Genomic DNA, 60,948 nt, shown 5'->3' with positions numbered 1-60,948 from the left:
CCTGCACCATTAGAATTAAAATTAGAATTAGAATTACCTTGGTACCGGTTTTGATAAGCTCCATTCCTTTGAAATAACCCTCGATTTGCAAACGGTGGTTGATATTGATTTTGAACATAATCAACTTCCTCATTCCGTGGCGCTTTATCACAATCTTCCGTGTAATGCCTATCACCACAAACATCACAACCCGCAACCGCCGTCTTCAAATCCTTTTCAATCAACCCGAACCTACCATCCATGCTTGCAAATTGCTTATCCATGTGACTTGCCAAAGCCTTAATTTCAGCCACAACATCATTACTTCCTCCACTATCAACCCGAGCCACACTTCTTCTTCCCGTTTTCACAAGATCCGGTTTAGTCCTACCCGCTTTTCGAATCACACTAGTACGAACCATATCTTCCATAATCTTATAGGCTTCGTTGTAAGTGACATTATTAATGTTACCTCCACAAGCCCAATCCAATTCCCTTTGAGTACGGCTATCTAAACCCCGGAAGAAAATAAGAATGTGCTCATTCAATCGAATACCATGACCGGGACAATTTCTCATCAACTCCTTCAATGTTTTCCAAGCATCTACCAAATCCTCACCACTAAGTTGCTTAAACGCCCGAATCTCCAACTTCATTGTTTCAACCAATTGAGCCGTAAAGAACCGCTCAATGAATCCTTCCCTCAACTCTTCCCATGTCTCAAATATGTTGTCATCGAGATTCTTATACCAATTTGTCGCCTCTCCCGTGAGAGATAACGGAAACAATTCAAGCTTAACATGTGGCATTTGAGTCTCCCCATACTTGAACAATCGACAAACCTTTTCAAACTTCTCCACATGATCATACGGATCCCACTTAACAACCCCGTCAAACTGATTTTCTTCAACCCGAGACAAGTGATTACCTTTGACATTGAAATTTGGAGCGGTGGTTGGAGGACGAATAGCCGAGCCCTTATTAGGTGCAATGACTCGAGTACTTTCCCCAATAGTCCTATCAAACGGATGAACCATGTCTTCGGTCATGTTTCTAGGTGTAGTAGGAGGTGTAGAGGGTGGAGTGGAGTTTGGTGTTGAATTTGGTGAATTTTTAGGTGAAGTTTTCGGTGGAGTTGGTTGTTTATTTTCCGGTGGTGTGGAACTTTCGGCTTCAACGTTTAAGTTTAAGGAATCTATTTTGCTAGGTGAAAGGTTAACGGTTTTAGAAGGTTTCCTTCCTCGTCTCTTCGTCTTTCCCGGATTAGATTGAGGACTTACTAGTGGTATACCGGCAGCCCTTGTGGTCATCAACTAAGAAACAAACCTGAAAACACAAACAAAGAAAACCGTAAAACGTACCAAGTTACACAAACTAAACAAAACAGAAAACTAAAACTAAAAATTGAAAATTAACCTAAGAAAGCAAGTAACTTTCTTGCACTTGAGTACAAGAAAGGATCAACTACGAAATCTCAAACTAAAGCTCTTAAATTAGTCCCCGGCAACGGCGCCAAAAACTTGATGTGTGAAAATCTAGTTAAATTAAAATCCTTAAAAATACTTCGAATCGAATACCACACACAATCGGACAGTGGACCCGTTCGTATGTAATATAGATTAAAGCAAGTAAAAGTTCGTTCCACAAAGACTACAAAGAGCTAGCGAGTTTTAAGTAGTTAAAAAGATTTTAGTTTTTAAAGACACCATGTCATCTTGGTTTTTATATTAAAAGTTAGTTGATTGAAAGAGTTAGAAATTCCTAAGAATTTATCGAAAAGAAAATTGTTTTAAATCAAATAGCATGAGAAGATCATCCACTTCGACTCCATGATACACATTATTTAGGTTGCATATAATTGAAGAACCAATTCAAATATGTTGATTTTATAATCGAGAACTAAACAAAGACTTACCTCGTACCCGTCAAGTTCGTTACTTTATTCAATTCCCTTAATTAACTAGTTCTATTACTAAGACCGGTACTCCAAGACGCCTTTCATAACTTTCCTTGCCAACTAATTGTTTTGGTTATTTAGATAACAATTGTGTCTATTGATTGTACCCAACCATTAACCTGTTAACCTTTATTAACTATTAATTACTTTCTACCGTACCCGTCATAGAAACAATTGCTTCTAACCAAGCAATCAAAATAACTTCTACACAACCTAAGTTACCACTGAGATCATGCAAAAACTATCCGCAATTAAGAGTTAAATAACAAAGAATTAATAAGCTAAGATTACGACACAACGTTAAATCAAATCAACTTGAATTCAAAAGATTATGTAACCATTATTCAATGTATCACTTCATCTCAGTGGATGACGAATTATTTAGCTACTCATAATCAAAAACAAAGCACAAAGAGTAAAAATATAGAAGAACATATTGTACCAATGTGTAGAAAACAAGTAAACGCTAAGAAAATCGACAACCGAATGCCTTGAAGCTCACGAACAACCCTTAGACCTTGATGGACGAAAAAGCTGCTGAGAATAGCCCCAAAGAACCCTAAAATCGACTAGAGGTGATTGTATATCGAATGGGAGGGTTATGGTCTTGTATTTATAGTGAAAAATCAAAAACCCTTCAGCCGACCTATTTTATGCGCCGCACAGGCTTCCAGTTTTCGCAAAACTTGTATTTTTCAACTCGTCTTCACTCGTACTCATCCAAGAATCATCCTAATGCATCTTTTAACCTTCCAAAAAGCTATTTCTAGTCAATGTACCTGTTCTAAGCTTGAAATCACTAACAATACCATCAAAGCATCGAATATACATATAATTTGCATATAATTAAGCTTAAAACGACTTAGAAACGATTCGAAAATATGCATATAAATGGACATATCAGAAAGTCATAAAGAAAATGATTCGTCAAATTCAATTTTAACTTATAATCACGTACGCTTTGTTAAATCAAGACGACTACGATGATTTTAGTCGTAAAGCATCTGGTTACGTCATATATTAATTAAGAAAAAGTAATCATAATAATGCAATTATAGTCTTAAGTGCACAAGTACGTGGAACGATTCCATTGACTATGGTACGACGTCATAGGCTAATCTATAATTTTTTTTCGTTGGATCCAAACTTTGTGCAAAGTAACATTTCATCAAAATGGTGATGATCAAGTCATTGTGCAAAGTAACATATCAATATTTCAACAAGTGATCAAACTTTTTTTTTGAAAGGTGAATTTCGCTTGAGAACTTCGTGTCGCGATTCGACAGCGGGAGGTCTAACATACGTTGTCTTAACCGGGTCCACGTTAGAGAGCTCCCTCGAAGTAGAAAGGCCTATTTCAAATACCCGATGGAGGGAAAAACCCCTACTAATCCGCCCGAAGGCACGACGATCAATAGGGGTAAACCCTACCTCCTCAAACTTGAACCTGAGTATACCCAAGCCAAGCCTTCATAGAAAGACTTCCTATGTACTTCCCAAGTCTTGAACCGAAGACCTCCTGCTTTTTAAGCAGGTGCTCAACCACTTGAGCTAACTAGGAGGTAACAAGTGATAACTAATTATCCATTATTGTGCATATGCGTATTAGCAATAATAATTTTCCAATACTACTTGACTTTTAGAATGTCGTAAATCATGTCCTCATCCATAGGTTAATATAATGCGCTGTGTTGTCTAGGCTTTTTTGCTTAATGATCATTGTTAATCACCATCAGCCGATAAGATTATGTTGATTTGGTTTCTTATTTGGTTCATATATGTGGTCGTAAAGTATATTGGTACATATAATAGCGATTGATCCTACTTTACTAACACGTTGTGTTGTTTAGACATTTTTGCTTAATGATCATTATTGTTAATCCAGTACTATATATTAGGTTGATTTGGTTTTTATTAATTGGTTATTTTTATGTTGTCGTGAAGTATATTGATACCGTAATGTTTTATACTTCTTCTTTTAATAGAAGTTTCACAAATAACGTGCATTTTATTTCTTTCTAGCTAGAGATCTGACATTCTTGTCTTATTGTGACTATACTCTGTACGTAGTTTGTATGGCAAATGCTTGATATGTGATCTCAAATAAAGATTGTATCAGATTGTTTGTTAGAACGGTCACGCCCCCTTGTTGGAACAATTACGCCCCCTCGCCTCTCAGTGGTGGCTCAGTGACAATGAAAAAAAAAAAAAAAAAAAAAAAAGAAGAAAAGGAAATGGGACAATAATTTAGATTAGTGATTGAGATGAACGATTATAGATAATTTTAATTTTATTTAATTAGCTGTTATTCCATATGAATTCTTGTTTTGTTGTGACTGTACCTGGTCAACAACCAAATTTATATATAGATTAAGCTTGCATGGGTCAAAACCTGGCCCGACCCGTGCAAACCCATGACCCGATAAAGCAACAAAAACATACCCGTGACCTGGACTGTTACTCCTTCGGGCAGGTCGGTTAGGGTTTGGACGAGTTCAGTTCGGTTCTTGTGTTTAAAGGGCTTTTTGTTCTTCACTTGTCAAAATCCAGGCGACCCGCCTAGCTCGAAACCTGAGGAAACACTAAACTCAAACCCATGACCTAACCCGTTATCTCGTCGGGCGGATCGGTTCGGATAGGTCATGGCTGGGTCGCGGGTTTTTGGGTCATATGCTCAACCTAATATAGATGGGTGTCTTGTGATATCTCCTATGGAGGTTTGGGCGTTTGTGTGTTCCCAAAATAAAGAAAAGAAAAAATAGTTAAATTAAAATAAGGCTATGAATCAAAAGATTATGTAGTGGGACCTATACTTATAGTTAACTTTTAACCTGACTTTAATATATGATTTTTTGACTCATGATTTAGAATGTGGCTTAATTAGTAAGAGTCAGGACAATTTATATATTACATACATAATATTGTATAATTATATGTGTATCACATTTTTGAAAACAAAATATAAGTTGATTATTTTAATACATTTATAAAAAGGTACATTTTCGATATTTTTGAATAATAAATTTCTAGTTTATCTCCATATTCAAACTAAAAGAATAAAAAATACATATATAACACACGAAATAATGTAACCATAAATACAATATTTAAATATAGCCGTAGTATCAAACTACAACAATCATAAGTTTACGACTTGCATTGAATCGGTCCAAGTTCACACCTCGAATTGTAAGAGTCATGAGATAAAAGAGTTACCTAACAAGTCGCTCTATTTTTAATGTAAATAGATTCGACCCGTAAATTGTAAGATCTAACAATTATAATATGACTAACGAATAGTTTTTTTTTATATGGTGCTATATTTAAACTTTACAGGAATTAGAATATAGAAATGAAAAGTCCACTTGTGAATATATTGCAACTCAAAGTAAGGTAGAAAAACAATACAACTCGTATAGATACCAAAACTTATATACTTGGTCATAACTTAAACACTAGTTAGTCTATTAAACCTAGCTAGAGCCACAAGATGTTTATAGAATCCGTATATACCATTTTAAGCAAGTAAGCCGAATGAAATCGGCCGACCATATATGATCGAACAAGTTAATTGGGGATATATTATATTTAGTGGCGTGTCCACTAGAATCACCATCAATTAACCTAGTATTATTTCTGGTGCTACTATACATATCCTACGCCGTGCGGTAATATATATATACGTCGACCATATATCGTGTCTAGTTTTAGTTTTTAAAACCACTCCCTTTATATACAAAGCATGTAGTTCTAATTGAAAAGTCGGTAGTCCTTGTTAGCATCTCTGCTATGAAACTACAATACAAAACTTGTGTACGACAGACGTATACGTTACTGTTTTGTATGGGTTAAATAGATAATAGCCAATCATAAGAACTTTGTTATGTTACGAAAATAAATTAAGAGAATAAAAAGGTATATATGGGGTCATCAGTACTCTTAAAGCTTCCACTTACGACCAATATATGTTGTATAAAATAAAAAGCTAGTCATATTGGTGTAATAATTGCCTTAATGGATAGGTGTGTGTAGCTATTTTATTAAACGTGACACAACGTCATAGCTTTAAAATACTTCTCTGAAACCGTACGTGCCAAGTTAAATATCTAAGGACTAATTATTAATTATAAGGTCGTCATCCTGCATACACAAACACCAATTAAAAAAAAAACACCAATTATTAATTAAACAACAACATGTAAACCAATCTCATAGCACTTGATAGCGTGAATAATGGTAAATATCTCGTTAATCAGAATACATTCTTGACAAATATATGCAATTGATACCATGTTTCATAACTTTCATTCATGAATATGAGTCATGTGTTTGTATAATGCGACGACGATAGTAAACATATTCCATTCTCTAGACTCTGATGATAAACATTGTTAGAAATTTACAAACTTAATTACCCATCATGATCATATAAACTTTTTCCTTATAGAAATTTACGTTTTTTTAGACATAAATTTTTAAGGAGCAAATTGCATTTTTGGTTCCTGTGATATTACACGCTTAGCAAGATTGGTCCAACTTATGCAAAGGTGGCGATTTTGGTCATAATTTCTGGTGCTGGTGGTGATTTTGGTCCAATGGCTCACGAACGTTTTATTTAATCCGTTAATGAGTGCATGTGCTTGTGGGAAGTAAATTCCTTAACTACCTACCACGTGACAAACACGTGCACTCATTCACGAATTAAAGAAAAAGTCCGTGAGCCATTAGACCAAAATCGCCACCAGCACCAAAAATTATGACCAAAGTCGACACCTTTGCATAAGTTGGACCAATCTTGCTACGCGTGTGATATCACAGGCATCAAAAATTCAAATTGTTCTAAATTTTTTAAAACTTGTATAAATGAGTTGTACGGAAATACACCAAATTTGAGGCCAAAAATAATGAATTATGAACCGTTTTATACTGTAGAGCTCTTTTTTGAAAACAAAAACTTACACATACAAAATCACCTAAATTGTTTACTCGGTTTTAAATTAGACGTGAACTCACAAGTCACAACTTTTAGTGTTTCTAACAATGTATTCTCAAGTTTTTATTAAAAAAAAAAGAAAGGAGAAGATTGGATAGGGGAAGAAAGGATAGATAATTACATAAAAAATAGGCATTCTCGAGTTGAAAGAAAAGAAAAGAAAGTTGATAGTTAAATGTATTCTTGAGTTAGAAGGGAAGGAAAAGAAATGATAAAAAGGTACAACTTTACATTTATAGCCTTGTAGTAATTAAAACCTTTATATAAGTTTGAGGGGTATAATAATAATTTCATCACTTTTCCTTCCAAATCTTGCCACTTTTGGCAAGAAAGTTTTGGGATCAAAACATTCTATTTTTCTCTTTCTTTCCCTTCCTTTTCTTTTAAAACAAAAACTCAAGAATACAAAAATAAAAAGTTTTTTACCCTTTCTTTTCTTATCTCTTTAAAATAAAACTCAAGAATGCACTCTAAATATATACATACAATTGATATCAATTACGCATATTAGAGAATAAAATTTTTACTCCCATGGCATTCACGAATAAAATTTTAATGGACCAATTATATTATTTTGACTTTTTTTTAAGAATGTTTATGGAAGGTTGGACAAGAACTTGATGCCACCGAGATCGCATCATCGGATCCACTTAGACCATGAAGATGTCTTTATCGGCTTAGGTAAGGTATATATATATTAGGATTGCACTTGTGTAGTTGTATGTGCGATTAGGGACCATGATATAACATATATTATACTCGGAATATTGATATAAGATCGAATAAGCATCGATTAAGAAAGATATTACCTTTATATAAAATGGTATATAAGGGAATTAATAAAAATGTAAAGGAACCTAATTCGTTGGAATTTATAAAAAGAAAACAACTATATCTCTATTTCTACTCCTTTATAAAGCAAAAGGCTTTTTTTATTTTTAATAATTTCTGTCTTTGAATTACCAGAATTGCCATTGACATTTATTTTAATAATTAACACTTTAAGCCCTTATCTTTTTAAATATTTCACTATCACATTTACATCAACCTACACCATTTGAGACTTGATACCGCCACCACCAGAAATAATACCGTCACCGGCAATACTAGACCGCCGTGTCCACTACCGCCGCCGCATTACGCGGATACTATGCTCGTATATTTTGACATACACTAGTAAAAGTGGAATTATTATAATTCTACCTGGTAGGAGTATACGAAGAAATGAAATTAAATGAACTCTACATTCTCCGTTAAAGAATTATAGTATGGATAAGGCCGGAAGGAGTACCTCTTGGCTAGAGCTCGGGCTCGCTGAAGTCGATTGGCTACATCGCTGCCAGCCATCAGTTAACCATCGGGTAGTGAAAATCGGGCATGAAATCGAGTAGCATAACCGATTGTTGGCTTCAAATTTCCGAACGTTGGGGATAGTGTCGGTGGTGGTCAGCATGTCGAGTACTATACTAACCCAGAGGAAAGTACGCATCTCGTCCACCTGGCGACGTTGCCGGGTCTCCTGAACCATACCGCTACATCCATCGAAACAACGACGATAGTACTGTGGACTCGGACTATTTCGAGTGTTAGTCGTATTTATTATGTGTTTTTAATTATGTAGTTTTATGTTTATTTAAGTATTTAGTTTAAGTTGTTTAGTTTCATTTACGTATTTTAGTTTTATTTAAGTTTTTTTTAGTCGTATTTAGTCATTTTCCATATTATGTATTGTGTTTTTAAGTTTAATGAAATTATGTTTTATGTTTATATGGTCTTAATTATATGTATTAAAATTAAATGAAAAGAAAAAGAAATTGGGTAGGATTGGGTATGTTATGCTTGAGATTTGGGTAAGAATTGGGTAGTTGTAAGTTGGAGAGTTTTGATTAGAGGATGAATTTGTAGGATTGAGTAAGGGAAATGTACTCCGTCCACCCTAAGGTGCTAACTAATGAAAATTTGAATTCAATATGAATATGAGATGTTCTTCTTCAATTCAATTTAAGCATGTCAACCTTGCGATGAATTAAGAGAGCAGAGAGGTGATAAACTTATCTTTAATTATTAATAACTTAGAAATGATCACCCGTGGATATTATAAATTAACTGTAATCAAATGTTTATGTTATACAAGGAAATCTCGTAAAGTGTTTATGTTATGTATTGAACTTTTAAATTCTGGTTATTAGATTTACCCGGCCAATAAAAAATTCACAAGTGACAACATATATGGTTGTTACATATACCCGGATATATTTAATAAACAAGATTTGAAAGTTTATCACATGACATAAACATTTTTATGACATCTTTACATAAGATATATATTTGCTCATAATTAATTACGTTCTTAATAATAATATAATTGTGTATATAAAGAACTTAACTATGGTCTATGCATTTATTTATTTTTTCGTTTTTTCATCGTAAATTTGATAAGAAAAGATAAAGCCTAAACACTAGGAGAAATGTGGGGGTACATGAGGACAAATGGGGTTAGTAGACTTCCAACATTTTTTTTTTCTCTATCCTAAACGGAATCCAACATGATATCCCTTTCATATGAGATTCCCACTCCTACTTGGTTGGGGATTCTAAATTCTATATTCCATTTCGTCATTGTTATTCCTCATTTTAGTTATGAAAAATACTACTATTAAAGAAATATGCAAGTAATATTCTTATTCTGTATTCTTTGTTATAACAAGTTATATACTACAAAAATACAACACCCAAAAAACGTTTAAACACCCAACTTCTAGTTTAACACAAAAAAACATACAAATGAATTGAGATTCTCTAAAGTTATTATTAACTTCATAGGTGAAGTTGAGAGAATCTTGATATTTAGATTAAAATCAAAGGTTAAGATTTAAAGTTGATATTTGAATATTGCCCCTTGATTTTAATCCAAATGTCAAAATCATCAACTTTACTTATAAAGTTAATAATAACTTTAGCGAATCTCAATCCCATGTAAATAGTTATTTTTTAAATATGAAATCAACGTCCCGAACCAAAGATAAAAAGAAAAAAAAATCTTCAAATACATGCAACACATTTGTTAAACAAATAAGCCAATACCTTATAATCATCTTTATAGATAAAGAACATGATTAATAGATGTGAATCTAACAACTTTACACAAATATAAGTGAATCACAAAAACTTAACTAATTAGATGAAGTCTTTTTGACGTGTACGCACAGCTTGATCACCTCGATCATGATCATCAAATTAATAAGCCTTTTCTAATCTGTAACTTAACGTACAAGAACTTATAACTACAACAAAACATTTTCGACTTGCATCTGGATTTTCATTATTCTAAAATTTATTTATAAGGGTCCATAATGCACCTTCATTTTAATGTCAGAAGAAATATGTGGGTATAAATTCCGATCCATTTTGTTTTCTGGTTGTGGATCTAATTCCTCTATGATGATATTTACCTTAACTAATTAAGTTCATCCTTCCCTCTCCATTGATTTAAACATTTAAAAGGCCGGGTACACAATGGTCGGATTAGTCCCTATAAGGATTAGTCTTTGTCAGTGTCATATCAATGTCACATCAGACTCGAGACTAATCCCTTAAAATAAGCTCAATACAGGACTACTGTTTATATCATTAATCCCTTAAAAACACACACACACTTAAAAAAAAGATTAGTCCTTGGAAATTAAGGACGAGTCATGAGGGACAAGCCAAACACTACGATGTTTACTCGTCCCATGATAGGGAACGAATTGGGGGACGAGTCCAGAACATGTACATAGTGTACCCGGCCTCTAATAGAACAGACTACTATCATCATTACACATAATGTGGTTGATTTCTCTTACTTAAGACCTTAATTTTTTACTATGGTTAAGTAAAAATTTTATATATGCCCGTATATAAATAGTTCATAGACCTTGATAATTATGTAATATACGTAGAAATCAAAAAATATTTTATGTAACATGTCATCAGCACTTGTGTCTGAAAATTGAAAGAATCTTCGGTGGAAGTAGTATCAAGCATGAAACGTCATGAGCACTTGTCTCAATTAATTTTTGAATCAAAACCACTCCCATCAATTAATTACTCTAATATCTTATTTACTACCGACGATATCTTAACACATGTTTCTTTTCATTTCGTCATATTCTCGTGGATTCGTGGTTTTATGAGAACTTTAAATTATCAAACTTTTTACTCTGTATATTAAAACGTATACTATTACATAAAACTACGGGGATATACGATAATACATTAAAGTTATACATAATATATATATGTTGTCGAAAATGACCAAGTGCTAGTAATTAATAATTACAACTATTTTGAAGTAGTTACGTTCTTCGTTAAAAATAATTCCATATACATATAGTCCACATGTCGATGGATAGCCAACCCATCCAATATCCCTCATCGCAGTTACAGTTCCGTGAGAAAAGATGAATCACGTAACACTATAATAAGGAACATGACGCATTAAGTGTGATTAATTTGAACCTCTTACCTCCGGCCTCTTTCATGCATGTTGCATAGTATCTTCTGCCTAGCTACACCATCCGTTATTAACACATAGTCTAACGTTATATAAACGTAAAAAACAGAGCCAAATACTCTACTTGACGTACTTGTATAGGCTCAGTACACTTCAAACATAAATTACTTGTACATAAATGAAACAAGATAATTAAAGGTAGAAATAAGATTATATATACGAGTAATAATATAAAAAAAAATAATAGTACAATCAGATCGAATAATAAATACATGATATACATATAAAAAGAATTAAAGCTATTATTAAAGAGGATTATATATGTGTTTATGTATAAATTTTACAATCATGAATCACATTGTATTGTAGAGAATATATATATATATGTGTGATCAAATTAAAGAATATTAAAATGAATTAAAATGCCAATATCTCATCTCGTGATTTCTTACAATTAAACGTTTTTTTTATGACACTATAAAACCCAAAGCACCCAACCTCATTTTGTATCACATCTCTATAGCAAATAAATTAACAGAGCAATATATGGCGCTCAGGCGAACCATAACAAAACGTCTCCTAATTAAAGACCAAACACAAACACCGTCACCAATGGGCGCCGAACGCACGCCTTCCGCAAAATCGTATTTCCATCACGAACAAAAAACATCCCCTACTGCAGGAGGAGACCCAGGATTGTTTAGACGGTTCCTTCAACGAAGAAAAATAAACCAGTCGTCGACTACAATAATGAGCGTGTCTGGGCTTTTCTCTTTTCCAGTTGGTGAGAAATTGAGGGAGAAAATGAAGATATCAAACGGAGGAGGAGATAATCATCAACGTCTTCGGTTTGACGGGTTGAAAAGTCCTACTCCAGCTGATCATCATGTTACTAATTGTGTTGGAATATCGGTTAATGATGCTAGAAAGATACTTCGGTTTTCTCAGCTGCAAAAGGTGAGAGACGCGGTGAAAAAGATCTCCGCTAACTCGATTACCTACTCTGAATATGTCACGCTTTGTATCGGTGCTTGTTGTAATCATGATCAAGGAGTCGAGTTCTCTAAAATGTTGGATGAAGCCGGAGACGTTATTGTCATAGGGAGCATTGTGTTTCTCCGTCCTGATCAGGTATAATTAAATCGACCCATTACTTAATTTCATCATTATATTTTAATATATAGCTTCTTAATTGAATATAATTAATGATATGTTTTCATAGTTGTTTAATTAAATTGGAATCGATAAATCTACTTATTTGTTTTTTTTTAATTAGAAAATGTACATGGTCCTGATTTTGAACAGATAAAATCTTTATTGAACAAATTTTGGAATTAATACAGATCGATAAACTGGTATAGTTAAGTTTTTGGACATCACCTAGCTCCCCTGCATATTGAACAAAATTTCCAATTTTATGGTTCATTTTGTCATACCGTTTTCTTATGCGTCTTGTAAGTTTCTTTCATGTGACAGAGTCGGTTCTTTTTTAAAGTTTTAATAAAAAAAAAAATTGGGGAAGTTTCTCTTTTGTAGTACGAGTACTAATATAGTGAGTAATTTTTAATCTAAATTACGATTTTTGCATATAGGCTATAGTTCAAAAAAGTCAAACAACTAGAATATGTTATTTGAGTCAAATTGGGTCAAGACGTGAAGTTATATGTCGTCACAATTACAAAACTGACCATTTGCATTCTCTTCATTACAGTTGGCAAAATCAATGGAGAAATTGATATCACAATCTATAGCCATACCAAATGACCCAAGGAAGCAACAACTTGAAGAATTAGAGAAGCAAAAAGCTTTCATTGATCAAAAATCGCTATCCCAAGTTCGTAGTGAGCTCTATTGTGGCCTTGGATTTTTGATCGTACAAACATTGGGATTTATGAGGCTTACATTTTGGGAACTTAGTTGGGACGTCATGGAGCCTATATGCTTCTTTGTCACATCTTTTCACTTTGCACTTGCATACATGTTTTTCATAAAGACGTCGAAAGAGCCAACTTTTGAGGGCTACTTTCAACGCCGGTTCAAGACAAAACAAAGGAAGCTTATGGAGGTGTCCAGGTTCGATCTTCAAAGATATAACGAGCTTTGTGAGGCCTTTTATCCTGCACGAAAAGATAGGGTCTCGGAGTCTTCCCCTTTCGATCATTCTAGTCGTGGAGGAAATTCAAACACACTATTTAGTTAGTTTGTTAAATAGATTGATGAGTTTGAGTTTAGATTGGCATAATGGCGTGTAGATAGTTGGAAATGGAGTCCTTACCTCTCCTTTTTTGAGTAATGCGACTAGATCTATGCTTGTTAAAATGAAGTTTTTGGGAGAAAAAACATCTCTATATAACTAAGTCTATATAACTAAGGGAGAAAATGTTTTTTCCTTTTTAAGTGTCATTTTTCATTTTTTGCCACATACGATTTTTTATTAGTTTTCATTTTTCTATTTAAATTGTTATATTTTTATTGTCATGTATGATCTTAATCATCAATTATAAACATAATCCTATTTATTAATAATTATTTTTTTTATTTTCTATACAACTATAAAGATGTTTATATACATTATACTTTTTTTTATTTTATTAATTCAACGATAATTACTTTTTTAAATGAGATTGTTTATTTTATTATGTTTATATTTTTGAAAAGTATTTATTATATTATATATATTTATATATATATATAAAATAATTTTTTTTTTATGATTTATAAATATTTATGTTTATTAGTCATGTTTTAACATATTTGACGTTTATTATAAATAAAAGTTATAACTTTTATTGTTTGAATCAGTAGTAATTTGATAGCTTTTATATTATCATAAATTATTATGAATAATAATGTAAATATCAGTTATTATATATTTTTTATTTATATTCTCAGTTAACCTCGCACAACGTGCGTGTTTAATCTAGCAGTAATATGTGTAACATGTACATTTTGGCATAAAAAAAAATACTCGTAACTTGTACTAGAACAACTTAGTCCAACAGGATTCACCGAAAAGGAATCCAATGTCTTCAACGGGTTATCGCGTGAAAAGCATCAGCCTACATATAGTGTGAGCTAAAATCATTTGGTCTAGACGGTAAACATTCATGTAATGTACTCGTATGATATTGTATAATATTGAAAGGGTAATGATCAATCCTCCTAAATTGTTAGCCTAAAAATCCTCCTAATTAATAGGATTGTGACATATGGAAAATCAGGGGATGAGATTAGAAAAGAGAATTAATGGATTCCATGTGTTAACAAGGGGATATATTATGAGGATTTTAAGAGGTTTGATTAGGATTTATCATTTTCCATATTGAAATCATGAACAGTTCCTTGCATTAAATGGGCCAAAAGTAAATGGGCTAGAGTGTAAAGTGTAAACATCCATATTTGGATGATGAGAAATGTTTAGTGTAGGATTTTCTAATTATATATGGTACTCGTAAATCGTAATAAAAAACATCTAAATGTAACCTTTCAAATTTCAATTAAATTTCTTTTTAAAGAAAAACTAAAATGATGTGAAAAGATAACTAATATTTTCTCAAAGGGATTTTTTAGTATGTGCCCACTAGACACATTATATAATTAATTAATCTCTATTACTTTCTTTATATAAACTCTAATTAATACTATTAATTTTTTCTTATATTTTCTAGTTCCTGTTTTACCCTTTTTGAATTAGGCAATTATGCATGTACATTATATCTCAATATCCTAATTTATTTTTCTTGATTTAGTCGATCTCCAATTCTCCATTTTGTATTGTAATTTCTTGATTTTGTCATATAAATTATAATAATATGTTAGTTGCTTGTTCATAGATAAAAAACAAAAATGAAATTTCAAAATAGATTTTAAATAACTAACACTTTAAAGTTTCAAAGAAAAAAGAGATTTAAATCTTGGTTTTTCAACATGATTTTTTTTATTTGTTAGTAACTCGTAATGAAGTAGCATCTTCATTTCCATTTTTTTTTTTTTTTGACATGTGTCAACATTTTGACCCTCACATACTCATATAGACTACAAGATCTTTTGAAAAAAAAAAAGAAACAACATTATAGTGGAAAATTTATCTTTTTGCAAAACTTTGATAGAATAATGTTTCCTTTTCATTAAGAAAACATTGATCCATAAATGGTGTATCAGAAACTTATTTAGTGTTTTAAGAATTCCTAATGTGATTTGTAAAAATATCTTCTGGTGAAAACTCATTTTAGTCAAATAGATGATTTTTATCTTTTCTTTTGCAAATTAAAAAGAATAAAATTATGAAAACAAACTAGTGTTCATATTGATCCGTAGAAACAAGAAACAAAATGCACTTAATAGTTGACTTTTTTAAAAAAAAAAAAGGAAAAATTGATTGAGAAAAATTTCTGAAAATTTAATATGTTAAAATCAATTAGTAAGGGACACCTAAATTTACATAATTAAATTATTTAACAATTGAGAGAAAGCTTTTCTTTAGCAAATTTTTTCGTGTAATTATTGTTACAAAATGTTCAAATCGGATGGGAAAAATAACTACAATATTAGCAACATAAATTATTGAAATATTAATAATGGTTAAATAAAAAAGGGTAAAATAGGGACCAAAGAAAAGAGAGAAGATTAATAAAATTAATTGTTAGTTATACATAAGGAAAGTAATAGAGATTAATTAATTTATATAATATGCCTAGTATGCCCTTAATAGAAAATCCCTTTCTCAAAACCCGTGTAATTTGTCTTAATATTGACAAATCAAAGTGAGTAATTTCTTTTATTCATATGGCAGATTAGGGGGAAGGAGTGGGGTCGGTTAGGACTCGGGTTCACCGACCACGATCGGCTACACCGTTTCCAGTGATCGGCTAGGACTCGGGTAAGGTGTTTTCGGGTACCAGTTTGATTAAGGAAGCCGAGAGTCATGGTGATGTTTTGAACGTTGGAAGATGTGGACCCCCCCCCCCAACGGCTACATACTCTTTTATTTATAAAAAAAAAAAAAACCCTTTCTCCCTATATATACATATACTACTTTTTATATTCATTTTAACACACACACCAAACACAAATATCATTTTAACACACACGCAAAAAAAAAGCCTTTCTCCTAAAATGTCTAGTTCATCGGAATCTCGTTGTGTTGTTGTCGGATCGGATTCATCATCCGAATCCGATGGTATGTTCCTGCATAACGCACTTCAGTGGATGGAAGACACGTCATCTTCCAACGCGGTTCAAAACTGCCGAACCATAGAGCGCCAGCGCAAAATTGGTCATCAAATTTTACTTAATGATTGGTTCGTTGATGAGCCAAAATACGATGACGCTTACTTTCGAAAGAAATTTCGAATGGAAAAAAACATGTTTTTGAAAATCGTCGACGACATCGAGGCGAATTTTCCATATTTTAGAGACGGGTTCGATGCACGTGGGCGAGACAGTTTCAAACCGCTCCAAAAAGTCGCATCGGCAGTACGCCAACTCGCAACGGGCAATCCGCCCGACGAGTACGATGAGTACTTACACATGGCCGCGAGAACCGGCCGCGATTCTCTTGATCATTTTTGTGACGCCATTATTAAGTTGTATGGCCGTGAGTACTTACGTAGGCCTACCTAACACGACATTGCTCGTATTTTCCAAGCTCACGAAGAGCGCCATCACATGTCGGGGATGCTTGGTAGCATCGATTGTACACATGTCGAGTGGTTAAAATGTCCAAGACACTTGAAAGGACAATATACGAGAGGCGACCATGTCGTTCCCACTATTATGCTTGAGATAACCGCTTCTCAAAACTTGTGGATTTGGCATGCTTATTTTGGTGCTCCTGGTTCAAACAACGACATCAACGTGTTGAACCAATCCGACTTGTATCACACGGAGCGAAATGGCACGGCCCCGGATACTTCATTCGTCGTTAATGGTTGACAGTACAAACGCGGTTATTATCTAACCGACGGCATCTACAACAAGTACTCGACGTCTGTTAAAGCATACCCGTATCCTACTGAGCCGAAGGAGAAAAGATTCAAGAAATTACAAGAGGGGGCGAAGAAAGATGTGGAGCGTGCTTTTGGGGTTCTAAAAGGAAAATGGAAGATTCTTAGACGCCCTCTCCGACCACTGATCAAAGATAAGATTGGTCATTATGTTTATGCGGCGTGTATTTTGCATAACATGGTGATAAAAGGTGATGGTCGAGCTATCTCGCCGGTTCACATCATGGACCAACCGGTCCAACCGGTGTGGGACGATACCTTTTACGCGGAGTTGTTAAACGAAGACATCCATCATCGTCTTCGTTATGACCTCACTGAACACGTGTGGCCTCAAGACTTGGAACATCTCGACGACTAATTTTTTTATTTTAAATAAGTCTAGTGTTTTTATTTTAATGTTTTTTTTCTTATGTATTGTTTTTTTTAAGTGTTATGTAATGTTGTTTTAAGTTTTTAATAAAATGTTTAGTTAAATTATTGGTGGAATAAAAATAAAAATAAAAAGAAAATGAATTTGGGTAAGTTTAGTGAATTGGGTATGTATTTTCAGTAATTTGGGTAAGAATTTGGTAGAATTGGGTAGTTGTGAGTTGTAAGGTTTTAATTGGAGGAAGGATTGGGTAAGTTTACCAAATTGGCAACCACTCCTTTCCCCTTAAGGATGAGCAAAAATGCACAAGTCCTGATTCCGTCAGATACCTGAAAAAGTACCAGTACCCTTTTTTTTTTAGTTTGAGGGATCGGTATTGATATTGGAAATTCCCGAAATCTCACCTTAGTCCCTATAATTCACATGATAAAATGTTTCATACTCTATATTCAAATTTAAAATGCCAACCCAGTTCTCGAAGGCCCAATTAAACTTCAACTCAATTCTTCAGGTTCACTGTTTCATTTGATTCTTTCAAAATCAAGTACTAATATATGTCGTGAGCCACTTCCAATGATCAATATATGACTGGCCTTTAAATGTATCATGTTCGTGATTGAAATTGTGTGTCTATATAGCAAATAAACCTCTTTGTTTTGGGGATTTCCTTTTATATTTGGTAATATCATTAGAAGTAACCATGTTGAATATACTATTACACTGTTAAGCGTCGTTAACTATGTAAATAAAATATCTCACAACTATATGGAACAATTATGAAACTTTGTTACCATTTTCCTAAACGGCAAATGTGCCCATGAATATCATCGTCAGTGGTTATTAAATAAGGAATGGTTAGACTTTACAGCAATCCATCGACTAAAATCAACTTACAAGTACTCGCTACATTAAATTTAGGACATCAATTTGATCAAATAAAGACTATAAATGACAAGAACAATCTCAGGGAGACATGCTCATGTGGCAGAAAAACCATTAATCTTTGTTCAATGTTTGCACTTGTTGAACCGATGAAGCTTGGAACACTTTTTTTGTGGGGAACTTTATACTCGGTTGTTTGGCTATCAGGTACTCGTATATAATTGGGATATTATTTTAGTTGTTTGCTCTTGTTCACATGGGTTAAGATGGTGGAAGCTAGCTAAGTTACAATCATTAAGGGTGTTTTTAGAGTAGTGATTGCTCATTTTGCATAATAAAACCTATCTCTTTTCTTTATATAACTAAGAAAGGATATATTTTTTATTATATGGTATTTTTAGTTTGTTGCCACATTAGACTTTTAATGAGTTGTTATTTTATCCTAATTTTTCAAATAAGTTCCTATTTATAAATAATAAAATAATCATATAAATGTACCTTCATTAGATATATACGTAGGTTTAGGCAAAAAATCAATATATATTTAAATTTCATTTTATAAATATAAGTGTACCTTCATTAGATATATACGTTGGTTTAGGCAAAAACTTTGTAGGTTTTTGATAAGTATAATAAAATAGTTTATTATATTAAGTTTGTAGCTTATAAATAAGTTTTTATATTATTTTTTAAATAAAAATCGGTCCATTTTTTAAATGAAATATCATATCTTAAGTTTGTTAGACATCGTATTCTTTTCATATCATTATTAACTAGAAGAAGGAAAGAAATCGATTCACTTCGCCAGCAAACTCTTTCTTCTCAACTCAGTTCTTTTTAATAGAATCACTACCCCGAAAAGCACTCACACCCTTACTTTTAACAGGGAGCCTTGCCTCATGATTTTCTTGGCAAGCATTTGGCTTCTATTTTGTTGAGCCTTGCTTTGGTCTTTGGTTTGATGAAAGATTTAATATAAATATAAAGCCTACAATAACAAAGGATGGAAAAAAAAAAGTGTTAAGAAACGAATGACCTTACATCCTTACCCCAAGAGGTTGGAAAGAAAAAAAAAAGAATAATATTAAATGACAAAATTTAATAACTACTTTTGTTTGAGTGCCAAAAATTTTAAATTTTAATTTAATATTGTCTAGAATAATAATTACATATCAATTATATGAATTATTTTAAATATGATATAGTAAAAAAAATTTCATCATTTATATAAATAAAATTCAATATCTTACTCATATTTAAAAAATTATTTATTTAACTGAAAATAACCTTTTCATTTATGAATTGAAATTGTGATTCATTTATTAAGTATATATATTTTATATACTTTATTCTTTGATTTCCTTTGTTGTTGTATGGTGTATGCATTATTAAAACATAAATCCATTAACTAGTATTAAAATATATTCATTTATGATATGTTTTAAATAAGTAAATTTGCACTTTAACACAATTGTTGCTACATTGTTGTAGTATTATACTTCGAATTTGGAAGATTTGTTATTTATTTTTAATAAATTTTTAGAACAACAATTATTCACCATGCAATGAATGAGTTTAATCTAGTATATATATATAAGAAAACAAGAAATGACTTGGAGTGGCGGAGTGAAGTTTTTACTCATAAATAGTAAAGTTAATTACTTAAATGGTATCTAACGTTTGTGGATATTGCTAGTTTGATATCTTTCCTTTTGAAATTACGCGGATCATACCTAACGTTTTCAAAACTCCACTCAGACCATACTGTAGACAAACGTCGTTTGATGGCCGTTAACCCCCCCCCCCACACCCCCCCACACACACACGTGACTTGCATGTGAGGGGTAAAATGTAATATTGTGTTTTTTAGTTACTTAAATGATACCTAACATTTGCACGATATTGCTGGTTTCATACCCAATGTTTACTTATTAATTTTTCTTTTTTTTTTGTGTATTTTTGTAAAAGGTGAATTTCACTTGAAACTCCGTGTTGCGATAGGTCTAACATATGTTGTCTTTTTTTTTTTCTAACGACAACGTATGCTAAATCTCCTGCTGTCGAATCGCGATACGAAGCTTAAAGCAATGTTTTAAATACCGGTATTGGTATTTTCCGTTATTACCATTGCGATATTCCGATATTTTCAAAAAGAAAACGCGATATTACATCTTTACCCCTCACATAGTCTGAGTGAAGTTATAAAGATAACACAAAATATGATTAACTTCAGAGTAGATGAAACATTTTACACAAAGTTTTATGATCAGTAGCGGACTTACTCTCAAAACAGAGGATGCAAGTGCACACCCTTAAAAATATAAAAAACAAACAAATAGTGTTAAATTTGTTGCTTTTCTATGAAAAGTAATATAAATGGAAAAAAGGCATTCCCTTTATAATTCGTCAAATATCACAATGAACACATCTCAGCCCATTTGCTAAATTATTCATAAATAACAGATTTGAAATTTGAGCCCAAAATATATACTTATAACTCATAGTCTCATAGCAATGCCAATTAAGTTAATGAATTGTATCATATACTTATGAGTTATTAGTACGAGATGGAGCCGAACTAAAACTAATACTATGAGTGTGAGGCTATATATAGCCTTACAAAAACCACCCACTGACTACATAAACTCCTAATTTAGCAAGTTTCAAAGTTGTCAACTTTGATTTTAAGTAATTTTCTTTGTATTGAATAACATTTGATGAACTTTATACAAGTTAACATTTGATCTTAACTTTATACAAGTTAACTTGTATAAAGTTCAACAAATGTTATTCAATACAAAGAAAATTACTTAAAGTCAAAGTTGATAACAGTTAGAGTTTGAAATATGAGAATATGATACTTTTATTATAAACTTATTAGTAAAACTATTTATGTATGTTTAATATAAAGTTATGCATATATATTTGACATGCATGTTATTAAATTTAATCATATATATATATATAGGAAGTCACATATATTGTTTTAATATTTATAACAACGAACTACCTATTATTGATTTCAATATGAAAAATGATGATTATATTATATGAGCATTTTATCTTTTTATTAGTGAATATTAATAAACTCAAAGAGAAAGTAGCTTTAACTAATGAAGATGTCTAGAGAAACATGATGTTGCGTCTCGAAAATAACAAAAAGTATATGAAGGAAAGTGTCGATGAAAAGACCAATGAACATGAAGGATTTTGAGCAAAGAAAATGTCACGTACTATAAGGATTGAGAAATGAAAAATCAAAATCATCTATATTTATCTTAAACTATAAAAAAAATAAAAATAGTCTTGGAAGTCTCATGAAAATACATTGACCTTTTTACCTTATTATTATTCATTACGTACAATTATTAGAATGTAATATGGAGACGCTATACAAATGATATTGTTTCGATGACATCACTATATCTTAGTTACTTTGTTGAATGATTAACTACCAATTTAGTTTAAAACAATCGAAAATGTATGAGAATTTAAATTGATGAAATGTAACCCAAAAAAAAAGTGTGAGGCTTTGTGTGACCGGCGACATGTCACAGGTTGTTACAATGACCCCGAAAAAGGCGTGAGGTTCATATATACATATGCTTATATATATATATATATATAGAGAGAGAGAGAGAGAGAGAGAGATCTAATGCATATGTACACACTATCCGGCCAGCTAGCTCTTCTTATACATATATGATCAACACCTCACACTAATTTCATAACAAACTTTTAATCACTTCCAAAATTCTCTCAATCTCAAATACCACAGTCACAATGTCTTCTTCATCATCTCTTATGGCGAGAGCAGGCTATGCATCAAAAGCTACTCGACTCGCATTGAATAATAAACTCAAAAAGAAAGTAGCTTTAACTAATAAAGATGTTAAAGAGAAACATGATGTTGCGTCTCGAAAAAAACAAGAAGTATATGAAGAAAAGTGTTGATGAAAAGACTCGAGACAAATGGTATCAACTGAACATGAAGGATGTTGAGTAAAGAAAATGTCACGTACTATAAGGATTGAGATATGAAAAAAAAATGCTCGTGTATGTTGAGGAGTGGAAGACGGATGATAAGGGACCAAAGAAGATGAATGCACAATACTTTCAAATTAATGTTCCTTAATATGTAGTTGAATCAGGCCGTATTGAGGTGGATGATGATGGTGATTCGCGTGCCGAAGAAGTAGCTAGTGAGTATCGTTTGATCAGCTGCACATTTTTAACAACAACAACAACAATAATAATGATGATGATGATGATAATGATAATATTAAGAGCTAGCTATAGTATATTGATATTTGAGCTGTTGATGATAGTGTGACCTATGATGTTAGATGATGATAATGATATAGCTAGTAGTACTGATATTGATTCGGATAGTAGTATATAATAATGATATAGCTAGTAGTAAATGATATAATATGACTTTCTATTTTGACTAACAGATAGAGTACATATACTCGTATTTATTAATTTTTATTTATTTATTTATATACAACGAACATATATTATGTATTCACACAATAATCTATCGGCACCGGAATTTTTCATATCCGGCGATTATGTCAATTTATTTATATACAACGAACATATATTATGTATTCACATAATTGATCGTCGCCGGAATTTATTCTATCCACCGATTATCTCATAATCAGACATAGCACATATATATTTATGTATATGTCGCGTACATATATTACGTATTCATACAACAATTAATCGGCATCGAAATTTTTCCTATCAGGCAGTTATATCATCAACAACATAATTGATCGACACCGGAATTTTTTCTATCCGAAGATTATGTCATAAATAGACAGAGTGCACGCGCGCGCGCACACACACACACACATATATATATATATATATATATTTATGTATATATAACAAGAGGTGGGTTATCTTGAGAACTTACAAATAAAAAAGAACAATTTTGGACCATACATTTTCACATCTTTTCTTTCTCTTCAATTAAAACGAAAATTCATCCAAATCATTCAAAATGATTTATCTCACAAACCGTAAATCGTTAGATAAAAATGAAAAGTATGGGTAATCTTAAAATTTTATCATCTTTCATTAGAGATGCAACTCGATTTATTTTTGAAGACTTTTTAAATTTTGCTTTCTTTTTTATCCTTACACATAACCTACACATGTGTAGGTTAAACGAAAAATGTAATTCGGAACGGGTTTCGCCCCTAAGGAAATTCATAAAGGGTAGCTGGTGGCGGTGATAGGTCATAGAGTGTGATAAGTCATAGGAGTTGATCAAAGACGGGTGATCTACCTAACGGAATCTTAAAAACATAAATGCATACATTACAATATTACATAGTCACCCAAGTATCACTATATTACATAACCATTTTATTATGGGTGGTTCGTATGGCATTATCCCTGGCCATGTTCTATAAAAATACACCACAATGACAAAATTTGACAAAGATAGATACAATACTAAAACAGGAAAGTTTACATACAATGCAATAACAAAAAGGTGATAGCTTTTACCAGATTAACTACATTTGATCATAACTCGCTAAAACCAAATCCCAAAGCGTCTTTAACGAAATTACGGCTTGTTCTTTCAATAGGATTGCAAATTGAGACAAAAAAAAAAAAAAACAGCAGCTAAGTAAGCTTGATTGGAGAATCACTCCCGTGACTTGACAATGTCGTTTCTTAATTGAAAACTAGCTACTATAGTTGTATCAATCCTTTAGCATCTAGGTAGACGTGTTTTATGAAATACCGCTATTAAAAAGAAACGTAAAGTAAGTCAAGTTTAGGCTAGTTTGTACTAGCATATATACTACTTTTGCAAAACAAAAAAAATGTATTAGAGTCTCTCATCTCTTTCACTGTTGGGTTTTAGGATCTATGATGGATGTTATATGATAGTAGGGGTGACGTACTGGTGAGTAAGAAGTCCCAAATCTCGATTCCGGCATGATACTGGCACTGAAAAATGAAAAATGCTACCGTATCCCATTCAATTCAATATTGGTACCTAGTTTTATGAGTTTTTGGGATCAACACACCAATCGATATCGATACCGGGAAATCCCAAAATCCCACAAAGGTCCCGACATCTCGTAGTCCCGTAATAGTCCATGTATTCAAACCCATCTACAATATTCTTAGGCCCAATCAGTTTAAATCCATTACACTTGCCATGTATACTTAGTCCACCTTATTTGTTTATTACTTATTTTTTCTTGAACGGATCTATCCATCTTATGGTTAACTTTGCCATTATGATATGGTGAACTCCAATACTCCATATGTCTTTGTGGATGTCGGAAAGCTCACTTAATGTTTTTGTGGATGTCGAAAAGCTCACTTAATTGCGGACTTCCGTCTATATAAATTAAGCCCGCATTATTTTTCCTTTTGTCATATCTAAAAAACAAACAAAAAGTTTCATATATGAAAAAGATAACAAAGTCTTAATAATAATAATAATTGTATAAAGCCCAGTGAAGTCATTTTCTAACATTTTCCTTAGAGAAAATGTCACAAATGGTCCCTCTGATTTGTCATATTCACATTTTACCCCTTATGTTTTTTTTCGTTGCAAATGGTCCTTTGATTTTTCATTTTCATTATCAGGAGTCCCTGACACTAACTTCTGTTAAATTTGGCCGTTAAAATCCCTCACGTGAGGGCATCTTAATCCTTTTACCAACCTTAAGGACTATTTGTGATAAAACCCCAAATTCAATTTATATATACATACATTCGATATCTATATTTTTACTTTCTATAATACCAATCATAATAAAAGAGAAAAAGATGTATCCATACCATATCTTTGTCATCTCGTCCGAAAACCAACCAAGCGAAAATTATAATCTTCAAAAAAATATATATCTATGTCATCTTCATCTAAAAACCAATCAAACAAAGATGATATAATCATCAAAAAAAAAAAAAAGTTTGGTGGGTTTTGTATGAAATGGAGAAACAGAGGTTATAAATCAAGCATTTTACTAAATCAAATATTGTAACACCTGTCTTTTTAAAAACCTGGATTTCAAAAAACTTTGCCAAACGGTGTTTAAAAAGTAGCGGAAAAGGATCACTTTAAAACTGCTCCATCCGTAACCGGATGGTAGCTTTATAAAATGGTGTTACTAACGTGCATCATCAAAACAAATTAAATGAAATCCAAGTTATGGCACCAATATAAATGTCATCATGATTACATGTTCATAAATCGTAAATGAAAGTAGCCAGGACATAAGGCTAAAAGGGGAAGTCTAAGCATTCAACAAACTATGCTAGTCTTCTTTATTGCATTTACCCATCTCTCCGAGCTAATCCCTTCCTAGCTCAAACCTGCTTATCCTGAAGGACACAACATTTTCATAAAAGCAAGTATTAGCTAATAAATTAGCTAAGTAAGATACACACATTTATAAAACGTTCTTCATTTTACTTTCTTAAAACTTCGTCATATTTTACTTCTCAAAACATAATCACATTACGTATCATCCACAACAATCATAGGTAATCTCATCTTTATTTATTCCCACATCCCAACACATCATATCATATCAACATATATATACAACTTAATCAACATCATATCTCACATAAACATATCACATATATACGTATAACACATGTAGAGTATTTACTCCTAATTGTGCCTATCCATCGTTAAATCATACGTCTTACATATCTTACTTAATCTCACGTCATATTGCAATCCCACGTCTTAGATTACATGCACATCTTTCTCACATATTCTTGTAATTATCTAAATCAACTTATTCTTACATCTTACATATTACGCACTAGCTTTACAACTAGCACAATTTCCCACGTCTTAACTTTTAGGAAAGGCAATGCCATTTCCGTAGTATCCCGTTATGCTTTTAACATTGGTGGTTAGTCACTCCACCCGGAAATACTAGTTCCACGTAACTATGCCGCAAGGAGCCACTCAAGCGACCACGTACGCACTAGCTTGGCATAAACTAGCAGGGGTTAAGCTTAACACTTCCCACGTCAATCTCACATATTTAGCTATAGCATTTCTCACGTATTTATATCTTTCTTACTTTTTACGCACTAACACTAAGGCTAGAACGATTTCCCACATCTCACATTTTACTTTAACATTAGGCACAATCGTTACCTAATTAGTCCCACATCTACTTCTGCATTTAATCCCACTAACGTGCACAACTCATAACAATTCCCACGTGTATCTAGTGAACTAGACATATCATACTTAAGTCCCACATATAAGCCATCACATATCAACATCAAGGCATATCAACGACATTATCAACAACACATATCTTAAACATTTCATAGCAACGTCATTATAAACATCATACTTCATATGCACATATATACATACTTCTACTTTAAACGTCATCATATCAACATAAATCATTTCAACATGCATATATTCCCTCATAACCTCCTGCATAACCCGGAAAACCCAACACATATAAGATAATCCAGTTAAGAGGTTACTTATAGAAAACCACATTTTGTTGTACCTCCAGCGTGAGAAAAGTCATGTATCTTACCTCGTAGAAGCGTACAACAAATGATAACGTAAGTTACCGAGCTTTGCAAGTATCCCCGACTACCTATAATCATTAGGCAACAAAATAAGCTAAAAAGTACCCACTTACGTATGGCCATGACTCAAGTCTAAAAAACTATAAACATGACTCATGACAATGCTTGATGTATCGGAGGTTCATTTAATACTTAAGGGCTTACATAACTCGACGAAACTCGACATTCACTCACTAAATTAACCTTTCTGGAAACTTGACATCATCATCATCTTTTAAAGCACTACCATTAGAAAGTAGACTCTCTCACGATTCCGTGGATAACTTATTTGTCAAAAACGGAGTTACGGTTCAAAAGTTATGGCCATTTGAAAATTCTATCGCTATTGCGTCGCAACTACCAAGTTGCTCCGCTAAGTGTCACTGTTTTTGAACCGATTCTGCGCCGCAGCTAGTCCCGATTCTGCACAAAACTCACTATTTAACCTCCAAAATTTAACCAAACACACCCCAAACGACCCCAAACCTTATGAACGACTTTTGCACCTCAAAATTCACCATTTTAAGACCATAATGATGCAATGAAATCATTGATTAATCCTTTCTTGATTTGTATCACAATAACAAACGTTTTAGGTTACCGAATCGATTAAAACTCACGATTTTGACTCCAACCAACCCTCTAAAGACCCAGATCAGTTATGAAACGAATCAAGGGATTGAAAGGACATGAAATCAATGTAATAATACCCCAAATACCTGTATATTACAAGAAGGATGCAAACTATGGATCAAAACCTCTTCAAATCACCAAGAAACGATCGTAACACGCAAGACTTGATCAAGGGAAAGGAGGGGGTGGCCTAGGGCTTGGAGAGGGAAGAATGAGAACTGAAATTGTGTTTTCATTAACCCTAATGACCCCTTAACCTGCTGGAACAACTTTCTAGGCTTGCACTTAGGCCCCTCAACTTTACATCTTCACATCTAAGGCTTAAACGACTTAACGAGAATACTTACTGACACATTTAACACATCTTAATCGTCTTTAACATCTTAAACACATTAACATGTACATCATTAAGACATTGAAGCCTTCCACATATAGCATATTAATCACATATAAGCATTAAATCTCCTAGAGACTTAACGGATACGTTCTGTTGACTTAACGACTCAAGTCAGCCGTTAATTAAAATGTCCAGGATGTTAAAAATATAAAGTTAATAAAGGAAGAATAGATCTAAAGAAAAGTCAGCTAGTTTCACAAACGACGACAACGTGAGATGACACAAAGGTGGATCACACAAATTAATTTCTATCAACAATTTCTTTTTGGTGGTATATATATATATATATATATATATAGGTTGTTACCATTGCTGGGTTGCTACTGCTGTTGGGATCTCGGGTCAAAGAAAGGGTTCGGGTTGACCCGACTGTTAATGGGTAGATTGATCCATTTTCGTTTTATAGTATGGGGTGTTTCAAGATGGTTTCATGCTAATTCCATATCCTTTGCTTTTTTTTCTTTATATAAACCGAATACTAAAACATTATTGTTTCTATCAAACATTCAAGAAAGTGGATACTGTAATTGCTATATATGACATGTATATATGGTATTGTTAATATGTTATATTTGTATTTTAAGTATGGAGTGTATGTATATATAAAGGAATGATTATATAAGATTATATATATGGCTTGTTTGTATTGAAAAAACATGATGTTTTGCCGGATTTTATTAATGGCGGTGGTGGCCAGATGAAAGAAGAAGAAGAAGAACAATGATGGTTTTTATGTAAGTGGACGATTATACCCTCTTTGAACGGTCAAATTTAACAGAAGTTAGTGTCAGGGACTGCTGGCAACGAAAATGAATAATCAAGGGATCATTTGTAACGAAAAAAAAACATAGGGGGCAAAATGCGAATATGACAAACTAGAGTGACCATTTGTGACATTTTCTCTTTTCCTTATATATGTTACACATGTATGGTTGAATTACGTGTCTACGCATACACACATGTCAAATCTCACAAAATGTCTTATTCTCACAAATCCTAAAACAACGTAATTACGACATAATAAACCATCCATTTAACGAGCTCAAAAGTATATACATTTTTGTTTAAAAAAAAATATAAGTTAATATAAATAATAAGTAATATAAAAATAAAAAATAAAAAGAATAAAATAAAATAAAATAAGTTAACTAATAGATAATGACCCATGATCATCTACCAATCATGAAATTTACCGATTAATTGACATTATTGAATAATTATATATATATATGGCTACCATAACTAAGAGAAAAAAATAAGTTTAACATGTGATCTTGACCACTCAAATTAAAATTCAAATTAATCTCAACCTTTTAAATTAAAAGTCAAACATAGATATTTTAAATATAGTAACTCTTTTATGTATTTATTATACATTCTTTAATCATGTTAACTTTTTAAAAAATTATTGTAATGGATATCAATTTAAGAATGGACTTGAATTTAACTATTTCTAATATTAATTGTCAGCTCATGTATTATGAAGTAACACATTTATAAACTAAACAATATTTAAAATATGAATTAAACAAATATATAAGAAGTTCGGCTTACAAAATTTTTAACAAAAAAACAATATCATTTAATTAGGAGATCACATGTCAAGTAAATAAAATTGTTTGAATCCCATTGTGATAAATTATAATATAGAAGTTTAATTAGGAGTTAATATGTCAAGTAAATATGTTAAAAGTGTTATTTTCTTGAATCTAAGTCTAAAGTCATAAGAAATAACAATTATTTGAGTTTACATTTTAAAACTTTCTATACAAGTTTTTTTTCTTTTTTTCTTTTTTTTTTCCATTTTATGTCATGTTTATACCAAAACAAACATATTAGTTCGGTACTATATGCGGTAACGAGGTAATGGTGACCAGCTTTGTCAATCATCCATTTTGAATTTTGATTGTTATTTACTGGTGGAATGTTTAAAAGACAAATGGTTAAGTTGAATAATTATATATATATATACATAATATAAATATTAAAGCTATAAGGTAGAGACTTACTATGGTATAATGGCTATACTTAGCGGTTTAAAACTAAGACAAATCATATACTTTGTAGTAGGCCTATTAATTGGGTTGATTTGCATACGGTTGGCGGATTGAAACTTTATGACCCCAACTTAAGCTAATAAAAGTTTTAAGACAGTAACTTCAACTCGGACCTGAGTAAGGATCTACCTAAGCAATCCAATTAATATGTTGATTTTAGGTGGGTTAGTGGGTTGATTTCATGTCACATGGGTTAATAAAGGTAGGTAGGCAGGTTAAATGGGTTGGCAGTTTGATCCCGGGTCATGTGTGTTGGTAGGTTGACAGGTTGATTCCAAGTCAAATGGGTTGTGGGATAAAATGAGTTGGTAGGTCGACCTTTAAAAAAACTTTATTTAAATTTAAATATTTTTGGGTTGGCAAGTTGAAATATTAACCCCAAAAGTCAACCTGGCCCCAACCCAAAAAAATCAAGTTGGCGGGTTACCAGATCGAGATTTCACAATCCTAACCTAATTTTGCGAGTTGGTTTCAAGTCAAAATTCGGGTAAGATCGAGTATTGATAATTTTAATATATATCAAAATCATTAAATTCGAGTAACTCACTAAGGAGGATCTGGTTAGGACAATTAAATTTAAATCTATTTGCAGATTTTACAATGCCATCCTATACCAATGACGATTTTAATTTTAGATTATTTGTTTAAGTTTTTTTATGAGATAAAGTTGATCGTGTTTTGTATGCTTATTAATATACTTTATTGTTTCGAACCCGGTCAACGATCGGGTATAGATCTAGTTGAAATGATGAACGGAACAACCAAATGCATCCTGTGATAATTTAATCATTTTAATAAGCAACATGACTTTATGAATGATGTTTGCCACCCTTGCATTATCCTTAAAGATTCTAGTAACAAATCTTCATAAATTTATAGGCACTCAATGATTAATAATGCTTTTATTAATATTTTACGAATAGGTTATGTGCTACGACTATTTGATATTGAAAAAGTACGAGCTCAATTGGTAGATTTTTTTAATGGAAAATGATAAATTTATTTAAATATTAGCCTAAATTTTTTTTTAAAATTATAAAAAAAAGTGGCATGTAATCTCTTTCCCAATCTTACCTCCTAATTTTTCACATATTATCATCTCATGGTTTAGACTACTTTAATTAAAAGAATTAATCATTTTCTTTTTTCTTATTAGGTATTGGATAATACGGTGAAATTTTTCATTGAATTACTTGTAATAGTTCGTAATTTTTATGTATTATAATAGTATAGTATAATGATTCGCCTCATATTTCATTATATATTACTTTTTTCTAAAAAATAATATATCCTTTAAACCTATTTCTTATTTTATTTTTATAAAGTTACTTTCTATTCATACGTGTTGAATACAATTTTAATTAGTATTTGCTGAACATCCAACATATCCTTTTAACCCATTTTTTATTAGTCGTTCTAAAACATAAATCCTCTTAACCTTTATCATCTAAAATATCTTTAATACCATATTTACATAAATTACATCCACATCAATTTACATTGCTCAACCTCGCCACCCCCACCAACCTTCGTCATCACCATTCGTCATTGTCATCATCAAATCATCATTGCCGCCGCACCTTTGTTACAAGTCCTGTGCTAGTGTTAAAAGAAAAAAACTAGTATGCTGTATATAGATTAATAGAAATAAATAAAATAAAATAATAAAAAGGATTATGTTAGGCATATATTATCTCTCACATATTTTCCTGTAATCCTTCTTTCCTAAATCACCCACTCTCTTCACAAATCGCAAACACTCTCTCACAAAACCAACAACAAATTACATTAATTTCTTCTCACAATAACACAACAAATTTTTCATATGATATTTGTCAGAAAAATACATACACGTCTATGTATTTATCACAATTTCTTACAAGCATTCCAATAACAAGTCCACTAATGTACAACATACAAAACAATCATTATAACCATTTTGTTTCATAAATCATAATAAAACAGCTGACACCCATGAATAAATAAATAAGTTCATGTATTTTATTCATTTATTCATTTAATTTTTCTGAAAATGCCACAAAATTTGAATAAGATCTGGGAGTGGTGGAGGTCGCCGGCGATTTGATTGCACCGATGACTTTACCGGCATCCGTACAATTCATTTCATGGAGTTAAAGATTTCTTCAATAATAACCATTAATAATAATTATAAAAATATTAGTATTTCAAGATGCATTGTTTTCCCCACAAGGAAATTGTTGACTGAGCTATTTGTTCTTCAGGTAAAAAATAATACTGTAATTATTTGTTACTGAAATATTTTTGTTCACTCTTTATGTGAAAAATTATAGTTTCTTATGAACATTATGTATAAGTTTGAACTGGGTATTTCTGGGTCTTCACCAATTAGTTATAAAAATGTAAGCTTTATTTCAAAATATCCATTTTCATTAGTACATTTGTGTGTGAAATGGATAAGATTTTTCGTGTCTAATTAAATTTTATGTTTTGTATTAATCATTTAGGCGGAAAGATTAAAGCTTTTAGTTGTCTATATAGTAAATCTTAGTTGGATTACCTTCTAATCAGTTAGTAAGTCATAAAAATGGAAACTTTCATAAAAGTATTTACTAGTATTTAAATCAGTGTAAGTTAATATGGGGTCCTAATGTTTCATTTAATTTGACATTCTGTGTATAATGAGATTATTGTTTAGATGTTTTGGGCAATGCTAAATTCATCTTTCACTTTATGCATATCTGGAATATTAGTAAATTCAGTGCATATTTCTGGATTTTTCAAGTACAAGTCACATGGGATATTATGGCATCATGTTGTGTTAAAAAAAGAGTCAATTTTATGCCGAAAATGGTTTTGGTAATTTTTGGTTGGTTTTACAGATTATTTTAGTGTTAGTATTTTTCGACATCGGCCAAGCAAAATTAGTGGAAAAAGAGTTACAACGGCAAGTGCAAAGGTTTGAAGAGAATGGTGAAAATATTCAATCCCATTCGTGTATCCATGATCAAATAATTGAACAAAGAAGGAAAAGACCTGGACACAAGGTGTTTTCAGTTACACCACAGGTTTATCATGGGTCAGGCCATCTTCACCATAGGGGAAGAGAGTTATTGGGAGCTTATAAATCACAAAGGATTTTCAAGGATGCAAAGTTACCGATAAGAATTTATTTAAACTATGATGCCGTGGGTCACTCACCTGATAGGGATTGTAGGAATGTTGGAGATATAGTTAAGGTGAGTTTATATTGATAATTGGTTTCGTGTTGGTGCAAGTACTTATGTGCTAGTAGTTGAATTTATTATGTGTTGTTTTTGTTCAGCTAGGCGAGCCTCCCGTGGCTTCTGATTCTGGTAGGCCCTTGTGCAATCCTCCGGTTTTTGGTGACTGTTGGTATAATTGCACTCTGGATGATATAACTGGGGAGGACAAAAGGCGTCGCCTTCATAAGGTTCTGCCTTTTCTTGTTTCAGCTCATAATTATACTAACAATGTGATTTAAGACTTATATTAAAGTTTGTAATATATAATACTATTGGGATATTTGGATGTGGGTTCAGAAAGTAAACTATCAATAATCAAATTATTAGTGTTTGAATATGCATGTTAGAATACTAATCATTGAAATAACCACATCCAAACACCATCTCTTGTACACATTTATTGCCACTGATTAGCTAATGTGTTTATTAAGGCTTTAGGGCAGACAGCAGAATGGTTTAGTAGAGCTTTGGCTGTTGAACGCGTGAGAGGAAACCTAAGGTTAAGCGGTTACTCTGCTTGTGGTCAAGATGGCGGTGTTCAGCTTCCACGCAAATACATAGAAGGTAACTCACTTGAACATTGTATTGCTCATCATTAATATTCAACAGTATATAATCCTCATCTATACTTCTTTGTATATGTCTAGTGGGCGTTGCCGATGCAGATCTAGTTCTTTTGGTGACCACAAGGCCCACTACAGGCAACACCCTGGCATGGGCTGTAGCATGTGAACGTGATCAATGGGGTCGTGCAATTGCCGGTAAGTGATAATACGTTTTGGTACATGATTAATTGACTATTGTTTATATGTGTTTGATTAATGGATTATGCCGGTTTTCAGGACATGTGAATGTTGCTCCTCGTCACTTGACAGCAGAAGCAGAAACATTACTTTCGGCTACCCTCTTACATGAAGTGAGTGTGCTTGCATTATCTCAAAGTTTAAAATATTCAGTGATTTAAAAATGCTTTTTGACAATATTCGATTTTGGAGATTCCAGGTGATTCACGTTCTTGGGTTTGACCCTCATGCCTTCACACACTTTAGAGATGAGAGAAAAAGACGACGTATTCAGGTAAGCTGGTCGTCACACTGTTATTTAAGTAAAGATTGTATTGCTCTATAATGTGTCATTATAATAGAAGAACTGTATCATGTTATGATTGTCTCAAGCATGATATTCTTGCTTATTCAGGTCACCAGACAAACCATGGACGAAAAGCTTGGGAGGATGGTAACTCGTGTGGTCCTTCCACGTGTTGTCATGCATTCACGCTATCATTACGGGGTACGTGTTACACTTTATTTGTTTTGGCAATATTTCTTTAGTACAATCACACATCTCTAAAAAATACCACGAAAAGGTAGAGAGATGGCAACTTTGACGAATCTACTTATAAATGGGTGATTTTGGTGGTGTTTATCTCAAATGGGTGATGTCTAATATATTAGCTAAAGAGGAACATGTCAAATCAGTTGAAACTCACACAAAGTAAAATTTTAACGCATTCTAGGCTTCTAGCTTTCGATGCATAATAGAATTGTTTTTCTTTATTCACAAGTATTTTATTTACAAAAAAAAGGTTTAAAGACAGGAGAAGAAAGCGTTCACTGGTCAACTTAAGTACCTAACCATCCTGTCCCATTTCAACTTGTATATAACATGACCCATATCAACCCAGACCTGTTTTGAGTCATTGCCCAACATTCCCCAATTCTCCATCTTGCTACCTAAAGAAAATTAGTAAGAACAAGATCACATTTAGAGTCTTATTTTTAGGCATTTTCCGAGAATTTCACTGGTCTGGAGCTTGAAGATGGTGGAGGTCGTGGAACATCAGGTACGTGAACGTTATCCTAGATGTCAACTTTGTCAACTTTAAGCCATGCGCGGCTCGGAAGAGAGGCATTAAAGTCAGTAAAATGTTGGGTTTATGAGATTATTCAATATGTTTCTGTTTTCAGTAATCAAATTATGTAAATATGCATCAGGATCTCACTGGGAGAAGAGACTTTTGATGAATGAAATAATGACTGGTTCTGTTGATACAAGATCTGTAGTTTCAAAAATGACATTAGCGTTGCTAGAAGATAGTGGCTGGTATCAAGCTAATTATAGCATGGCAGACCGACTCGATTGGGGCCGAAATCAGGGGACCGATTTTGTTACGACCCGTTGCAATCTTTGGAAAGGGGCATATCATTGCAACACAACACAATTTTCCGGATGTACATATAACAGGGAAGCCGAGGGTTATTGTCCAATTGTAAATTATAGTGGGGACCTACCACATTCGGCCCGTTATTTTCCTCAGGCTAACAAAGGTCTGATCCTTAGATGTCATTAAGTGAATGATATTGTTTGAATACCTTCTGTCATTTTTTTCAGTTTTTGTTTGTAAATAATATATAAAATAAGATAGTTACATTTATATTGTTAAGTTGATGAAAATTCTGTTTAACCAATCAGATTTAGAAAGTTTTAAGCATTTGGGCTTCTTTACCTTTTTCCTAAGTTGTGTAATTTTACTCGTTAGACCTTAATTAGCTTTTGTCAATGCAGGTGGGCAATCAGCATTGGCTGATTACTGCACCTATTTTGTAGCTTACTCTGATGGTTCATGTGTAGACACTAATAGTGCACGGATACCTGACAGAATGTTGGGGGAAGTCCGTGGAAGTAACTCGAGGTGAAAATTGTAATTTAGTTATACAATACTCTTGAGGGTTTATCATATTCTGTTTGATTTTAATATCATGGCATATAATGGTATTTGCCTAGGTGTATGGCCTCTTCATTAGTACGTACTGGGTTCGTTAGGGGTTCTATGACACAAGGAAATGGTTGTTACCAACATAGGTGCGTCAACGGGACTTTGGAGGTGTGTTTCTTAATGTTCATATAACGCTCCTCATATAATTAGCCCCCCTCGATGAATTTCTTCATTTAACGAATAATGAATGCTGTTTAAACAGGTTGCTGTTGATGGCATATGGAAGGCGTGCCCGGAAGCTGGTGGACCCGTTCAGTTTCCTGGATTTAATGGTAATTTTGTTACCAAAATGATAAAAATGTTTGTTGAACTTTTAGTTTGTTACTTTTGTTGGTTATTAAGCATTTCCTTTTGTGTATACTGTTTGCCATCACAGGCGAGCTAATCTGCCCTGCATATAATGAACTTTGTGGTATAAAGCCTCTTCTCATGTCCCAACAGTGTCCCAATTCATGCAATTCAAATGGCGACTGTGTTGATGGAAAGTGTATTTGCTTTCTTGGGTTTGATGGCCATGATTGTAGCAAGCGTAAGATCTTTTTGCTTACCGTTTTGTACAGTCAAACATTTAATATAATATTCTTAAGATTCTTGTTAAATGTATCATTTTCAGGGTCTTGTCCTAGCAATTGTAATGGACATGGAAAGTGCCATAAGAATGGTATGTGTGAATGTTCATATGGGTTCACCGGGATCGACTGTTCTACTGGTGAGTTTAAGCTTGCAATCTTAGTTCTTCGAAATACTTCAATTCAGTAATTACTAGCTAACTGGATTCTTGTTGATGGTTTGCAGCGATATGTGATGAACAATGCAGCCTTCATGGCGGAGTGTGTGATAACGGGGTGTGTGAATTTCGGTGCTCTGACTATGCAGGCTACACTTGTCAAAACAGTTCTTTGGTCCTTGATAATCTTTCAATTTGCAAAGATGTTTTAATTAATGAAGGTGGTGGCCAACACTGTGCTCCTAGTGAATCAAGCATCTTGAGGCAGTTGGAGGATGTGGTGGTGATGCCCAATTATCATCGCCTGTACCCAAGTGGTGCTAGAAAGATTCTCAACATGTTCATAGGCAGAAACTGTGATAAAGCAGCCAAACGGCTTGCATGTTGGGTAAGTTCCTTTTTCCATATGCGTTTTCTTGAGTATCCCAAGTTCTAAGTTAATGTTAATCTTTCATTGTTATTATGGTAGTAAATGTGCATAACTCATGTTAATGCCGCACAATGAAACAGATATCAATTCAGAAGTGTGAGAAAGACGGTAACAATAGATTAAGAGTATGTTATTCAGCATGCCAAGCGTATAATCTGGCATGTGGAGCGTCACTAGATTGTTCAGACCAAACACTTTTCAGTGACAAAGGTCTATGCACAGGTTCGGGTGAGATGGAGTCATGGTTTTGAATCCCTGTATATCATAGAACAGTTTTTTTGGTTCACTTTTTCCCGTGTATTTTTGTAGATATATTATTGTAAAGGAAAAGTCAGCACAAAGTGCATTGGCTTTAGGGTTGTTTGTTGTCCCCACCCAAGAATTTTCATGGATGTAAAAAATATGCAATGCATGTTAATGAAAATAACCCCCCAAAAAATGAAAGAAGAAATTCAATGGGATTTGTTCAGCTATGAAGAGAACAAAGAAAGATGTAAATATTTGGTTAGATTAACACAATTTTTTGGTGTTTACTGAGCGTGTGTAATGCTTATTGCTTGCTGATCTATCTTGCAACAATCTTGAATGGATATCTGTTTGTTCTGAACAATTAAGCTTACTTGGTTTTTATATTTATAGTTTTATACTGTAATCAGATGTGCTGCACAGGGCATGGTTCCTTCATGGACACTGTAAATGTTTTTCTATTTCAAAGACTCTAGTGTCTAGTATGCCTGATAGTTACTAACAAAACTTGTGGTTCAGTGTAACTTGGCATAGTGATTTAGATTTGATTCATTTTCATTGAACACAAAATTTGATATGCTCAGTCATCTACATATGATCGAAAAACTTGGCTCTTTTCTGGATAACATAAATATAAAAAAACTCGTGTGTTTAATTTAATGGGACTAAGTAGATTTCAAGAATAACATATTGGTCGGTGATCATTTCATTTTTTACATGACTAAAAAAATAATCTGCAATCAGCAAATTGTGCCATTACTGGCAAACATCATTGAAACCAAGACTATTAAAAATTAAAATTATTAAAACCAAAATAACAAGTACCAATTTCAGACTGTAGAATCTTAAACTAATCTGACAACAAAAAAACACAATCTCCAAATCCAATCTAACTCAAATCATCAATCTCAACAAATATTAAACCACAAAATCATTAAACCAACAATCTTGTTCAAGGTCCATTACTTGGACAAAATGTGATCAAATAATCCGACCCGGAACAAGTAAAAGTACTTGAAGCATCATCATAAGCATAACTATAAGCCCCTGGACACGCTTCCTTAAATCTCACCGAAAACTGCGTTGGCGAACATGTGGCAGGCGTTGCATGTTCGCCGGTGCAACAAAACTCCGGGACATTAAATGCTTCACACGCGCTTTTACACGCAACGACCACACCACCATCGTCAACGACTCTAAGCTCTGGCGGACAATTAACATTCAAGTCAGCAATACACCCTGCATATTGACAATCACCAGACCCACCAATCGGTCTAATTCCAATGCCCACATTGTACCCATCCACTAAACTGACATCATAAAAGTCTTTATCACTATTACTAATGCCACCGGCGATTGTGAACTCTGCTAATGATACTGGGGGTGCGCCACCCCCGTTGCATTTTAGAGTTGCTCCACAATCGCCCGTTTGGCATTTGCCATTGCCAAATTCATCAAATGTGCACCCGGTTCTTGCCCAGAACCGGCCAGACCAGCCTGGCATGGCCGGGAACTGGGCAGATGAACCAGGTGAGAGTGCAAAACCGCCGTCTCCTAAGACGATACCATCATTTCCCGAGAGTGTTCCTGGCCAAACCGTGTAGCTGCAACTATTTTGTAATGTGAATGTACCTCCTGAAACCTCACTTCCTGCAATGTACTTTCATCACTTATTATATATATATATATATATTGTGTGTTTGTGTTTATGTATATATAGTTAAAGGCATATAATTATGTGTTGATTTGTATATAATTAAGTTAAATCACATATAAAAGTTATTAGAAAATCAAGAATAAGAACAAAAACTAGTCGTTGAAACACAATGCGAATGAATTTAATCACACGTTAATTAACACTAATTAATACTGGTAGTACGTGTGATTCTTTTTATGAGGAGGGGGACCTGAAAGATGATTAATTAAATGAGTTGTATACCTGAAAGGAAAATAAGGAGGAGAAGAAGAGAGAAACCGGCTGGCATATTAATCTCCATTATTAATGAAGAAAAAAAGAAGAAGATGATTATTACGATGGATGATTGTATGTAACCTTAATTAATTAATTAATTAACTAACACGCAGAGATTGTGTAAATAAGATTAGAGAGAGAGTGGGAGCGTGGGGGGTTACGTTTAGGTTCCCAGCATATATTCTACGGTTATATATACTACGAGTACTACGTGCCTAAATTAATTTCCTTAATGAGTTAATTCAACTTATTATTTCCATTTCAACTTTAACAAGTCAGACTGCAATGTCGGCATGTGTAAATATTATGGGTTTTACTTAGGGTGAAAATCGAGACCAGCTATTATCCAACTACTCGAGCAGCCCGTTTAGAACGAGTTTGAGATTAGCAAAAGTTTTATTAATGAAAATTTTATGGGTCGTTATTAACATGCATAATTTTTTTATAAATTTATCATAAAATTGAAAGATTGACGATTTTTTTGTGGAAGATATCATTTTTTTTAATACATGTTGTTATGAGTATAATTTAAAGTAGAATGATTGGATCAAGTGGTAAGTCAAGAGTTCGATCCTCACTCCATGTAAAGGCTGGAAGTCATTTTCTACCATTTCGATAGAGTATATAAGCGGTAAGACTGTCTACAATTCAATCTCTTACATAAACCGGCATTAGATATTTACCCTTTTTCATCATTAACAAAATCTAAATATTATCGATAGGTGATATTTGACAATCTTTTATTGTAGTTTTTGCAAGTAGTTAATACTCGCAGTAGAGAAACATATCTTAATTTGTTATATTACTGTTTTGAAATTAAAAATAAATAAAATCTTAACGAACAAATTGTTGTACTTTAAATTATGAAAGATAGAATAATTATTTTTTATTTTAATCTAAGGTGAACAAAATATATGTGAGGAACCAGGATGATAAGTTGTATCGAACCATAATCATTCACGGATTCGCCAAAAAAAATCATTAGAATGGAAGATGAAGCCAAATATACATAGAAGTAGAAGGTCGTGTTGGTTTAGCCTTATTATGCATACATACATTACGTAGATGTATATATATACTTGAAATCACGATCCAAGTATATAATATTGTTATTGTTATTTTAATTACCTTCATATCATAAAATATTTATAGGGAAGTGTCGTTATTTTTATTTTATTTGACATAGCTATAGCTATTATAGACGACTTTTGACATTCGATACTATTCTTTTTACCCATTTTGTTGAAAGGGGGGGAGGACTTTCAAAATATCAAGTGTAAAACTATGCGCTTTTCATTTTTTCAAGTTCATATGTTTTTCAATCATTAACTTTTGAAATTCAAGATAACTCATGCAACGTTTATAATTTTAAAAGTTAGATATGTTGTTTTTCAAAATAAACAATCTACTAACTCCATTGTTTGGGAGAACAACATAAAAGAGAGTGAGACTGAGATAAGAATTAAGAAGTACAAGAGAATATATATATATATATATAGAGAGAGAGAGAGAGAGATTTGAGGTATTACGAGAACCAAATATTTGTCAAGAACTACAAGAACCAATTTGGACCATTAGATTAGATTAACCAATGGTCATAAATACATTTCGCATTATAGTCGTGAAAATAAATAACCAAATCCTTATAAAATGAACAGGAGAGAAGAATATGAAGTGACCACCTGAAGTAGAGGTACCATCTCCTTCTTCAAAAGACCCCGAAGCCTAACTCCCAGCTCTTTTCCCGTTGTTCTAGCTCTTTCCGCTGACCTTCCAAGGTAGGTAGCAGCTTTGTAAGGGTAAACATGGAATATGAAATTAGCTCCAAAAGAAACGACACATTTATATATAAAATCTCAATCTTTTTTCGTTTTAAACAATTCTGATTTATATGAATAATCTATTTTATGTTGTTCGTTTTTTATTTAGGCAGGTGCAAAGTGGGATTGTGGACCGAGATTGTGAACATATGTTTTTTATGTTTTCTTGAACATATTTGTCTTCACGAACACATGTTTTTGACTTCTTGAACATGTGTGTCTTCTTGGACATATGTTTCGATTCTCTATACACACATGATATTAGTATTAGTTTTTTTTAACAGGTAAACTATATAAAATATGATTGAAGTATAGTTGAGGCACTTAACACATGTTTTTGACCTTGCGAACATGTGTGTGTTGGTTTCATATGTGTCTATCACATGTGCACACATGTTTGGATCGGTGTGCACATCTATTTATTCATTGTTTTACATATGTTTGTTAGGTTCAAAGAGGTTATAATTTACTGAATGGAGCACGTATTTTGACATATGTTTGGTTTTTTGGGTGGATTAAACATCTTTCTCACACTTTGAACAAGAGTGATAAGGTTAGCTTTAATGGGCGTAAAGAATTACAAGCATCTCCAGCACTTATTTGGAGTAACATGAAAAAATCCATGAATGAAACAAAATTGGTGAACTAAAAGAAAAAATGATAAAGTAGGATAGCATTCGTGACTTAAATTGAAGGTGCATTCTCTGATCCTTGTTTTGCCCATTTTGCTGCAACTAGGGCTTCGGCTTCGTCTTTTTTCTGTATGTCATGGTTATCTTGGATCTTTTTACAATATTTGCACATACGCATTAGGCTTTTACGTTTCTTGAAATGCTTCTCACTTAGATCGGAAAAATTTGCAACTATTTCTTCCTAAACCTGTGTTAGCAGAAACCACAACTTACACATACATGTCTGCTTAAGATTCTATCACTGTGGGACTAGATTATAAAATTATAATCAATGAAGATGCATGGATAAGATTAGAATAGAGTTAAATTAGTGACATATTTGGGTTGTAAAATGAAATCACTTGTTCGTAAGATACAAAATTATCAATCGAGTAAATATAAAAAATTATAGAAATTATTGAAACAAAAAACAAATTAAAAAGAATGAAAAATAAAAAAACTTAAATCATCACACTACTACTCTGAACACGAATCAATTTATAGAGTCTGCTGGTAAATCCCTTTGATGTATTGCCTATATCATGGATGAAAAAAGGAAGAAATCTTTGTAATTGATAACTACAGAAGCGTAAAAAAAGGGTGATGGGAACGATTTAGATATGGTTTTTGTTACCATTTAGTTATTCATCTAATTATATTTATTATATGACCAAACTATCCCCATAATTTTTAATTAATAACTAGTTCTCGCGGTTCTTGACAATCTGGTGGTTCTCATTTTATATTTTTATTATATATATATATATATAAAAGCTGACATAAAATTAAAAGATAAATATATAAAAGGTGCAAGTTGTTAGTAAGATCAATTAGGTTGTATCATTTCAAAAACCAAATTATCAATTCATATTTATGTTTATAAATACACAAACGATCTTAAAACATAAACTAGTCTTCCTAGTTATATAATCGTAACGTGGTGTAGTTATTAATATAAAAATATCAATTTAAAAAGAAGTGATGTAGATATTTTAAGAGTTGAGAGATGTATGTTGTAAATAACTTCATTAAAAAGAACTATAAGTATATATTAGTAGAAAATTAGTGGGAAAAAAAGATTATTTGGTTTTATTAGTTCATTATCTGAGAATGAATGGGTAATTTATTTTATAGTAGAGTAAAGATTAAAAAAAAATCAGAGAAAAAGATTCATGTAAAAACTATTTGAGCTAGAGGAATTATGAGAACCTTCAATTTATAACTTGATATTCATATGTGAACAAATTTATTTCATTATGAACAAATCAACTTATACTCTATATTGTTTATGTTTGTATGTAAATAGTTTTTTATGAGTTTTTACCAAAAATGACAAGATAAGACCAACCTACGATAAATCCTTTCTTGATGTGCTTCCATACTTTTTATAGCAATTAAATCTTCTATTCATAAGACCATCTTTCAAAATTAATCCAAAAGTTGTTCTTTTACCGATAAACTTCAAGATAAAAGGTGCCATGTTTTGATGACAAGGTCAGGACGTGTGATGATAACGACTGTAAAAGGTAAAAACTTCTTTTTATCCTAGTTTTGCATCTCATTCGATAAAACAAACGCTCTCTATGAATAGAATTCAACAAAAATGTGTAAACATATAAGGTTTTCTCCGTTATTCTAAAAAATAAAACCTTTTATCTAAATATGAAAATATTTACGTCTTAATTAATTCCCCATTCATGTTATTTTAAATGTCTTTTTTGAGCTTTTAAAGTTTTTTTTTCCAACTTTGAGCATATATATTTTTATTTGTATCATATAACCCTCGATATTATACGGGTGCAAGTACCCGTGCGTTGCGGCGGTGAGATGGTGAGGGTGATAGGTCATAGAGTATAATAGGTCATAGGAGGTGATATGTCATAAAATGTCATAGCCAAATGTCTTAGCCGTACGGACTCCGCCCTCGGATTTATAAATTCGTCGAAAGTATATCGAATGACATCTCTAATGAAAGAGCATGGAATTTTAAGAACACCCATATAATTTTTATAATTTATCGATTTACGGTTTTTGAGATAAAAGATTTTGAAAGAATTAGAGGAATAATATGATTTATGGAGGACAGAGAAAGTTGTAGGGATTGATGTATGATACATTATGTAATATAATGTGTACATTGTTGAAATTGAAAGTTGAAAGTTGAAACCCTATTTACTTTATAATATAATATAAATATATGAATAGTTAGAGTTAAATGTCATCTTGATTGATATAATTTTCATCAATTGCTACAAAATATATGGAAAAATATTCACTGTTCAACTTAAAAGAAAAAAAAAACAACTTAAGATGTCAATTTAAAACATTTTATATGGTCCAAATCATAAACTTCTTGTAAAGATGATCAGTATAATTATAAAATCAACAATTTTATCAAAAAGATGATCATTCCATTTCTTTTGAAGAAGAGATTGGACTTTCTTAGAGTGTTTGTAATGGTGTTTATGTGGACAAAGTGGAAGGCTTCCACTTTGGTGTCATCAAGGTGGTCCATTATAAGAGTTGGTGTGGTTGTGATGTGGAAGCCTCAAGGTGGGTGTGTCCACTTTAGGAAGAGTTGGGTGGTGGTGGTGTGGTTAATTTTTATTGTTTTCTTTTGTTTTTGATTGATTATTCTAATATTATGGGGTATAAATTTTTGGGTTATTATTAGAGCATTAGTAATGGTAGTGTTACCACACCAAGGTGATAGTGCCACATCATCACTCCACTACAACCACACAACTTCCATAACAATAACCCAAAAAATTATACCCTATAATATTAGAATAACCAATCAAAAACAAAAGAAAACAATAAAAAATTAACCACACCACCACCACCCAACTCTTCCCAAGGTGGACACACCCACCTTGAGGCTTCCAAATCACAACCATACCAACTCTTGTAATGGACCACCTTGATGACATCAAGGTGGAAGCCTTCCACCTTGTCCACACAAACACCATTACAAACACTCTTTATGGAAATTGTGTGATTGTGATGTGGTTGTGGTGGAGTGATGATATGACAATATCACCTTGGTTTGGTAACACTACCAATACTAATGCTCTTATCATCATATAGTCATCCTATATTCTTATTATAACTTCCATTACTATTTAAGGAATATCAAATAGACTACTACGTATAGTTGATTAAACATGTCATATTCCAACAAACTGACCACATTTCGCACTCAAAATGATCTTTTTTTTTTTTATCAAAACCAAAAGGTTGATCTAATTCCATGGTGGCTGTTGTTCAGTTAAAGTTCAATACAGCTATACAGAGACCCTCCAAGTATAGCCTATAAGATAACAATTATCATAGGTTTCTTATTTCAACACCAGCGATACTCGTCTCTAGCCGAGGGTAAAGAGACCGCTACTAGAGATTTCTTATTTCATCTTTAACTACTAAAAAACGAAGGTGTTCTTTCTCTTTTAAAACAAGCACATGCCTTAATGAAGAGGTAGGAAACTAAACATCATGAAAAAACTCAAAAGATCTATAAAGAACAGAAGGTTTCCATTGAATTGAAGTCGACTGAAACCATCCCAATTTACAATTACAATAAGGGAAAAACAAAAATGTACATTTCAACTTTTACAAGGACTTATTCTTTTACAATTAATCATCTTCAAATGTTTTTCTAGCAGCTAAAAGTTTACCTGCTTCCCCTTTCCTAAGATGATTTCTTTCCAGACAACAATCCCTTTATGTGTTCAAATATTGGCGTGGGACGATAACTATAAGCTGTTGCCCAAGAAAGGTATGCACAAGACAAGACAACATATACTTTGAACCACACGGATGAGAAAAAGGTAAGATATACAAATATAGAAGTAATAGCCATTACTGCTATACAATTTACCACGCATTTAATTGTTGAAAGATCTCCTTCGGTTCCTTCATTAGGAAAATGACCCTGAGCTATAAAATCTGAAAGCAATTGATCTTTCAGATAAAATGTATCTAATAGCCATGTGCTGCACTCGCTTTCTGAAACTGGGATATCTTCAATAGATATGCGTCTAACATGGACATGAACTTCTGAAGGTTCTACTCCAAAAACATTGTCCAAGAAAGTTGGACACCGGTTCTTGTATGCTATTGTCACATCATATACTGAAATTAAGAGAATATGGGAACATGTAAGAACACGAATGTAGTATCTTAGGCATGAAAGAGAAACCCAACTACTTTATTAAAATAATATCCAGAGTATCTCTCGGAAGGCTTAAAAGCTGTAACCTTTTACTAGGGGTAGAAAGTTTCAAATATTCAATCCATTTACAAATGAATGAATCGATTTAGGTTGTGTTTTATGTCAAATTTGTCAATGCGTACAATACATATACAAATTTACCTAAAAGGATGAGTTTGTCAAATGGGTCAGCCAAAGTATATTTATGACACGAACGATCTCCTAAGATTGTTTTCTTCAAACATCTAAATTATCAATAATTCATTGTAATGATGATCTTGTTCATAGCTATCACAATAATCAGACGAAAAATCTATAGAAATTTTGGACAAGAAAGTGTTTGCTGGACAGTCCAACCCATTCATTTTAGCTCATACTGATAAAGACTTGTTTCAGTCCAAACCCATTTGACCTATTGCCCAACCCGCCCGTCTTTCCACCTCTAGAAAAAGAATCGGATTAGAAGATTTGTATCTGAAAAGATCTGGACAAGAAGTTTTGTATTGGTAGTGATGAAACTTTATGCCTATTAGAGTGGTTATAATACAACTTCAATTCAGTCTAAACTGGGTTAAGGATCACATTCACTATCATGCTTGACAATTCCTATCCCATATACATTACAAATTTTGTGAAACACTTATGAATGCTGGCTTTTATAAAAGACTTGGTGGCTCTTATAAGTCTTTTGGATTCCAACTGAAATACCACTAAACTACTCATCAACCAAAGAATCAAATACATGCTCATAAAAAAAAAGTCATGCGTAGTTGCTCAATCAAAACTAAGCTAGAGTTTTTTAGGGGCATATAGAAACAATCATGAAGAGCATTTTTTATTCAGGAATAATTATTGAAGTTCATAATATATAAGATGCTTAAATAAAAATCTGAGGCAGATTGATAACCTGCGTCCAGAGAGCCCCTTAAAGATTCCACACAAGCATAGAAACCTCTTGTTTTTGGGAGCAGCACATTTTTTAGTATAGGTAAATCATTTTCTGCAGCAAAATCTTGACTTTTTATGCACTTTTGTTCTCTGGATATAAAGACCAAATCGTATCAAAAAATGTAAGTGGCAGTAAAGTAGACACAGTTATTTGCTAGGTGACCAATAAAAAAAATGTGCAAGAAGGTATCACATATGGAAGTAACTAGCAAATAATTTCCAGAGTTCTCTTTTATTTTGTATAGCAAATAAAAGATGAAAGGGTAATTGAGTACTTACGTAAAATCAGTTCCCTCGGGAAAGACAGCAAGCCACAAAGGGTCAACTGGATCGGTAAAGGTTGAGAGCGAATTCCGCATGATAGTTTCATCTACTTCCCACTTTCTCTCTACTGAAATGAACTCAAACACATGAAATGCCCAACCAAATATAGGCAACTTCATCAAGCTCCTTTTAAGAACATATTTGATGTATGCTATGCAACCTTTTCTCAGTGCAAGATCCCAAAGATACATCCAATCAACTTCGGTTCTGTGGTTAGCAATAAGTAAGACACGTCGTTCTCCTTCTGGAACATGCTCTCCAGAAAAAATAACTTTGGTTTTGTTAATCTTTTCAAACAAGAAAGGCCACATAGCTAGCCAAAGACCAAAAAGGAATGATGCAATCTTCCTGCTATAATGTAGGCTAAAAAGACGGAGAAAAACTGCGATCACAGGAGAAAAATAAACCATGCACATGAAGGCTGTGGAAAGGTACACAATTAAGCATGCCAGACCCCTTAAGAGCCTTAGTGGAGTCAACTGGTAGTGTTTTAATTCATTGGTTGTGTCTGAGTTTAGGGTCTGGCAAGCTTCCATCTTTCCAAGGTCAGTCAGGCTCAAACTCTCACAACTTATGCAGCTGCAACTCTTGGCTATATAATGACCTTACTATATGGACAGGTCTATATGCCCAGAATAGAACAATACCATGAAAGAAAACTCGTGGGCCATGGCAATTGACTGATGATTGGAGATAAATTCTGCTGTTAAGAAAAGATACAGCAAGTCTCGGTAAATAAATGGTAATAAAGAATACTCGCATAGGCTATAAAACGCCTTAATTACATTGAGATTCATGATGATCTAGTATTTGGATCTATGATGTCCTGATAGCATTTATATCTAGATGATAGTAGTAAACAAAAACTGTTTATGGAAAGAAAATCACCAAAGGTATCAATGTCGAAACAAGTACAATGGATAACCGACTAATTATCGGACCTACTCCCCTACCATATTAATGAACCCTCCCCTGTTCCATTTTTAGATTCCATTCACTTGTGAATTATTAAAAGATAAAAGGACTAGGCAGGAACCTCAAATATCAATATGAATTGTTTTGATGATAGATACAAAAATAGTTTCATAGCATATGGCATGTTGAACGGAACAATAAAAGCATTAATCTTTTCATATGAGAGGTAGCAGATCCTAATTATCGGAATAAACACATCGGCTAGGAATACAACTTAAAGCATATTATCTGTTTGTACAGGAACTTCAACAACCATTTCAGACATAAATAACACACCACCTAATATATGCATGTCTTTCTCCCAGCCTAAAGTCAATAAAGACTCGTGGTTTTGTTACAGACCCTAGTCACTTACACCCAGTAGGGGTAGGGGGTCCTCATTTGATGCATAGCCCTGCCCATTATTTGCAACCACAAATGAGCTGAGGATACTTGACCATGTACTGAGCCCAGTAAATGTAAGACGTTTCGCAGATTAATTTATTGCTATGTGGTACTAACTTACCTACCTTTGTAGAACCCACACCCACAAAAAAGACCACCCAAAAAAGGTTACTTATTTGTTTTCCAATTTTTGGTTATCTCAACTAATTGAACACCAACAGATGACCAGGGGGTCAAGTTGGTCATCGCCTACTTTCCCCAAAGAGCGGGAGGCCTAAGGTTCAAACCTCCCTCATGCAATTACGCCTTGCAAGGCCACAAAAACCCCCATACAAAAAGCTTTACTATCTATGTTCAAGTTGTGTGATAGTGAACTTAAATCTCGTGATCTGGTCAGTCAATGGTTGGAAAGACACCAAGCTTCTTGGAGTACCAAGAAGCATACAAAATATCATCATAGAAAAAACTTGCATTGGTTGCATTTGCATTCACACCTATTCAATTACGTCCCATACACGGGCAGATTCAGGGGTGCTCGTAAACCACACACCTGTATAAATTTTCGTAAAAAGTTTCAATTTACTTCTAAGATGCGCGCACGGGGTCCAGCTAAAAATACACCTAGTGGTATCCGATCATCTAGGCCAACGGTCCGTTGGTACATTAAATTCTCATCATGGTCCCTCTATGGACTATGGCTCTATACCTAAATCTATATTAAAAAAAATTAAAAATATATCTATCTATACATATATATAGGGCACACACAATTTATTCAAAAAAAAAAAAAAAAAAAAAAAAAGAAATAACTGAGATGGGTCAATTAGTTGACTTTTGATCAAACAAATCTGAAAATTATGAATCCTAATCAACCTTAAACTTTTGTAGTACAGTATATATTGATGTACTAAAAATAACATAAACTAGTTATCTACAATAATAATGAAGAAAGGATAAAGATCTAAAAATGATAAAGCAAAGGAATCTGGAAAAACTAAAGGAAAAAAAAACTTTTACTTTGTCTAAAAGTAAATACAAAATGAAACAATTAGATATATATACGTGTGGATATACATACCGAATTAAAATGAAATAAAAGTAGAAAGCTGCTGCTGATGATGATGGTGATGATAGGAAGAATTGTTGTTTTGGCGAATTTGGTTGAATCGAGATATTACATAGTATTTTATAGTCAAAAATGTTGTCTTTCTTCTTCTCTGTTTTATGGGAGGGAGACAATACAACAGTATATCTCATTTTAGTGTTTACTCACGAAATCATCCTTAAGGTATATTGTTTGTATATTTTTGTTCCTTGTCTTTTCAATATTTTGATAAGTTTCAATCACTTCACTAAATTTTTTAAGGTACTGTAGTCCTCGCAATTAAAATTTGAGAAAAAGGAAAGGAATTATGTTTTATATAGTTGTATAGAGACAAATGAAATATTTATATCAAAAACTATCGTCATGTTTTTGTCTTGGTTTATTTGTATGGTGGTGTTGATTATTTGTTGTAGAAGTCTATATGAAATGACAAATGGAGTGTAAATTGCAGAATTTTACCAACGTTTGGGACTGATGTTTGTATTTCCCAACTTTAGAGTAATAAAATACAAAACGTGATAAGTTAAGAGACCAAAAATGTAATTCTCTATAAAACACTATCTGAAGCTTTCAAGCGGCATAACAAGGAAACCACAACCAATAAATATTCTTGTTTATCCTCGATTATGCGAAAAAGACAAAGAAGATAAAGTCTGATCTGATTTGAGTTATTATCCAATATCCAGTTTGTACCAATTATGATTTATGGATTAAAATCATGAACCAAGATTCAAATATCTATACACCAATACCTATTCCCCTAAAAGTTCGGACTTCTATCAATTCTCTTAACGTCAAATAGATTTTAAATTGAATGGATTGAGCAATTACGTAAAATTAGTTATACTCTTCTTAGAAACTATTTATCCAAAAGAATCATCATCGTTACAATTTACTAGACGAATACCTGCGCAATACGGTGGTATAGGCGGCGGCGTGTTCGTCGTGGCGGTGGCGACTTGTGTAGCAACGTTGGTAAATAAGATAGAAAATTGATAGTAAAATATTTATGTGATTTAAAGAGTTAATAAAGATAATTTAGTATATAAAATATGTATGCTATAAATATTTTAAGAGATTCTAAAAATAAACTATTTAGTTTGCTTTATAATAGATTATAAAAGGCATAGTTATCGACAAATTTTGTTACTCAATAAGATATTCATATATATCATGATCCCAAATAACATCTGTCTTTATTTAATTTGTGAAAAGATATTATTAGGATTTTTTTTTTAAATTTAAAATTACATTCTTAGCATACGTGTAGTTAACGATTAGGAGTCAAATAGATTTATATATTAAAATAAAAAGTCTTACAAAAATAACGCTGTTGACTATTTATCTATACCCTCATGTTGAAAGTTACATGGGGGAAATGTCTAAAATGCTCTTTCATGTAATATTTTAATCTACTACCTTTAAAATATATGAGTAATATTTTCACTTAGCACTAAGATATTTTCAGTTACACTACACCTTAACATTAATGATTACGTTATACTATCAATCCTTTATCTTTTAAAATATCTCCATTAACCCTTTATATCAATAATCTATATCAATCGATGCCTCATCTGTCACCAATCGTCGCACCTGCCACGATCATCGCCGCATTGCGTTGGTAACGTGCTAGTTTTGAAAGTATAAATTAAACTTTGCAAGAATTCAATTTAAGGAATTAATTAACGGGATGTGTAACCCCACCACGGGAAAATGTGTAACCCCACCACAGAGGGTATTAGCGGCGACGTCGCCGCTAATACTGCGGGCCCCCATGTTTGTAATGGTAAATTTGAACGAGAAATTAGCGGGCCCCTGTCAGTGTCAAAGTATTAGCGGCGACGTCGCCACTAATACCTTGGTCGGGTTGACTTTTGCTTGTTGATGTTACCCTCTGTCTTAATTAACATATATATAGTACTCGTATTAAATAACTTAAGTTGTCGCTTTCGATTGGAGTTATAACAGTAAAATGTATAGAATGTTAACAAACTTGATATAGATTTTTAAATATAAATATAATACTTTCATGTCACGAAACCGATTTCAATATGTTCTATTTGGTAGTTGTGTAATTCTAGTATAATTGTTGTTTGCGTACGTATCATAATGATGATGGAAAGTAGAACTCACACCCACTACTCCAAATATCATCATGAACCAATCTACCAACTCTAAAATGGAAATGCTTGCTGGTTTTGAAAGCTATCTATTATAGTATTATTTACGCCAAGTCGCCAAGTACATATTGAGTGGATACAACTACACAAGGACGGGTTTATGTTGGGGCCAAGGAGATTTGGGCCACCGCGTATTCTGGTTTAATATTGCTATTTCATTCAAAAAAAAAAGTTATATTTGTTTAGTGGCATGTTCCGAATTATTTTTATTACAAGTCTTGATTTTAAATAAATTTGATAGTCTAATAAAATATACATTTTTCATTTTTATAACCTGTAATCCACTTAAGAGGAAGCATTCAGAAGACTTATATATACACCACTCATATATTGCTTACAAAAGATAACACGTCTATGCATCTTAATAATAAAAAAGAAAGTGTTTATGCGCTTGTAGCCAGACTTGTCTCGACCTCATTTAACATGACCAAGATATGTGAAATAGGTTCCCACTATTAACACAAACTAAAAAATGTGGAAGCATTAGGAGAAGGTTGAGACTTGAGGTTAGCTGTCATTAAGCGTTTAAAAGTTACACACACATATATAATGCGCGCATATATCATGAGGTGACATAGTACATACCTAAGAGAGATGATGACGAAGGGATTTGGGGTCAACGTACTTATGAAAACGATACGGTGCTTTATACTCTGATAAAAAACGAATGAACTGGGGCACAGATCTGTCGATCACCAACGCTCTCAAAGCATTATTCATTGAAAAGTAAACATCACATTTGTCACATGACATTGACGTGGCAGTAGAAGTCTAGTTAATTTATGATGTTTTATTTAAGTTGTTTACTTAGTTGTTGAGAATAAGAATTGGTCACCTGGTTGTCCTAGTATTCCGGGTAGTTGGGATCATGGCGTTAGTAGTGGAGTCAGTTACTTAATAGTGGACTTAGACGTTGGTAGTGGATTCGTAGTTTGCTTATTTATAGTTCTTTGTATCTGCTCATTTTTCAAGTACTTCATATCACAACAAAGAGTTTCTCATTTTTCCTCTGTTAGTTTTCTTTATTTTCAATCATTTTCGTGTATACTCAGTTCAGTTTCATCAATCAAGAACCCCATTTTGTTTGTCATTCATAAGCTGCTTTAACCAACAACAATGTCTCATCTTCCGTACGTAAATTCCTCCTGCCTATCAAATTAACTTTAAAATGTGATTTGTTTATATACACGTCGCCCCTATATCAACGGTTAAGGTTATCAGTCATAAAGTGTGATAGGTAATAATGATAGGTCATAGAGTGATCGATCGGTGATTGGGTCATCTACTTGACGGGCTCCGCCTCCAGATTTAAAAATTCGTTGAATATATATCGAATGACCTCTCTAATGAAAGAACATAAAATTTTAAGAACACCTTATAATTTTTTATAATTTATCGAGATATGGTTTTTGAGATAGAATTTTTTGATTGAATTAGATGAATAAAATGATTTATGCAGAAGAGACAAAAAAAAATGAATAATTTAGATTGAGGAGAAAAATGAAAATGGGTGGCTGAAATTTGGTTCTTTGAAACTTTTTTTTTTATTTTTTATAAACATGATCTCAAATTATTTTTCCTTGATGGGATGAGAGGTAAATATAAGTTACATAAAACAATTTTGGAAAACCAAAGGTTGAATTTTTTTTTAACTGAAGTACACAAACACGTACATTATTGAAAATTTAGCTTACTATAGTTCTGTTATAGGTTTAATTGTGAGGATCGGGAATATGAAAGGTAGAAAACCAAACGCAAATGACGATCTTACATATATGATTCTTTTGAAGTCTCAAAGAATATACCTCAAACTAGGCGTTTTACTCGTTGCTCCGTCAAACAAGCATATGTCGTTACATTTGAGAAGATTTCAATTGATTTTGATAGTACAGTCGAGATCTTAATTATTTTGACCTAAATTTCAAGATAAGTTTACCAATAGGAAATCGGAAGTTTTGGCCCGTAAGTTGACTTGTTTAAGCTGACGCATATAAATACAGTAGTGGTGGGTCCAAATTACTAGCTTACATAGATGCTTTAATTCCATATTTCATTTACAACTTTCTAGTTTTTCAAACATTTTAATGTAACCTATTCTCTTTTAAGTTTTCTATATAATGAATACAACTATATAAGTTTGATGCTTCTTGATTGCGGGTTACATGAACGTGTTTGAAAAACAGGCAATAACAGGTCAGTCTTGAGCTTTTTGATGCTTAGGGCGAGATCGTCAAAAGATGCTCCTGCTAAACTCGTAAACAACTAACCCACTATTTTATTAAGATGCCTAAGAGATATGAAATGTGGCTAATAGAAATATAGAATAGAATAAACCGGATTTATATTGAAGCAGCCAACCATCATTTTGCTACTTGAACCATAGATATCATGACAGTGCAATAGATAAAGATTGTTTTCTTGTGTACGAGCATAAAACGATAACGTGATAAATACTTATTATATATATAGTTAAAGGAAAACTTTGTAAATTTTTAGATATTTATAAAGATTTCATAGACGTAATAAGAAAATATAACATAGAAATAATACTTACAAATATACATTGTGCATTTCTGCATATAAAATGACTGCTACAATTATTTTTTAATAACTTAAACTTAAAAACTTTAAACGATACATTTCTACGCCATGATCGATGAGATGAGACAAATATATTGTGATAAGTTAGAAAATGGGTAAAGCATTGAAAAATGAAAACTAAATATATATATATATATATATATATAAAAGTCTCGAACCCTGAACCAGGGAGTAATGATGATAAAATATATATATAAAAAAATACTCTGTTATGTTGAAATCATAATCAAACAATAACAACAAAATAATAAATCCCATATATTATATTAAAACATTGCATATATCATTACAAATCCTCATCGATAACACTACTACTACTACTTATAACTATAATATATCTCTAATTTTGCTACATTATAAAGCCTTTGTTTCCTTCAATTTTTTTTTAAACTTTTCAACAATGTATACCTACTAATACATAATGTACAATACATATATATACATCTCAACGTACTCATTTTTCTCTCTCCTCAAATCTCAACCACTCATTTTTCCCTCTTCTTCATAAATCATTTTATTTCTTTAATTCATTCAAAGTATTTTATCTTAAAATCGTACATCCATAAATTATAAAAATTATATGAGTCTTTTTAAAATTTCATGTTTTTTTGTCAGAAATGTCATTCGCTATACTTTTGACGAATTTTTAAATCCGAGAGCGGAGCCCGTGTGGCTAAAGCATTTGACTATCACACTCTATGACATATTACATCCTATGACCTATTACACTCTATGACCTATCACCCTCACCATCTTACCGCCGCAACGCGCTGGTCTTTGTCTCGTATATATAGATATATAATGGATTACAACAAAGTACTACTCGATCAGATCATGAAAACATATTACGGACGTACTAAACCTTACTCCTCCTCCTCTGGATCATATGTCACCACAAGGACCAAATCTTCTGTTTTCATCATCCCTTCTTCTTCTTCTTCTTCTTCTTCTTCTTCTTCTTCTTCTCCTCCTCCTCAATCTCAACTATCACATTCTTACCAGTTGGGATACGATAATTCAAGTAAAAGGTGGGATCTTTTTTCCCTGCCCTTTTTATCCACGGCATAGACATGTAACATACCCATTTCATCAACCCGGGATATTAATTGAAAATTTTTAAACGACCATTCTATACGATATTTCTTGACATTTTTTCCGAAATCATCGGTATTATCGGATAACACCTGCACATTCTCGTTCAAGCGGCTTAAGTTTGCGGTTGCTTTCGGGTTAGCAAGCTTTTTGATCAACTCCTTATGAGTTCGGATTAGGTTATGTTTTTGGGTGAAGAAGCTAAGTAATGGAGTTGGTTGAATGTGTTCATGAAGAAATTTGTTGATTTCTCCATGAGATTTGTTGGAGACAACTTGTTCATCATTTTTCTGGGGGCGAATGAATAATCGGTGTGTTTGTTTGTTTGTTTGTTTTACGATTATGTTATTTTTAGAGTGAAATTGGGGGGAGTTTATAAAGGCAAACGATTACTTATGGACCAAGTATTATGGACTATCGATTTTGTTGCTAATATGTTGAAAATCTATTTATATTTTCCAAGGAATTATCAAGCTGGTTGTCAATATTTCCTTTTAAATTCTTTTCTAATCCACGAGTCAGGAATTTGTAGCTATTTGGTCAGTAATTAGGATCTCCCCCCTCTCATATAAAAAAGTTATGTTATTGTTCCGCTCAACATGCCATATACTATGATACTATTTTTTGATCTATCATCAAAATGATTCATCATGATATTTGAGCCTCCTGCCTAGTCCTTTTCACTATGTTCTTGAGTTTTTTTTGTTGGAAATAAAGGAAAATATTGTGAAGGATTTTAAAATATTTTGTGTTTTTGAATTTTATTTAACGTCGTGTTCTTGAGTTTTTTGTTGAAAAGAAAGGAAAAGATTGTGAAGGATTTTAAAATTTGTTGTGTTCTTGAGTTTTGCTTAAACGAGAAAAGAAATAAAGTGGAACAATTTGAAGGAAAATCAAATACATTTTGTTCAAAATTATTTCCTTCTAGTTTTAGATGATTTGGAAAAAAGGAAAATCTACCCCTCTCTTCCATTCATCTATCTTCTCCACCACCTCCTCCTCCTCCTCCTTATAAGTCACCACAAGCACCGAATTTGTTTTCATCCCCTTATTCTTTTTATTCTCCTCTTCTTCCTCCTCCTCCTCCTCCTCCTTCGTCTTCTTACCCATTTAAAGTTCCACAGTTACACCTCTTTTAGGAGGGACAGTCCAATAAAAGGGATGATCCTGTTGTCCTCTTCCTTTCTTAATAACTGCATACGCGTAATTACGACCCGCTTCATCAGTATAAGATGTAAGCTGAAATTTCTTAAATGGCCCACCCATATCATATCTCTCCACTTCTTTTCCAGAAGCTGGGTATTGAGTATAAGATAATAGCTTCACCTTTCCTTTCAAACTATTCAAGTTTGCAACAGCTTGACGGCTATTCCTTTCAAGCTTACGAATCAGCTCGTGGTGGATTTCTGAGTTGGCTATTCCTTTGGATGGAGATGAAGAAGCATATTCTCGGATCTGGGTGAGTTTGTTCGTGATGAATTTAATTGAAACGTACTTGTTCCTCATTTTTCTGGGGGTGAAGGAAACAATGGGTTTGTTTGTTATTTTGTTTTATGATGATGATGATGTTATTGTTGTTAGAGTGATGAATTGGGGGGGGGGGGGGGGGGGGGTGTTATATAGGCGATAGGTTACTTGGGCACCAAGGTTCGAATGTCGAAACGAAGCCGATAAATCGTGTCGTTTGGATCGAATACGCGATTATTAACGCAAGTATTTTAAAAACGAAACGGCTCGTTTAACACTCGCTTTGAACGTGATAGTTATACGTTTTACGTTTGACATGTTCGAGTTAACATGTTGACGGGCTTGATTGAATATCTCGATTCTAAACCGATTTAGTTTTGTTAATCTAATTTGAAACTAGCTGTTAACGAAAAAATGTGCAAATATCACTACAACAAATTGTTTATTTATTCACACATTTTTGTTCACATTTTATAAAAGCGTGAAGTAATTTTATTATAAAGTTCACATTCGAGAACGTTAAAAATTTATACACATTTATAAGTGTTAAATATATGAAAAGTTGTTAAAAAACTCACACTTTTAAATGTAAACAAATATATTCACGCTTTTAAAAGTGTAACTAGTTCACACTTATATATATATATGTGAAGAGATGAATATATTTATCACATATTTAAACGCAAACAAATTAAATTCTTATTATCACATTCGTGAGTAGTGTGGTCAGGTCCCAATGTAGTATATAATGTGACTGATCTTATGGTATATATAGGTAAGTTGAAAAATGGATAAAAGTTGGATGAAAACTCATATAACAAGCAAAAGTTTTAAAGATGGAGTCGAGTCTTTCATCGATTTTGCACGTGTCAAAGCTGTTAGAGGGTCAATTGTTTGTCATTGCTTAAAGGTGCTGTATGGTTAGACGCGGATATTGCTCATGTACATATAAAGATATGGCTTTTTACTGGGTTATACAACCTGGACCTTTCATGGGTGAAATTGTACACCTCTGCCACTATCACAACTCACTAGTGCTCAAGAAATGTTTCATGATGGAGACAATATGGACGTCTTGTTCGAGATGCTTTTGGTGTAACTTCCCCACCTTTGAATAACGAAGAATTAAGGGATTATGAGGTTGAAGGAAATATTGGTGTAGGAAATATTGCTGAAACAGGTGGTGTTAATCCTTACAACAATGTGATAACACTGGTGAAAATCAATGTGATAGCAGTGGTGAAAACAATCGGTATATGAAGTTGTTGGAAGAATGCGATAAAGAACTTTATCCGGGTTGCAAATATTCTAATTTGTCATTCACTTTACATTTGTATCAAATTAAATGCATAGCTGGTATATCTAACAAAGGTTTAGGCATGTTGGTAGAGCTTATAAGTGACGCATTTCCTCATTTGACATCACTACCTTCATCTGTCAATGAGGCCAAGAAATTGACTCAGGATCTAGGGCTCGGGTACCAAAAAATTGATGCATGTCCTAATGATTGCATGATTTATTGGGGTGACCGGGAAGCCCAACAATCGTGTCATCATTGCAGGACTTCTAAATATTTAAGTAGTGAACATGATCAAAGTTCTAGATATATTGAGGTTGGTTGCAACGAGACTCAATGAAGCTGATAACATTGGAGGAGATAATGTACAAGAGATTGAGTATACGAAAGAACAAATTCTACATGCACTTAATTTGGTTGAACCACCTCCCAATACTTTTCACTACCAATGGGAATTGTATAAAAGCCACCTTAGATCAGAAGATTCACAGGTAATTCTGATTTTTCACTACTAATGAGATTTCTCCATGGCTCACATTGCCAGATTTTGATTTTTATAAGCCCTTTTACTGATATGTGCTTCATTTAATGTAAATGTAGAAATTATCTGAAAATGGAAAGAAGGCAAGAGGTGAGCATGATCTTCATAGCCGTGCAACTCGGGCCAAGAGTTTTGCACGACTAAGAGATGAATTTGTGAGTTTTAGCTAAAAGTTTGTAACGATTTATATCTATTTCTGTTCCTTAATTATATATCCTATTTAAGTATTATCTAATAAAACTATAGAAACTAAAGTATAAAAGAGATGTTAAACCTTTGGAGATGTTTGAAATGGCTTATCAAACAAAAGAAGGGAAATACATTAAAGATGCATCTAGAGAATTTATGGTATGCAATTATCTGCTCTATTAGTTTTGAAGTCAGATATCTGAAGTCATATTTTAGCCGGATATCTCGTCAATTTCATGTTGTCTAGTGTAGTTTCTGATATATGTAAGCTATGCTTGTTCTGGTCAATTTCTTGAGTTTTTTCTGATAATTTTTTCTGGTCATACATAGGAATTTTTGTCAGGGTAAAAGCTTTTACTTGTTTTGTTTTAGGATTGAGCAAACGAAGAAGTTTCGAATAAAGTTTTAGAGCACGGTGGTTCTGAATGTGTTGATATCCATAAAAGGGTTGTCATTGAGAGAGAAGTTATGACTGAGCTTAGGGGTCCCGATAGGCCTGGACGAGCTCGTCTTTGGGGAGCTAGAGTAACAAAATCACAAGTAACAAGTTTTAGCATTGAACTTTGAAGAATGAGAGGAGAAAATTGCTCGAGTCAAAGTCCAGTTGTCACACTTTTGGCTCAAAATGAGTCCCAAAGAAAGCAAATAGAATCCCAAAACAAAAAAAATGGAAGCTCAAGATAAGCAAATTCAAGTCTTGAATGAAGCCGTTGATGACTTTAGAACGGAGCTTCGGCTTTTCCAGAGTACATTCCAAGACAATTACGGGGATTTTACATCTAGGGCACATATTTCAAGTGAAGATGCATCCCGAGTACAGGTTATGTCTATTATTTTGAAAAATGAAATTACTTCATGTATTCTTTCATGGACCAGCCTTAGAGGTGGCAAAATGGGATTATGGGTCATGATATACATACTACTATATTATAGAGATAACTATATTGTTGTGGGTCATGGCAAAACGGGACTATGGGTCATGGAAAAATGGGATTATGGGTAGGTCATGGTACTGCCATGTTTCCCCTGTGTTAAGCATTATTTGTCTGCCTTGATGTAATTAGCTTATTAGGATAATTTTGTGGCTGCTTGTTAGTCACTTTTTATTGAAGCATGTTTCATTTTCTGTCCTAACCTATTATATGTTAAGCTATAGTTCAAGTATTATCCAAAGATTGTGTTACTCAAGTGGGTTACTTTAGTTTCTAAGGCTGACTTGGTATTTGTATCTTTGAGAAATAATTGATTATTGGCTTACACTGTGTTATTAAGTAATACTAAGTGTGATTAGCTAGTGGTTTATTAGGCCTGATTTATCTGCTTACTAACGAAAATAGCATCCCTGACTTAATATATTCATATAACCATTGTTCTTG

General features: G+C 32.9%; 5 protein-coding genes and 1 pseudogene across 5 annotated transcripts; 4 read left to right on the top strand and 2 right to left on the bottom strand.

Annotated features, from left to right (window-relative positions):
• The first annotated feature begins 11,959 nt into the window (after window positions 1–11,959).
• LOC122590164 (calcium uniporter protein 4, mitochondrial-like) lies at window positions 11,960–13,819 on the top strand. The gene is made up of 2 exons (XM_043762498.1): window positions 11,960–12,555; window positions 13,136–13,819. Exons 1-2 carry the CDS (start codon window positions 11,971–11,973, stop codon window positions 13,622–13,624), a joined length of 1,074 nt encoding a protein of 357 aa, XP_043618433.1. The 5' UTR covers window positions 11,960–11,970; the 3' UTR covers window positions 13,625–13,819.
• Window positions 13,820–16,539: 2,720 nt separating this feature from the next.
• Window positions 16,540–17,046, top strand: LOC122588251. Its single transcript, XM_043760369.1, has one exon. It carries the CDS (start codon window positions 16,540–16,542, stop codon window positions 17,044–17,046), a length of 507 nt encoding a protein of 168 aa, XP_043616304.1.
• Window positions 17,047–17,091: 45 nt separating this feature from the next.
• Window positions 17,092–17,787, top strand: LOC122588249. The gene is made up of 2 exons (XM_043760368.1): window positions 17,092–17,280; window positions 17,362–17,787. Exons 1-2 carry the CDS (start codon window positions 17,092–17,094, stop codon window positions 17,785–17,787), a joined length of 615 nt encoding a protein of 204 aa, XP_043616303.1.
• A 14,364-nt stretch (window positions 17,788–32,151) lies between these two features.
• On the top strand, window positions 32,152–38,016 carry LOC122589553 (leishmanolysin-like). Its single transcript, XM_043761851.1, has 17 exons — window positions 32,152–32,612; window positions 33,231–33,587; window positions 33,674–33,802; window positions 34,046–34,178; window positions 34,262–34,375; window positions 34,457–34,530; window positions 34,617–34,691; window positions 34,812–34,904; window positions 35,397–35,457; window positions 35,609–35,941; window positions 36,180–36,306; window positions 36,399–36,498; window positions 36,593–36,662; window positions 36,767–36,919; window positions 37,004–37,099; window positions 37,186–37,505; window positions 37,628–38,016. The coding sequence occupies exons 1-17, from the start codon at window positions 32,496–32,498 to the stop codon at window positions 37,796–37,798; spliced, it is 2,523 nt and encodes an 840-aa protein (XP_043617786.1). The 5' UTR covers window positions 32,152–32,495; the 3' UTR covers window positions 37,799–38,016.
• A 711-nt stretch (window positions 38,017–38,727) lies between these two features.
• On the bottom strand, window positions 38,728–39,790 carry LOC122588248 (annotated as a pseudogene).
• Window positions 39,791–45,768: 5,978 nt separating this feature from the next.
• LOC122589407 (probable 1-acyl-sn-glycerol-3-phosphate acyltransferase 4) lies at window positions 45,769–50,284 on the bottom strand. Its single transcript, XM_043761700.1, has 4 exons — window positions 50,176–50,284; window positions 47,694–48,438; window positions 47,374–47,504; window positions 45,769–46,387 (listed from the first exon to the last, which is right to left on the bottom strand). The coding sequence occupies exons 2-4, from the start codon at window positions 48,272–48,274 to the stop codon at window positions 45,945–45,947; spliced, it is 1,155 nt and encodes a 384-aa protein (XP_043617635.1). The 5' UTR covers window positions 48,275–48,438; window positions 50,176–50,284; the 3' UTR covers window positions 45,769–45,944.
• Window positions 50,285–60,948: the final 10,664 nt, after the last annotated feature.

This window comes from Erigeron canadensis, chromosome 2 (assembly GCF_010389155.1).
Source record: "Erigeron canadensis isolate Cc75 chromosome 2, C_canadensis_v1, whole genome shotgun sequence".
Lineage (NCBI taxonomy): Eukaryota > Viridiplantae > Streptophyta > Magnoliopsida > Asterales > Asteraceae > Erigeron > Erigeron canadensis.
The sequence above is the reverse complement of the archived record's forward strand: the minus strand, read 5'-3'. Positions and strand labels throughout refer to the sequence as shown.

Excerpts from the sequence above, each read along its gene's own strand:
- LOC122589553 (XM_043761851.1), top strand. The coding sequence starts at position 32,496 with ATGGAGTTAAAGATTTCTTCAATAATAACCATTAATAATAATTATAAA. Across the intron at positions 33,803-34,045 it reads AAAGGCGTCGCCTTCATAAG|GCTTTAGGGCAGACAGCAGA; the intron begins GTTCTGCCTTTT and ends GTGTTTATTAAG. Across the intron at positions 34,179-34,261 it reads TCCACGCAAATACATAGAAG|TGGGCGTTGCCGATGCAGAT; the intron begins GTAACTCACTTG and ends GTATATGTCTAG.
- LOC122588251 (XM_043760369.1), top strand. The coding sequence starts at position 16,540 with ATGTCTAGTTCATCGGAATCTCGTTGTGTTGTTGTCGGATCGGATTCA.
- LOC122590164 (XM_043762498.1), top strand. The coding sequence starts at position 11,971 with ATGGCGCTCAGGCGAACCATAACAAAACGTCTCCTAATTAAAGACCAA. Across the intron at positions 12,556-13,135 it reads TGTTTCTCCGTCCTGATCAG|TTGGCAAAATCAATGGAGAA; the intron begins GTATAATTAAAT and ends TCTTCATTACAG.
- LOC122588249 (XM_043760368.1), top strand. The coding sequence starts at position 17,092 with ATGTCGGGGATGCTTGGTAGCATCGATTGTACACATGTCGAGTGGTTA. Across the intron at positions 17,281-17,361 it reads GTTCAAACAACGACATCAAC|TACAAACGCGGTTATTATCT; the intron begins GTGTTGAACCAA and ends AATGGTTGACAG.
- LOC122589407 (XM_043761700.1), bottom strand. The coding sequence starts at position 48,274 with ATGGAAGCTTGCCAGACCCTAAACTCAGACACAACCAATGAATTAAAA. Across the intron at positions 47,505-47,693 it reads CCCGAGGGAACTGATTTTAC|AGAACAAAAGTGCATAAAAA; the intron begins GTAAGTACTCAA and ends CTTTATATCCAG. Across the intron at positions 46,388-47,373 it reads AAGGGGCTCTCTGGACGCAG|TATATGATGTGACAATAGCA; the intron begins GTTATCAATCTG and ends TCTTAATTTCAG.